The sequence below is a fragment of the Chenopodium quinoa genome, unplaced genomic scaffold, assembly GCF_001683475.1.
Source record: "Chenopodium quinoa cultivar QQ74 unplaced genomic scaffold, ASM168347v1, whole genome shotgun sequence".
Classification (NCBI taxonomy): Eukaryota; Viridiplantae; Streptophyta; class Magnoliopsida; order Caryophyllales; family Amaranthaceae; genus Chenopodium; species Chenopodium quinoa.
The window spans coordinates 5,836,466-5,902,846 of NW_018743920.1; the positions used below are offsets into that span (position 1 = coordinate 5,836,466).

The 66,381-nt window shown below is 36.3% G+C and overlaps 10 protein-coding genes across 10 annotated transcripts in view; 7 read left to right on the plus strand and 3 right to left on the minus strand.

Moving 5' to 3' along the window:
* The first annotated feature begins 832 nt into the window (after positions 1-832).
* Positions 833-8,299, plus strand: LOC110688147. The gene is made up of 3 exons (XM_021864851.1): positions 833-1,084; positions 1,179-1,354; positions 7,768-8,299. Exons 2-3 carry the CDS (start codon positions 1,196-1,198, stop codon positions 7,933-7,935), a joined length of 327 nt encoding a protein of 108 aa, XP_021720543.1. The 5' UTR covers positions 833-1,084; positions 1,179-1,195; the 3' UTR covers positions 7,936-8,299.
* Positions 8,300-9,252: 953 nt separating this feature from the next.
* On the plus strand, positions 9,253-12,561 carry LOC110688146 (uncharacterized calcium-binding protein At1g02270-like). Its single transcript, XM_021864850.1, has 10 exons — positions 9,253-9,669; positions 9,761-9,856; positions 9,959-10,064; positions 10,768-10,988; positions 11,097-11,170; positions 11,275-11,389; positions 11,467-11,592; positions 11,683-11,784; positions 11,905-12,015; positions 12,104-12,561. The coding sequence occupies exons 1-10, from the start codon at positions 9,508-9,510 to the stop codon at positions 12,305-12,307; spliced, it is 1,317 nt and encodes a 438-aa protein (XP_021720542.1). The 5' UTR covers positions 9,253-9,507; the 3' UTR covers positions 12,308-12,561.
* A 4,756-nt stretch (positions 12,562-17,317) lies between these two features.
* On the plus strand, positions 17,318-17,719 carry LOC110688564 (homeobox protein 6-like). Its single transcript, XM_021865332.1, has one exon. The coding sequence runs from the start codon at positions 17,318-17,320 to the stop codon at positions 17,717-17,719; it is 402 nt and encodes a 133-aa protein (XP_021721024.1).
* Positions 17,720-36,068: 18,349 nt separating this feature from the next.
* On the plus strand, positions 36,069-38,744 carry LOC110688148 (ubiquitin-conjugating enzyme E2 variant 1D). Its single transcript, XM_021864852.1, has 4 exons — positions 36,069-36,235; positions 37,052-37,191; positions 37,685-37,810; positions 38,264-38,744. Exons 1-4 carry the CDS (start codon positions 36,202-36,204, stop codon positions 38,402-38,404), a joined length of 441 nt encoding a protein of 146 aa, XP_021720544.1. The 5' UTR covers positions 36,069-36,201; the 3' UTR covers positions 38,405-38,744.
* A 1,075-nt stretch (positions 38,745-39,819) lies between these two features.
* Positions 39,820-41,169, plus strand: LOC110688149 (probable CCR4-associated factor 1 homolog 11). The gene has a single exon (XM_021864853.1). It carries the CDS (start codon positions 40,082-40,084, stop codon positions 40,895-40,897), a length of 816 nt encoding a protein of 271 aa, XP_021720545.1. The 5' UTR covers positions 39,820-40,081; the 3' UTR covers positions 40,898-41,169.
* An 802-nt stretch (positions 41,170-41,971) lies between these two features.
* LOC110687626 (transcription repressor OFP7-like) lies at positions 41,972-42,994 on the minus strand. Its single transcript, XM_021864264.1, has one exon. It carries the CDS (start codon positions 42,719-42,721, stop codon positions 42,170-42,172), a length of 552 nt encoding a protein of 183 aa, XP_021719956.1. The 5' UTR covers positions 42,722-42,994; the 3' UTR covers positions 41,972-42,169.
* A 2,352-nt stretch (positions 42,995-45,346) lies between these two features.
* Positions 45,347-46,554, plus strand: LOC110688151. The gene is made up of 3 exons (XM_021864855.1): positions 45,347-45,700; positions 45,936-46,121; positions 46,217-46,554. The coding sequence occupies exons 1-3, from the start codon at positions 45,452-45,454 to the stop codon at positions 46,373-46,375; spliced, it is 594 nt and encodes a 197-aa protein (XP_021720547.1). The 5' UTR covers positions 45,347-45,451; the 3' UTR covers positions 46,376-46,554.
* Positions 46,555-46,767: 213 nt separating this feature from the next.
* Positions 46,768-53,099, minus strand: LOC110688150 (transcription factor E2FB-like). The gene is made up of 14 exons (XM_021864854.1): positions 52,352-53,099; positions 50,807-50,996; positions 50,448-50,504; positions 50,227-50,312; positions 50,056-50,144; positions 49,837-49,891; positions 49,671-49,723; positions 49,536-49,586; positions 49,370-49,418; positions 49,182-49,247; positions 49,019-49,095; positions 48,197-48,416; positions 47,458-47,524; positions 46,768-47,348 (listed from the first exon to the last, which is right to left on the minus strand). The coding sequence occupies exons 1-14, from the start codon at positions 52,532-52,534 to the stop codon at positions 47,218-47,220; spliced, it is 1,374 nt and encodes a 457-aa protein (XP_021720546.1). The 5' UTR covers positions 52,535-53,099; the 3' UTR covers positions 46,768-47,217.
* A 2,034-nt stretch (positions 53,100-55,133) lies between these two features.
* LOC110688152 (transcription factor E2FB-like) lies at positions 55,134-60,260 on the minus strand. Its single transcript, XM_021864856.1, has 14 exons — positions 59,925-60,260; positions 58,671-58,863; positions 58,489-58,545; positions 58,267-58,352; positions 58,098-58,192; positions 57,915-57,969; positions 57,746-57,798; positions 57,602-57,652; positions 57,433-57,481; positions 57,239-57,304; positions 57,067-57,143; positions 56,208-56,424; positions 55,977-56,043; positions 55,134-55,743 (listed from the first exon to the last, which is right to left on the minus strand). The coding sequence occupies exons 1-14, from the start codon at positions 60,078-60,080 to the stop codon at positions 55,595-55,597; spliced, it is 1,371 nt and encodes a 456-aa protein (XP_021720548.1). The 5' UTR covers positions 60,081-60,260; the 3' UTR covers positions 55,134-55,594.
* Positions 60,261-66,218: 5,958 nt separating this feature from the next.
* The window catches only part of LOC110688565 (auxin-responsive protein SAUR71-like), a 463-nt gene continuing 300 nt past the window's right edge, over positions 66,219-66,381 (plus strand). Inside the window, exon 1 of the mRNA XM_021865333.1 lies at positions 66,219-66,381. This exon is cut by the window's right edge and continues 177 nt beyond it. Within this exon, the coding sequence (XP_021721025.1) occupies positions 66,219-66,381 (163 nt within the window).

A 66,381-nucleotide genomic window follows, 5' to 3' on the forward strand; every position in this document is an offset into this window, starting at 1 on the left:
TATAGCTATAAAAAAAATAAAAGTAAATAAATTATTAAATACTATTTTTCTATATTGTGATTTTTTTTTAATAATTTGTACCTCCAGTAATTGAAAATCCAAATATATGCTTTGGAACGATTTAGTATAAATCTCTACCTTTAAAAAGTAATCTATACCTTTAAAAAGTATGAGAAACACTTATAAATATTAAATAGTGTTATAACTATTATATCGTTCAAATGTTTGTTTACCTGCCTCCATTAATATGATGTTAATTGTCTCTAAGTTTTCCTTGTGTAATTTTGAGTAATCTAATGATTTAACTCTTATGAACAGTGTTTGGACAATTATACCCTCTGAAATGTTTATTTACTTATTTGCCCTCATTAATGCTAATTGTTTTTTTTAACTCTTAAAAATGTGTGCACATTTATACTCTAAAAATATTTGTTTATGTATTTTCCTAATTATGTTGTTAACAACTAAAAAAGCTCTCCGAATTGAACATGATGACTAGATAGCTATGATGAGCACATTGCGTTGCGCTCTTTAGCCACCTTATATACTTCCTCCGTTTTTTTTTTTAAATGCAACACACCTTCTCGGCATGAACTTTAAGAAAGAGATTAAACAATGTAAACGAACAAATAAAATAAATCAAAATAATTTATACACATACTATGTTACCCTTCTCTAATCATAGTGTTTAAATTATTTTTGTTTAATTCTCTTGTTTACTTACTCTAAACTAATCAACTCCTAAAAAAAACGTGTTAAAAAAGATGTGTTGTATTTAAAAGAAAAATAATGGATGGATCTAAAAAAAACATAGTGTACTGTAATTTGCTGTATTGCCCGTATAGGGTATGCAAAATGAGAAATAAACAAAAGCAGAGCAAAATTGGCATTATGAGCACTCCGAAAATAAAATAGAATTAGCCCCAAAAATAGTACTCCGTCACATCTTCCATCAGAACAGAAAGAAAGGTGAAGGATCGATCGATCAGCAGCTCCTGAGTGAATCAAAATTGATCTTGAATCGGACGATTAGATGCTAGGCATTTCCACCTCCAATTCGTATTTATTCCTGCCTCTTCTTTTGGTAAATTAATTTCTGTGTTGAAATTATTAGGGTTCTGGAATAAGGTTAGGATTAGGGTTTTTGTATTAAGTTTGGGTTGTGTTGTTTGAAATAGGTGTTGTAAAGTAAAGGATGTCGAGGCCAATGTTGCTGGTATTCTTGTTGCTGATACTTATAATTACTTCTCAGTTCGAGTGGAGGCAACAGCTTGTTAGCGATGTCGAGTCCAATCATACTTTATCTCTGAAACAGCACCGCATTTCCAAGCGAGAAGAAGCTGTTAAAGAGAAGGTACTGCTTTCTTTCCTTTATTATCTGCTCCCTATCTTTATTCATTGCCTTCATTGCTCTGTGTTTATTACGCCTTCAACTTCATTCTTCCATTACTTTGTGTTCTTCTGGATTTCCTTTTATAATTCTCCTTTGTTTTCTTGTTAATGTGCGGTCAATTAGCAAATTCTATGAGTTGCAACTCTTACTAACAATGCTGATCAACTAGAGACTTAAAAGAAAAACCAATATGGAATGAACCGCTATTTTACACTCTTGGACTAAGCTTAATGAAATTTGCTAGCAAATCAATTCAACTGCCAAACCGTACCTTGACTTAAGAGTTACAACACTGGGTTTGTTATATTGGAAAAGGATAGCTACAGAGGCATGTTATGAAAGGAATTGTGAGGTCGGTGACTGTGTAGGCAGGATTGTTGTGATTGAACTGCTACGGGGAGGAGGGGGTGCAAGTGTAATGGATTAAGGTCAGGAAAAGAGAGGGGTGGGATTATTGGGTGCCACTGGACAGGGTGGTTACTATGGGTGTGGTGGTGGTTGGTTGGGTTACAACTTACAAGGTGGTGGTGGCCTGATGGGAGGTGTTGGGTTGAGAGTGTTTTGGCGGTGATAAATTGATAATGGCCAAAAAGAGGATACATTGGGGCCTTGGACTTTTTAATTTTTTTTTTACAAAAATCCACAATTCGTTATTGTAGAAAACCATTTTTGGATGGAAAGCAGCTCAACATGGTTTGTCAAAGCACATATGAAGTAAGGTAAAGTGAGAGAGAAGTTATTTGTAGAAAATTAAACACACCATCAACGTCTATGGTATCTTCCAGAAATCAACTACTTGAATCCTAGTGCTCCACCTTTTCTTATTATGTGTAATATGTTCTAGATGCTGCTTTTTAACCTCAATCGAGTTTTTCTTACCTGTTTTCTCCTATGTACTTTTTTCCTTGCATCTCCTCTACATGGTGTTTGTGTTGTTTGTTATCATTCTCGTTTTGAACAACACTCATTCTTAATTTTATCTCATATATAGATTGGTTGATTGATTGATTGAGGTTTATGGGATTAAGGCTTTGATTGATTGATTGATTGATTGATATAGATTGATTGCTTAAATTTTGAATCACCTTCATTTCCACCAACATTAGCTTATGTGTTAGACTTGGTTAATTGTCGAATGACAACTGGTCTTTTAGCCATTGAAGAATTTGCAATTGAGTTTGAGTTGTTTTTTCTTATTACCACAAAACTACTTTTTTTTATACTCCCTCTAATCTTTTTTATTCCACTCACTTTCCATCTTAATTTGTTCTTTTTTGTTCTACTCACTTTGCTTTATATTATTTTAGAGATACCCCTTTACCATTTTACCTTTTACCCCATAATAATTATGCATTTCCATACACACTATTCACCTTTATTCTACACTCACCCGCCTTTTTAAGCTTCTTTTTTTATTTATTTATTTTTTAAATCCTCCTTTGTCTTCCACTCATTTACTTTTTCAATATTCTCTTAAATTTCATTACTTTGTAAAACAGAAGTAACCAATGTATAAAAAAGCTCAAGTCGCACTAAAGCAAGAGGGGTTCTGTTGAGGCACACTGTATGAACAACTAAAATTTTTTGGCATGCACCTCATGTGCGCCTTTTGTGCTTTTGGTGCACCTCATGCGCCCAACCACAAACGCCTCACCCACACCAAGTTAAGCGCTTACCCCCTAGCGCCTTAGGCACGCCTTTTCAAACACTAAACATAACACAGAATATAACTGAGGAACTACTTATTACTTTGGACAATTGTCACTTAATATTTGAAACACCGTCTTTGAGGTATGTCTAATTTTGATTTTCATGTCGTAGATATCCCTAATTTTCTTTACTTACATTCTAAGTATTCAGGTTTTGTTTAGCTATATATTGGCCTTGTTTGATAGATAGAGGTTTGATCCAAGATTTTAGTGCACTAAATTTGATGGTTATGAGCAAATTTGAATAATGGGTTCATCCAAAACCGTTCAAGATTAAAATGGTGTGTTAGTAATGTTTTATATTAGATTGAGATTTTTGTCTGAAATGACCAATGTCTATAAACTTTTACAAATAGGTCTCTCTCTCTCTCTCTCTCTCTCGTCAAAGAAGCTTTCATGGGCAATTATTTTTTCTATTGGTTTATCCCCATCTATTCCTCCTCAAATTTCTTCAAGATTTATATGTTGGAGGCCAATTCCCCTAGTAAATAGTGAATTGGACCAGATGCATCTGATGTAGATTGATATAGAGAATGAATGGAACTTTCCTTCTCTGATGGCAGTAGATTAATGAATATAATATCCTTTATAGCTCTTAATTGGTGAGATATTTTAGTTTGATTATGTGTTTGAGAATATGGAGAATCTCTTTTTTAATAATCAAATTGGGACGGGAAGAAGGATGATGTGGTGCTTGAAAGAAGGAAATATGTGGGCATCCTTGAAGGCTTGAAGTAGGGAGATAAACATTTTGGTGTGTATGGTGGGGTGTTTATATATACAAGATTATGTTTATTTTATGATTTTATAAAATCTAATGATCTTACATCAGCTAAAAATAAAAACAAATTAAAGTCCTAGGACAATTTCTTTCTCATAAATCGCAAGCTTCACTTTTTCAATAATGGAATCCTACATCTCATGATCTCCTACATCAATTCAAGTTATGGCTTATTGTTGTCACAAAATATAATCTTCTCATATATATTGTAACTTACTTTTTCCCATTAATTTTCATGCTTAATCATCTCTTTCACAAAGTTTGCTTTCCCCATCTCTTCTTCTCTATAAGAAGACCATTCATCACTTATTACTGTCTCTTGGAAGCCTCGTTTGATTAGTTTAAATCTTTTAAGAATAATGACGATGGATGCAAAATGATTATCGGATGCGAAAACCAATTTAAGAGGAGAGAACCTTTGGAAGATTGCTATTCTCATGTTGTGATTTATGATGGAATTTTAATTTGTATAACATGAGTATGAATTTTAGCGATCCAACTACACTCCATATTTTTCCTCATTGCCACACATCTTTGTTGCACTAAGTGTTCTTCAAGACAAGTTGTCCAATAGATGTTAGGAAACCCAGTCTCTAACTCTCAAAGTCTCAATGCTCCCTTACAATTTTGTAGCTTTGTAAGTTATTATTTGCACAACAATTAGCTAACCCACCTCAAAAAGGTTTTCTTTCATCAAATTAGCCATGAAATGAATGGCAGACTTTCTTGTTAGATCACTCCCTTCACTTGTCACAAATTCACATTTGTCCCTCATATTTTTTCCAAATTGATTAAAGTGGTTGAATCAGCCTCTCAACTAAATTAAAAGCAAGACCTTAAATGATGTGGATTTCTAGCAAGATTAAATGGCTAACCCCTTGTTTAAAACATTCTTGAAATCTCTTAATCGAATTGGTCCCTAGCTTCAATACCAAAAAGCTCTAATAATAGGTGGTTTAATAGGGTTTTTTTTTTTTATTTATTTATTTATTTTTATTTTTTTAAGAGGAATATTTTTGTCCAATTGAGATTCATTAGGCAAAGGAACTTCTCTATGTCCTATCTCATTTATTTATTTGTTTTTCAAATACCTCTTCTATTCTCTCCATTTCAAGTTTATCATCACGACTTGCTTTCTTTGAAGTTGTAATTTATTGATTTTTTTTTTAAAAAAAAAAAAAAATTGTATTTCAAGTAATTTCAAATTATTCTCGAATTACTTGATGATTGAATTTCATTACAAAAATTATATCGATATCTTCAGGTCCCTCTTACAGCCTCTTGTTTGTCTAATTGTCACAAATCTCTACAATAGTAGAATTACCCCACTTTGCATTGAAGACACATTAACCGACCCACTATTGTGCTACTAACAACATTGCCACTTTATTGTTGAAATTGAGAGGGCATAATTTTATTAATAAACTGCATAACTTAGAAATCAATGGGGACAAAGAACTTTCAAAAATTGATAGTCACTACTCACAAAGTAAGACTCAAATTGAATATATTGTAACAAGCTATCACCAGAATGTGTATTCAAAGTAGGACACAAATCAAGTAATCAACCATCATGGCATCATAAAACTGATTAAATAAGGAAAATAAAATGACAGTAGACTCAAGGAAGACGGGAGAAGGGAGGAAGAAAAAAGGAAGGTGCAGGTGTGACAGCAGAAAGAAGGGTTTTCAAGTTTTTCTACAATAATGGTCATAAGAAATAGTTTGATCCTTTAAAACTCCTCTTCTACCTTGCTTGTTTCTCCTGTGATTGATTTGACTTCATTGAGTAACTCAAATATGTGCACTAAGATTCTCCTTTGCTTCAACACTTTTTTGGATTAGAGGAGATGGACAGAAAGGGAGGAGAACAAGATCCTTTGTTTGATAAAAGGTTGGGGGGAAGGAAGGGGAGGGATCAGTTTTTAAGTAAACACCTTTACTCCAAAATTGGAGAGATTTGAAGAGAAGATGGAGCTCTACTTTCCCCCTCCCCTCATTTTCCTTGCTACCCAAACAAAGTGTAAGCACCTCCATAACATAATGAATCTGTGCTGCTTTTTTCTCCTTGATGTCAGCCTCATCTTTCTTTCTCTGGTTTATTCTCTTTCTTCTTTCATCTTTGATGCATATCTCTTGTTCAAGATCTTTGCATCCTGTACTAAGCCCCCCCCCCCCCCCTTCTTTTTTATTATTATTATTATTAATTTTTTTAACCTATGTCCAGTTCAATTTCTAATGCATATATTAAATATGCTTTATTCTAATCTCCGCAAGTGTTTTTATTTGCCTCAATTTTAGCCATACTATACTTTCCCATTTCTGGTGGCCTGGCCTGGCCTCTTTATCTCACCATCATCTCTCCTATGCTTGATTCTCCTGCGATTTCTGTAGCTGTATCTATTTCTTGTTTTGCAAGTGACTCCCATATTTGGTCTGCCGCACCTTCTTGTCAGTTGTCATTCTATATTTCCTCAATCGCAATCTTGGGATGAGATTGGGATAAGATGTCCTCTTTCATATTCCACCATTTGGTCTTGGTGAAATTTTTTGGCAACTTTTCTCTTAACCTACCAATATTTTGACCTATATACCATGTTGAGTAGATGTAATCTCTCTAGGAATGTCATTGCAGTCTTAGCATGTGCACTTGTCACTTTGCAAAAGAAAGTGATAAAAACTTGCAGAATTTCTTGATGACTTGCTTCACATTGAAGGAGAGCTAAATGGAAGAACACATTGACTTCTGTGTAAAATACATGGTCAAGCATTTAATGCCATCAAAAAATGAGTTTTTACATGGAAATTGGGCGCAGGAGTCGGACATGTGTTTTCATTTGCAAACTGATTTTAGGCCAAGGAAATGATGTGAAGTGTGGATGCCAGGGGATTATTAGAAGATTGATAAGGATAGATTGGATATGCTGTTAGATCCTGTGATGTAATAAGGTCCTCAGGGGATGATGGAAGTACAAAGTGACACGTCCCAATATCCCCTTAAGATTAGAAAGGTAATATCAGATGCGAATTTTGGTATTTGGATTGAGCAGCAAGGATGTAATAAAGGCCCTGGCTCTATCAGTGTATCCTAGTTGAGTCTCAAGATATGTTGTCTTATACCCTCTTTATGGCAATAGCGTTGTAGAATATACTATATATTTTAAGATAGGAGGTTGGTTGTTGGCTAGGAAGGGAACATGTTCTTTGCAATGGAAAGGCACAAGGACACACCTCACTCAATGAAGGCAAGTGACAGAACCAAGATAATATCAGACACCTCTTTCATGCTTTTGCTTTCACTGGTCTTCCCTGCTTTGTTTGGGTTATTATCAAAAAGGCAATTAGGGTTCCCTGTGTTTGGCTACTTTGCAGTTTGCACTAGGGCTGGGGTTCATGAATGTTGGCAAGAGCTCCCTTCTCTTTTTGACATAACAAACTTCTCAATTATGGAACTGGTGCAACTATTGTGAAATTTCGAAAAATGAATACCGTGCAACTATGGTGGAACGGAGGAAGTATTATGAAGGTTACCTTTATAAACTTGTTTTACAACTGTTTGAGCCTGGGTTATATAATTCTACTTCCCTGCTAATATAATGCTGCCTATCATTTTGGTAGTCCCAGTACTTTTGTCGACCTTTTGTAGGGGGGAAATAGTTCAATCTTTAGTTTATGTGGGTGTAGCAAGCTTTTTGAAACAATCTAGTGCTGCTATTTTGGGTAGTCTATGCAGGCTTTTCTTTTGAAAATTTGTGAGGCATTCGTGATGTTTGTGAGACATATATTTATTGAACTGAGTAGTATTTCCTATCTTATGGCATGCAGTAGATAGCTTTGTCTCAATTGAACAACTTAATTCATCTTCTCATTTTTACGCATCACAGATCATTTTATCTCAAGAGAAGAGCATTCAGAAACTCAATGAGCTTGTACGAAGTCTGCGAGAACAGTTATCAGAGTGCCGTAGTAGTAATGAAACTGTAAACAGCAGTTTAAGCAATCTAACTGAAAGTATCATAGAGCTTGAACGACAGCAGTTTTTGGAAGATTAAACAATATTCCATTAGATCTTGTCGTAGGAGGGTTTGTATGTTTTTTTGCTCCCTTCATTCATGCCCCATGTCTGTCAATGTAATATGTTTAACAGCGTATAGATAGCTACCTTATGCCAGTGTCGCCATATTTGTGGTCAAATGCTTTTCATACAGTCAAGCAGTAACTACATTGTATCTTATATAGGCATGTCATTTTGTTCTTAATATTTGTCTATTTGATACGAAACTCTTAAAGATTAAGCTTTGATTACGAAGATGAGGCATTGAAATTGGTATTCATTCTTCTGGTCTGTTGTAAATTGAAATTGGTAATCATTTTTCTGGTTTGATGTAAATTGAAATTGGTATTGGTTTAGTGTTTTATTTATTTATTTATTTTGTGTAGACGATATTTTTCATTCCAAGTCCGACTCACTAAGTTCCCGAAGATGATTGGCATCTTGTGATCAGTATTGATTCCATCCGGCCATCCAAACTTTCGAGATTAGCATTATTTGTAATCTAACACCAGCGTTGATTATGCGTTGGTCTCTTTTGGACAATTAGATTCTTTACGCACACAGCAAAACAGAGCTCTTAACTTTTGCTTGCTCATTTCGGTGAGAATATAATCAATCGTCCTTAATTTGGATTATAATTTAATATGTCAGAAAGGAATATATTCATATTCTGATGTTGCAATGGGCTTAGTTAAGGGAGACCGACAAGAGATGCATTAGAAGAGAACATCTTGACTAGCATACGCCAGTGTGAGTGACTGTGAGTGTGTGACTCAGGAGTGAGGAAAGATAAAGGTAGGGTCATTTTTTTTTTAATTTTAATGGCCAAAACGGCTCACAAGAATGAATTAGTATATAAATGATTGTATATTTTGTGGCTTACATTATAGTTCCATACTTATGCTTGTTTAATAATCTCTAATGTGGAACTTCTGGTAAAACCCTCCAAAAAAATTCGTATAAATAAATATTACAATATGGCAAACTTAATGGACTAACATTTGAAAAGGTTATGATGTTGGGGGTTGCATTTATTGGTTGACATAGAGAAGTTGAGTCCAAAATATGAGACTTTCGTCATCAGTTGAAATGAAATCAACACATAATTTTAACAATTTTGTATTTTCAACATGAACCAAATTAAGCCTCAACTGTAAAGTTGGCAAATAACTATCAACAAAGGTAGGTTTTATGTAAAAAAAAAAAAAAAAAAAAAAAAAAAAAAAAAATTAAATTCTGGAATCCTGGAGCTTAGTTCCTTTAGAAGTAACTATAGCACGGTGGCCCCTTACTTTGATGTCAATCTTTGTAGACTACTCTCCTCAGTCCTCACTTGACTTAATTACTTCCACTCACTTAATTGCTGTAAAAACTGTTATGCCTGATTCTGAGCTTCTGCTCTCCTAATTTATAAGGTACTACTTACACCACTCACTTTATTCCATTTCCAACTTGAAATACTTGTACTTTCCGACCCTATAGATTCTAAATTTCTCCATTATTTGAGCTGCAAATTCAAATTATCTAATCGATATTGATATTTGGTAGTGGTAGTGGTAGTGGTAGTGGTATGGGTGAGCCTGTAGTAGTCGTAAATGGCTTGTATGAACAAGTAGTAGACGACGGCAATCCAAATAGATATAAGAATTTGGATTGTTGGGATACAAATACAGAATTTTCGTGTACAACCTTCAATATCCTTGCACCTATTTACAAGCGCCTTGGTGGAGGGGTACGTCTTCCTGCCACAGCCCCTTCAAATTTAAATTTTTATGTTTAATATTCTTAATTTACTGCTATTTGATTTTATCTGCTCACTTCAGGCACGTGAAAGCCAGTTTAGGGAGTCTTGGCATTCTAGAAACTGCAGGATTTTGGATAGGCTGCTTCACTTGAAATCCTCTGTAATCTGTTTGCAGGTATTCTTTTTTATTTTTTATTTTTTTTTATTTTGTCCATTTGATGATTTTTAAATTATTAAATTAAACATGATAATATATCGTAGTCCTTTCCCCTTTCAGGAATTTTGGGTGGATAATGAAGAACTTGCTGGGATGTATGAGAGCAGGCTTCATGATGAGGGTTATCTGACTTACAAGCTTGCTCGAACTAACAGCCGTGGGGATGGTACTACTGTTATACTATCTCTTTCTCCACCTATTTATCGTTAGAATTAGATACTCATCATATGAAATTATTTTCTTTTTTCAACATCGACATACAGTTTTCAATTTGTAAAGAGTTCAGGTGTGTTAATGTTCTCCCTAATTATTCGACTATTCTCAACTTATTTCAGCCCAAACTTTCAACTTGCATTGTCAGTATGTCTTAGCTTATTCAAACTTAATCTGTTTATATTTATCTTATTGAAACTCTTTTGTCTTAAATAAGTTGAGGATTAAGAACATAGCCGTAATGAAATACTTCTCCTAGAGAGTCCTAGACTGGTGATTGGGCCTGAAATCTCAAGCTTGTTCTTGAAAAAGCCCCGGGCATCTTCTATCCAATTCTTTTGCCTGAAACCACCAGGAACATAGACACCATATTAAGGACAAGTAGGGTAAACTGCAGCATGCCAATTGCTGTTGTAGCTTTTCAGGGATTTTCTGGTGTATGTTTTTGCTATTCTTATGTGATAAATGGTATGAACCTACCAGAATTCCTCATTAGTGATGCACGGTTTCTGATCTGTTGTTTAGCAAGGTTGAATCTTTCACAAACAAATTATAATATACTAAATACCGGTTTAGAATTCATGCTCTAACTGTCCTATTCTATTTGTAAGCATTTACTACATTTGTTTTGGGCTTGAATAGACAGATTGTTGCAGGTTTGTTAACAGCACTACATCAAAGCCAGTTCCGCTTGTTAAATTACAGAGAATTGTTGTTCAATGATATTGCTGATCGTGTAGCACAAGTTTTGCATGTGGAGCTATGTTGTGATAATACGCAGAAGAATACCACAAATATAGTCAAGGAAGCTATAATTGTAAATACTCACTTGATATTTCCACATAATTCAAGATACTGTTTTCTTCGGTTACAGCAGGTGCTGCTTTCTGTATTTACCATAAATAACTCATAGTACGGAGTAGTCAGCTTTAATTCTAGATATCAAAGTTTATGATTCTGCTTCCATCTCTTTTGTTCCAAATAGGTTTACAAGATTTTGCAATATATCAGATCATACATGGGAAAATATGCCCTCCATATACCTGTCATCCTCTGCGGGTATGGTCTAATTGCATATGTTGCATGTCATGATGACCTTTCCAAAGGACATCTAGCATCTTGTATGTTACTGCTGATCATTGTGTTCACATACATTTGTAAAGGGATTGGAATGGAAGTAAAAAAGGACATGTCTACAAGTTTTTACGATCACAAGGTTTTGTCTCGACCTATGATATTGCTCACCATCATGAAGATGATACTGATGATTCACAGAAGGTTTGTGCCAGCCTCAGACATCTTTATAATATCTGATTATTTTGTAGAGAAGTACTAATGGTATACTTAATTTGCAGTGGGTTAGTCACCGGAACCACAGAGGAAATATATGTGGAGTGGACTTTATTTGGCTGCAGAATCCCCAGAAATATCAGAAACCCTTAAAAGAGAGTTTCATGGAAGCAATTTTGGGAAACATAAAGGTAGTTTAAAAGTGAAGTATTTTTTTTGGCGCATTACTTACTATCAAGCTGGCAATTGATCTTTTGTTAATGGTTTAATTTAATCTACAGAATCTGCTGCACAAAGTTATCACTGGAGGTGTTGATCAGTTACCATTGAGACTAAGGGGCAGTTGTATAACATACTCTGATTTTTCTCAAGCCCTTGTTGAGGTAGCCTCTAGTCTATTGTCGTGCTAAAATTTCTTACAAAACAAAAAAACTTGAAGCCTTACGTGCTTGAAATACAACACTGGCAATTATAACTTGGTAATTATATTTGATTGATTCTAGTTGGGCATAAGTGGGAACCCTGATGGAGGCCTAAATGATGAAGATATCAGGGATATATGGAAGTGTATAGATGAAGACGGAGATGGAATTGTTCATGTGCCAAACGTTTTGGTACTATTATTCCTAAAAACATTCAATTTGTTTGAAAGATTTGGTTTTACAATTGATTGTGGTGTTGATTGGTTAGCTCATTCTGCAGAGAGCGTGGACTCTGTGTGCTCTTCAGCATGATGACAGTAGTGGTGTGGATGAAGTAGAAGATGCGAGGAATTCTACAGCTGCTATTGGTTTTACGGTCAATAAGGCCACACTTTTCCCTCAAGAAGTGGAGGAAGGGACTTGGCCTGAAAATTACTTGCTTTCTGATCATGCACATCTCACTGTCGAATTTGCAGTCATGTAGGTGTGTCTTGTACGAGAACTTTCTTTGTTTTTCAAGGTTCAAATGAACTGTTCGTAGTTCCAGAACAGAATCATAATGTTCTTGCTCGATTCTTTAAACCTAGTACTAGTTTAACTTAATTCGAGCGTGTTAAGTTGAATAGTTGATGATAATAAAGTGAACACCATAAGTAATGTAATGTTTTGGAGTAATTCATTCTGAACAGAAATTTTGCATTACTTAGTCAAATTCGCTCAAGAGTTGTAAAACTACCATCTCTTTTTTCTGTTATTATATGGTCGTTGAGTACTATAGTAACTATACTACTATATGTATATGAGATAATGAAGTCAAGGGTCCAAATGAAGGAAAGGTTTTTGAGTCGTCCTATGGACCTTTTCTTAAAAGTGTTCTCGAAGAAATACTTCTAGGGGTTTTATTTTTTTCTATAACCAATTAGTTATCTAAGTCGCTGAATTGTTTTATTATTATTTATATTTAAGCTACTACTATTACTAGAGGATAATAATAGTATGTTTTATGTTAAATAGAATTAATTCCAAATGAGAGTTTATTGAAAGAAAGAGATTTTGAAAGTAACCTTGTTCAAATAGTCTCTTATTGTACTGTTGGCACCAAATTTGGAAACAATGTTTGGATGCATGTTCATGTATGTACTATGTAGTACTCAATTAGTACAATGTATGTTAGGTTGGTTAGATAACCAAGACAACCAATAGTAGACTCATGACTTTTAGCAATTTAATCTTACAGTCAATCAAGGCAATTAAATTATCCAAGTAATTATAATTAGAGAAACCCATTGAATAAATTACTCTTACTCTAGTTGCTAATCATTATGCATACACTGATACAAGTCATAATTTGCATATGAACACAAGATTATATTATTGGGAATGAGATTAACATTAATGACCACATTAATGATATCACCCTTAATAGTCAAACGTGGACACCGTTAGTTCTTTGCTTATTGGAATCATAGACTGTCATGTTTATATTTCATTTCGATAATCGAAATTCAACCAAGCTAAGCTAATTAAAGTGATCCTGAATCGTCTATCAATTTTATATTCTACTCATAAGTAATGATTCGATTACGTTGATGTTTGCATTCAAACACTTACATGGTCCCTTCAATTAAGTTTCATATACCGAATGGCGAAAAAGTATGCCATTTTTTAAGAGCTCCAATAATGATCAAAGGGAAAGCTCTTAAGTAAGAGGGCCTGTTGGTGTACCAGGCGTCCTGGCTACCGGCTAGTGGAATTTAAGATTTTTCCTTTTGCTCCAAAATAAAACAAGACTTAGCCTTATACTTCCTCCATTCCTCTAATATTACAACACGGGGATGAGACACGAATTTCAAGAAGAGGAGAAAAAATAGAGAATAACAAAGATAGGGACTCATATAATACACAAATTTTTATATGTGGCTGGCACACTATGTGGCTGGGGTTACTTGAGTTAAATTTAATGTACATTCGGTTATTGTATACTAAAAGTTACTTATTTTACCGCAAAAGTTACCTTTATTATCCAGTTATTTTTATTCTCACAAAGTTACTCCTAAACTATCAAAAGTTACCTATAGTGTCACAAAAATTACCCATATTTCTTTTCTTTTCTTTCTCACCACACAATAAATTATTGTACACCCAATTTTTAACAAACATTTATCATATTTGGGGAACGGAAAAAAGTATTACACAGTACATCCAATTAAATTAGTCTAATTCAGTTATAATAATTGGAAACTTTAGCGAGCGACAAGAAATGGGCTTGGACCAAGGAATTTTTATTTACTACGAGTATATAGCCACCGGATGATATGGGCCTTCGGTATTAATTTGTAAACACTTTACTGTATTATACGGAGTTATTTTAGGTTTAATTTCCTGTAAATTTGCAATAAATTGTAGCGTTCACAGTATTTGTAAGAATCAATGGACTAGCTACTAAACTAAAATAGGAGCCGTTGGATGGGCAGATGATGATGTCAGTGGACGTATGATCTAATGGATGGTGATGAGGTGAGTCAGTTTGATCCAATGGCTGCAGTTAATAGTCTTAATTAATACAAGGACGTTAGCTAGTTTTATTACTACTGTTGTGCATCATTAAAACCCTTTTCGGAGGAGATCCTTCTTCAATACTAACTTTATTAAAGTTAGTTGAATTTAATTGCATCTATATTACCTCAACTTAATTGCATATACATAATATCCGTATTTTATGTACATTTCCCATCTCTCTTCCTTTGGACTCTCGAGGGCCGGATTTCATTTCCTCAAAGAAAAAAGGGACGGATTTCATTTAGCTAACATGGTCAAACCAATCAAAATTCACAAGAATGACCAATTACTCTCCTTTTTTTTTTAATTTATTTTTTATTTCTTAAGTTTGGTATCATGCCTAAGTAAATTATAATATTCAATTTTCCCTCAAAAAAATATTCAATTAATTAAATACTACGGAGTATACTTTTTTTTTTATATATATATAAATTATTGTTCATGTTTTTACATTGCATTCTTACGTAAAATACAAATTAAGCATTGATTGTCTTTTAAATGTTGTGTTGATTGCATTAATCAACAAAATCATAAATTGGGATAACAAAAAAAAGTAAGAGCATTGTTGGAATAATAACTTGTTTTGTGTTACATTTGTCCAAAATTTATATTGTATATTAAAATATGGAAAATGATAAACATAACCCTAAGAGCTATATATAAGAAGCTAAAAAAGGAAATATTAAAGATAAATTAATATTTATTACACCAATCTGTGCGTGATTTGGTCATGAATTCCCAACTTAATTCCATTTTAAGAAGTATATTTAATGCTTATATATAGTTTTAAGGGCTACATATATCATTACCCTTAAAATATATCAAATGTAACAGATTCTAGAATACACAAAACTTAATATGTGCTTGTAATACATAAAATAGAAATGAGGATTATAATGCATGACTACCGTGTATAATTTGGAAAAGTTATTGTCTCTAATTTTACTATTATAACCACATTTGATTACAACAATAACCCTGTTGGCGGCATAGCCTAATGACTTGTAAAATCACATATGCCACCTATTTTGTTTTGCTTGTATGTGATCCGTCTCAATATATGTTTTCAAACCATTACTTTTTGCTTATTTATAATTAAAGATGTTGACAATTGAGGTTATGCTTTAATAAATGTAAAAGTCAAAAATTTTACAAGTAAATATTTGTTTAATTTTAATAATCTCTAGTGACAATGTGACATCAACTTTGGTTTAAATGGTACCGTTGATAGTAGTGTGTCACTAAGAAAACAACCCAAATTCAGCATGCATGTTTGTTGCACTCAACATTATCACTTGAGATTCTATTGTAGATGAGCCGTGACAAGGTAATTAAAGTTCAAAAATTAGTCAAATAACAAAAAAGGTATCTTGTGTTAGTTGTGTATTGCGTTAGTAAAATCACATTTTGTTTCCATATTATATCTGTTGAATTCTTTTTTATTTATTTCGAAGTATTCTTTATATTTTGGTTTTTGTAGTTTGACACTAAATTTGTATGAGATCATCCTCTTACATAAATATTTCTGGTCACTTCGTCAAACTATTAAAATATCTCAAAAATCACCGCATTCATCTTATAATCGGGTGATCGAAGTGTATATACACCCCTCTAAGCCTATAGGCTATAGTTATGTATATGTGTATTGTATACCAAGATTTGAAAATGTTACTTGTATATAAGAAGCTAATAACAAAAAGGGTAAATAATAAGTAAATTAAAAAAAAAATTGTAAATCGGTGAACACATAATTTTATCATACGTTCTTAAATTAATATTATGTATAAATTTTTTGATAAGAAGACACTAAATTTGAATAGCAAAGAAATGAAGGGTGAAAATACTTGAAATTAAACTTAATAAAGTACGGTAGAGTAGTACTCCCTCCATCCCTAATTTTGTCATACATTCCTAAATTAATACAACTTTAAATAATCTTTAAATGCTTATCTAACACCCCAAGAGCGTTCGTTAGCAAGATCTTTAATATATACGAAGTATATGCTTAGTATAAGAGATAATATAGTCATGTAAAATTTTAAATTTGTCTCATTGTATAAATTTTATTACGCTTATAAATACGAATAAATATATACGTTTAAAAACTTGTCTCGGAGATTTTGAAAAGTCAAATTAAGCAAACAATTAAAGACCTAAATAGAATAGCCGTTAGAATGAGGGGAAAGTAGAGGAAATGAAATGAAAGGTGTTTAAAATTTAGAATGGAAAAGTTGTTAGGAAGATGCAATTACTGGCAATGTTAGTTTCTCCAGCTAGGTAGAATAATAAGCAAAGACCTAGTTAAAAATACTCCAAATAAATAAATAAAATAAATGTATATATGTTCCCAACTCAAAGCCATTAAATAAAAATTGGAAAGGCATTAAATTGATACTCGTCATGATAATTAAGGCTAGTGTTGTATTAAATGAATTTTTATTTAAATATGTTGGGGTTAGTTAGTTTTAATTTTCCTTGATCTCATCGTTGTTGTTGGGGATTAATAGATATCTCGATGTTCATCTCCTTAATAATTTTCTCTCTCTTACAATTCCTATCCATACTTTAATTAAGAATTTAAGACACCTCCCTTTCTTTTCATCTCTCTCTCTTTATACAGTATGTATATTCAACCCCTCTATATAATGAGCTTCACATGAACTAACTATTCCCAACCCCTCTCCTCTCTCCCCCTCTCTTTCTCTCTTTCTTTTTTTATTTTTTATTTTTTAATTTTTTCTTCCTTCTCTTAATTTGTTTCATCCATCTTGAATTCGGCTATCCAGGCCAAGCAACTGCGCTCTTAATTGCCACCTTGTTTCAATTCAGTAAGTTACTCTCTGCTTATATTCTTTCATTAAAATAGTTTATTAACATAAATTTATGAGAAGCAAAATCTAAGGTGAAGGGGGGAATTTCAGGTAGCGTGAGAAAAATGAGCAGAAGGAATCGAAGGGGTAACAACAACAATCAAGACCTTGATTTGAAGCTGAATTTGTCACCGCCACCGGCGAGGGTGGTTGGTGGAGCAGCAGCAGCAGCAGATATAAGACGACACAGGATGTCAACGTCATCATCAGATGACTCGCCACCAAGATCATGTGTTTCGTCTGAAGAAAGCCTCAAGTACGCCAGCAGCCCTGAAACTACTTCCATGGTCTTGGTTGGTTGTCCAAGGTGTCTTATGTATGTCATGTTGTCTGAAGCTGATCCTCGCTGCCCCAAGTGCAAGAGCACCGTCCTCCTTGACTTCCTTCGCAACAACAACGATGACAACAACAACAGCAACAGCAACAACAACAATAACAACATCCGCAACCGCAGCCACAACAACTAATGATCATCGTTGTCAGGGGTTCAATCGTGGAGCCAAGGTGTATGCTTCTATGGAATTTAAATTCTCTCCCTTTCCTCTCTCTCATATATATAAATATAAAGATATAAATACATAAAAAAAAAAAAAAAGAAACAAGCGGCAGCTAGCTGTTGGTGGTAGTTAGCTAGAAACCTTAATTAATTAAGTAGCTAAGCTAGAATCATGAGAGATATGCTTTAAATTACATTGTGTTAAGTTAGGTGTAAGTTAATTAGCTCTCTCTGTTAAGCTAGTATGTAAGGATTAAAATGTCCTGTTTGGTTGCCCATAAGACGGGAATTATGCGGGCTTCACTCATTAGCCCGCCGCGAACATGATTACATTGTTAATCATTTCCCCGTCTTCTCTGCAACCAAATGGAATTTTAATTTTTAATTTTAATTACTATTATTACTATTACTATTGCACTTTTATTATCTTATTGATTAAGTTACGTATTCAATTTTGCTTCTTTGATTTCTCTTGCTCATCCAAATAACATCAACACTACCTCCTAATAATAAATGGAAATTACTCTTGGCATTTAATTTTAATGATATAAAGGGTCTCTAAGTTTGCATGAAATGAGGGTGACATTACTCGCTTTGTAAAGTCAAATTTGATCATCTTTTTTATAAATTAATTTAGTTACGTAGGTGGGGCAGGGACCATATCTAAATCATCAAACTGCTACTCTCTACTAACAAAGTCTACATGCATTACTAGTCTACTACTTCTACGGACTACGGAGTAGTCGTCGTATTTATTTACGAGCGCACATAATACAAACTAAAACCGATTTTTTTTATTAAATATTGGGACACTACACGTGAACCCTTATTAATGTTTAACTAATTCTGCGTCATTGCTTTATTAATGCAGCCCAATTATCTAAACCCATACTAATTACACTATTCGGCCCGCAATCAAGACCACTTAATAAGGCAATTACTCTTCTAATTATTCGCTAATCAACTACATGTACGATTTTATTATTTTTTTCAAGACGCGGTCGCCCCATCCCAAATACTAGTACTCTAGTAGTATCTACTGTGGACCATTCTCATAAAATCCATTCGCTATATGTACTATGTTGTTAGTCCAGTAGGCCCAAATCATCTAATACAGTACTTGGAAGCTCGAACCAACTTCTCGGTTTTTCAATTTTGACTATCATTTCTCTTACAGGTATGTATATATGTCAACTACTTCAACTACAATTGACATTCTTACTAAGAGAATTATTTAGTGTTTAGTTTTTCATACTTACGCCAAAAGAAACAACCTAACTATTAAGTGCCAATTTTCAATGTTTGAAGATAATAGACTTTCAAATTTGATATCAAGCTCTTATCAACATTTATAATCCGTGGTTAGAAAACTCAAGACAGTGAATGCACATTTGTGAGAGTACAAACATTTGAAGTTTATGACAAAGTATCACTTGGCCTGAGACTAGTTGCCAACAATGTGCAACATGTCGTTTTCAAGTGATTGATCGAATACACCAACGAGGTTTTAGTTTGAGGGTTTATGTATGACATATTATAGATTTGAAATTCCCTGTTTTCGTTTGTATTACTCTATATCTCTATGCTCTTTTTAATTTGTCTTATCTATTCTACTGTATTTTTTTGGCACAATTTTCAATTTACGTATTTCATCGTTGATATTTCCAACTATGCATTAAACTAAAAAAAAAATAAAAAATTAAGATTGATATTTTGAAATACGAGTAAGTTTTATTTTATTTATTAAAGATTTTAGTGTAATTATAATTTTTTTTATTAATATGTAATTAGAGGTATCAATTAATGTCAAAATGTTGCTGTTAGTATATAGGATGAAAAACGTGATAGCAATAAACGAAAATCGTTGACTCAAAATCTTTACTCGTAGCAAACTGACTAAAACTACTCTATAGGAAATTGAGATTTGACTTTCAACTAGATGAACTAAACATTCAACCGTTCAACCCAAAAACTCTCAAATAGAAATAAATAAATCAAATATATATATATATATATATATATATATATATATATATATATATATATATATATATTAAGGGGAGTTTTTTCTCGAGTTTTTAGAGAGCGGATTAAATTTTCTTAACGCGCCATGTAAGATTATACATTTTAGTTAAAGCCAATTAAATAAGAGATTTATAATTTCTTTTAGAATAAAATAATTCAAATGCCACATAAGCAAAATTGGCAAATGAGATTTTAAAATTTAAATTAATTAAATATAAAATATTATCTTTTGAGATTAGGAATTTTATTAAAATATATAATGAATGAGAGAAAATTCACAATTTATTTTAAATACTACGTACAACGAATAAAATATAAAATTTTATCACGTAAATAAAAAAAATATTCGTTTTAAGAAAAATGAACAAACCGCATCGCACGAGTTTTACCTAGTTTTACAATAATGAGGAATATATTTAGATCATGCATGAATAGTTTAAGGGGTTAAAAAAAATGAACCACTCCTAATCTAGAGCACTTTCAATAATAAAGTACTAGGCTTTTGAGAGAGGTTCAAAGGGAAGGATATGTGGGATATTGTTAGTAATTACTCGTATAAAACATTTTGAATCCAACTAGCTAGATTTATCGAGTATTAGATAACAGATTGAGCCATTAAATATTTAGTCTTACTTATAATAAATGTTGAAACCCACAATTATTTTATTTTTTTTTGAACGGAATTTATGGAAAGTCGTTGACAATCTGTGAATTATACAAATTATAACTAAATTTAAATCGTCACAAATAAAAAAAATACTTATGCTCAATGATTATATATATCATGTAAAAATTAAATAAAAGTTTTTGGCTTTTAAGTACCTTATTAAGAAAAAAAAAAAAAGAAAAAAAAGTGCCTTATTAAGAAATCCATTATCCTCGAGAAATACTTAGGTCATCTTAGCATTCGTTTATTTTATACTTCTATTAGAAACTTATCACATATTTTGTTACTTTTTCCATGGATTTTCTCATTGTAAAGTTCTCAAACACCCTGCAGTGGATGAGGGAATGTTTAGTTATACTGTGAGTTCGATAACTATAACGAATAGACGCCCTTACCCACAAAACTCCAAATATCAAAGGTTAACGTATATCATTCATGAAACTAAAATTGCTGGTAAGATTATAGATCTAATAGTACTCGTATTAAAGATATGTTTGTTTGAATAAATAAGCATTATTGTCCTATAAATTTATATAACCCTGTAAAGAATAGACAACGAAATAAAGAAAGTTTGGTACCTATGGAAAAAAAATAAAGAAGGTTTTGCTAAGAAATAGCGAGGTTGGTAACAGGTCAGGCAATTGAATTGAAGAAAAAAAAAAAAGATTGCTCCATATAGTTCCTTTCAACCATTTAATTAGCAATTAATTGAATTTACTAGTAGACATGGAGTACTATTGAATGGATGTTAATAGCTCTGCCATTCCCCTGCTTTATAGCATTGCATCTTAAATTCATACTATCATAACATTAATACCATCATTTACTTTGTGACCCCTTCTTCAATTTTCCATCTTCTCTCTCTTACAACTGCAATTTGTACCCACCCTCCCCTTTTTAATTATCCTTATTTAATATTACTACCCATTTAGCCTTCCATTAGCACATTCAATCAACATACCCCTTCTTTCTTTCTCCTTTTAATTCTACCATAGCTGCTTTCTATCTCTATATTTATTTTTATTCAAGCTCCAACCGCGAATATTTAATAGTCATATTTTATTTTCTCAATTTTCTTTCACTCAAATCCAATTCAGTTTCATCCTGTTCAACTTAATTATTTCATTTTAATTCAACTACGGAGTATTACTAAGAACTACGTACATACCAATATCGTATCATATAAGAAGTATTGTGCTACATAGTACCGTAAATACGAGATGTCCTCATTTCAAGTCCATATTTGCATGACATAAGAAGCAACTATACATACATAAAATGGATGATGCTATATAGTTTAATTACGAGGGAGTGCACATGTTTGTTTTAATGAACCCAACAATTAAAAGAAGCAGCTCCCAAGCTGTACTCATTTGGCCATTTATAATTATGATGACTAACTAGAAAAATTTATTAGAGTTATTACTACTACTTGTCACCACTTCGTTTTAATTAATCCGCGCTTTCCCTAGCTCTATAAAGTCTAGTAACTTCAATTCATAATAATGTACTCGTACTATACTTTCTCCTATCAATTTATTTATATTTATTAAATAATTAAGGAAGGCCTTTCTTAATAAATAATATTCTGATCGATATCAATAAACCATGCAAAAAGGTAAGGCTAAGGCATGTTATTTAAAGTTAGTAGAAATAAAGCTCCCCATTGACCTTGCTTTTCTAGTGTATACTTGCGTCGTAATTAAAACCCTCTAACACACCTTAACTTAAAATAAATTAAAGTACATTATGAAGTTGGACTTTCCCACTTTCAGGATTTACGATTGTCACCTGTCGCATGTTGGCTTTTCTTACTGCTTGCTTACAACTTACGATAATAGTACATGTTGGTACTTCTTTGCCTTTTGCTACTCCGTAGGTTAGATTTCTCCGTTCTTTAAAGTATTATCGCCTTTCTTTTCACTTAATTATACTCTCTTGTTTTGTAACATTAGCAATATTATAGTCTTGTAGTATTTATATAAATATTAACTTTGATATTACTCCGTGATTTTTAATAGTAATATACTGAATAATTCTCGAGCCGTACTCAGTTTTTTAAATTATTGATAATTGAAATATAGAAGTTTCTTGAGAAATACTTCAACACAATAGTAAATTAAAATATTAGTCTTCAAACAATAATAATAATAAATAAATATAATGAATTTCCTAGGCAATTGATCTAGAATTTACAACCATTGTGGATGCACTAAGTAAATTGGGTTGATGGAGTATCACTAAAGTTCTGTTTGACAGGTTATTAGTTGTTAGATGTTTGCATTATTTATTTTGACAGCTAATTGAATTAGCTTTTTGTGTAAAAGTATTTGGTAAATAATTGTTAGTCATTAACTGTTATATTGTATAAAACAACAAAAAAAAAAGCTTAAAAGCTCTTTTAGATGAGCATTTTGGACCCAAAAACCTATTTCATATAAATCCTAACCAAGAGCTTTTTCAAACGATCAACTATCTCCTTTCGCTTTAAAATGAAATCCCTTTACAAAACACCCTTTAGTGAAAGGGACAAGTTGTAACTTGTAAGTCTTGTAAGTTGTGACCATTAGATTTTCACTAATACAGTGGAGTTAAACCCAATTTATATGTAATTATATACACCTTACATACGTAGTAGTTACATAAACAACTCTCTACAGCTTTTACTGTCTAAAAACTCTACACAGAGTAATCATAGTCGTCAACAAACACATTTGATTGACCAGTTCACTTTGACACTTTGTTAGTAGACATTTGCTTCTTGCATGTAGCGAGATTGGATACGGGTTTAGGATTTGGGAAATGAGAATTGGTTTGGTACCATTTGGCATTTGCTAGTGATAAGGTTTCATCTAGGCTACATACTCTTCGGCCTACAAGGTTATATGAAGTTTAGTAACCCACTTGAAGTCTTCCAGGTTTTTTTTCTTTTTGTTTTTTTTTTTTTGAGGGATTTTCTTTTTGCTTTTTAGTAAGAAGAATCAATTAATCTAGAATTTCGCATGGTTTAGCCCAGCCACAAAGTTAGAAATGTATTGTACTACTAATTTTTTTTTTTTGGAAGAATAATCTATATGTCTCTTTATGTAGGGATATGCATTAGAAATTTCTCTCCTGAGAAAACATTCTAATGCTTTCTTTTTCCTAACCTTTTTTTTTATTTATTTTTATTTTTATTTATTGAGATTAATTCTAATTGTATAGATTTATGTAAAGTTCTTTAATCTTTACTTACAATTTCATGTGTCCCTACTTTTTCTATTAAATTATTGTGGTAAAAGAAAATGGTGAAATAAATTAAAACAGAAAAAGTATTATATATTCTTACCAATAGACCGAACTACTAGACCAAACTAAGGCCCTGTTCTTTTGTATTTCTGAGCAGAGCAGAGTATGGTAGAGCAGATTTTAGCATAGCAGAGCAGATTTCAGCAGAGCAGGCCGAAAAGCATTATTATTATTATTATTATTATTATTATTATTATTATTATTATTATTATTATTATTATTATTATTATTATTATTATTATTATTATTATTATTATTATTATTTGTTTCGGGGTTTTCTGATGTCCTGCGGGAGAGTTACAATTCCGAAACTGGAACCGGACGCCTGAACCTGCAAAACAAACGGATGCTCCGGATGATTGGAGATCCGCCTCCGACGGTCAAGTTAGTACTTGATTAAGGAGTAATTAATGCGGAAATTAAAGTGATTGGGTCTCTCTAGGTGAGAGTGTTTAATGTGCGTAATCCCCCTTAATGAGGTTTAAGGGAGGTATTTATAACCTTGGGAAATGTGCCAATCCTAGGTTTAGGTTAACCTTGGGCTGATTGGGCTTCCCTTGGAAGTTGGGCCTAGGTGGCCGGTTTCTCCATTAGGCATGGAGGATGCCACGTGTCATGACATAATAGGTCCAGGGTGGACGAATAGGCGTGTGCCACGTGGCAAGCCCTGACAGTTCCAACTGGGGGACACTTGGCAGGACCTGATTGGCCCACGTGTCACATTCCGATTGGTGGGAGCAAAATCCCCTAATCATTTGCCCCTCACAAGTGACACGTGACTGGTCACATGTTACCTGTGACAGGTGTCGCACTGTAACAGGCGACGGCCTGCTACAGGTGTCACTCGGCGAAAGGCCGAGAGATTCTCCCGCCCAAATTTTGAATTTTGGAAGTGACCCTTTGCCTTCTTACTTCGCCTATATAAGGGAGTGTTGACTTCAGTCATTTTCACACTTGAGAACTTTTTGAGAGAATATTCGGACCCCTGAACTTGCTCTGACATTTTGGACCCTTTCTGCCTACCGCCTGCTCTGACAAGCCGACTGCACAAGATTTTCAGAACTCCATCAATGTCACTCGTTCAGGTAACCGTCGGTTCTCTTACTCTTAAATTTCTCTTTATTTTATTCTTTTTTGAAATGGCACCACGGAAGCACACGACACGACCTAGGTTAGTGATCAGCCGGTCACCGGAGACGGCTGAATCTAGGACTAGGAGTGCCGCCTGCCCTTTTCCGGACCCATCTTTGCCCTTTATACAAAGTCCGACTGTCTCTGTGTCTATGCAGAACATGATGGCCAGAACAAAAAGAACTGCTAGGATTTCGAACTCAGACGGCTCCTCCCACAGGGTGCCGATTAGTGAAACATCTGACCAGGCGCCAGATGTGGAGTGAACCAAAGCGGCTTGAAAGCCGACAGTTCTAAGGGAGGAGTCAAAGTGACCCCTTCCAATTTTACAATTGACAAGTCTACATTCTCTCCTGCTCCTTTTAAAGGAGAAAAGGCGGGCCCCTCTGGGAGAGGGGAGGAGTCGTCCTCTTCGGACTCGTCAGAGGACGAATCCGAGTCTAGCTCTTCTGGTCATGCTTCTCTGGACACAGAAGAGAAAAACAGTCGCCTACAAGAGGCGAGGCTTTCTCACGCAGTTGAGAAGGGGGACAATTGGGCGGAGCCATCCGCCTCTTACCGAGAGCAAAATACCCCCTACTACTGCACTGTCCCACGGGGCCGGATCACGGCCATGCAAGAGAAAGTGGGGAGCTTTATTGCGAACCACACAATGGGCCCCGGCTTTTTAATGTTCGTGCCGGATCCAGAAGACACAATCGTTTGGCCGGCTGGTACTAGTTATGATGGCGCCTGCTTTGGCTGCTACGAGGCGGCCATCAAGGCTGGGCTGCGCTTCCCACTACATCCGGCTGTTCAGCGGATCTTGGATGGGTATGAGTTGGGGTTATGGCAGTTAGCCCCGAACTCCTGGGTCAACGTACTCGGCTATGTGGCCGGGTGCGAACTGCACGGGGTGGAGCCAAACTTCGAGGCTTTCGCCCACATGAACTACCTCAGCCGGACCCCTAAGGCAGGCGGTACCGGCTGGTATCAATTGACAAGCCACAGAGGCTACCTCATGACAAGAGGTAATGCAAACAAGTGGAAGGACTGGCGAAGCACCTTCCTTATCATTGAGAGTTCAGACACAGAGCTGAACAAGCGCTTCAACATGTGGAACAGGAATCCGCCTCTTCTTGCAGGCGGCCGCAGCATGCCGCCTGTTCCCCCCAAAGCTAAGAAAGAGATCCTGGATAAAGGACTCTTTAAAGTAGAGTCGAGGGTCGACTCTACTTCAGGGGTACGAGAGCAAGTACCCCTGCACTGCGTCCCGAGCTTCAAATGGCTCTACGACGAGTACTTTTTGGCCGCCTGTGGCCTCAGCAGTCGGTGCTCAAGAGGTAGCCGGCCTGTCGAATACTCTGTTTTTCCATGCATTACTGTTATGACTTTTTATTAACTTTGCTATTTGTTTTTGCAGCGGACGCCATGAGCAAAATTACCGCCTCCAAGACTGCGGCGGCCATGTTGCGGGCCTCCATCATGCAACAGTCCTCAACCGACTCCCCCAACAAGGGGGCGCCCTTGGTGAGCTTCGAACCTTTCACTCTCTTTTTGGAGTTGGGTTTATGCTTATACTGACCGAGTGTTGTTTTGTTTTTTTTTTTTTTTTTTTTTTTTTTTTTTTTTTTTTTTTTTTTTTAGACGGGCGCTCCAAGAGCTTCTTCTTCCCAAAATCCGGACTCCAAGACCCGGAGTACGACTGTTGCGAGCTCTCCTGGTTCTGCCAGGAAACATGCGGCGACTGAGAAACAGCCGGCCACTCCTTCTAAAACTCCAATCGGGCCGCCTAGAAGTATGAAGTTGTCTTTGTGAATTTAGACTTGTTACTTTCTTTACTAGGTCTAACTCGTTTGTTTATGGTTGATGCAGCCGGCCCTCAGGAGCCTGACTTGGTCGAGGTGGCCAAGTCTATGATCAAGGCCGTTACTCCAGCTGAAAGGGAGGCGGTCAGGGGTGTCGGCACCCTTGACCTAGACGGGATTGCAGGGGTCCTTGCTGAGGTATACTTAGCATATTTTTTGTTATTTAAATTCCAGGACGCCTGTTTTTTGTTTGAAAACTGACGCCTGTTCCCTTTTACTTAGGCCCTGCTCCGAGTGAACGGCCTCCGCAAGCCGCTTGACAGGAAGAACAAAGAGGTAAAGGCTGCAAAAGCTATGGCCGCCTCTGACTGTGATAAGGCAATGTTTCAAATTGCCCAAAATGAGGTTCTGACAATTGACATTCTTTATTATCAGGCGCAGGCTACTTCTGCCATCCGGGCTCAGTTAGAGGCGGCCCAGAAGAAAAATAGCGAGCTGGAGGCGACCATCAACAATCTCAAGGCCGAGCTGAGACCATCAACAATCCTTGGCGCACATTAAGGAACGCCTGGTGACCCAGGAGAAGAACCTTACTCAGGAGCTCTCGGAAAAGGCCGAGCAAGAAAAGAAGGAGCTGGTCCGGGAGATGATGGAAGACTCTGCTCAAATCCAGCGCATGACCTGGGGCCGCCTCTTCCCCAATGCCGACTTTTCCTCTTGGGAAAAAACGTACCGCCAGTGTTCTGATAGATATAATCAAGAGATCTTGGCGGCTGCTGAGGACGAGGCGTTGGAGGAGGAGGAGCCGGTGGTGGCGCTTGTGCCGCTTGGGGGTGATGCATCGAAGAAGGATGCAGCGGAAGCCGAGTCCAGCAAAAAGAGTGCTGACAAGGCGGCAACTGCTATTATTGAAGATCTACCCCCTTCTTAAGTTTTATGTCTTCTTTTCACGGCCTGCGTGCCGTTTGTTTCTATTTACCCGGCCAGGGGGCCGGGGTTCTGAATATTTGGCCGGTCTTTAATGACCGGCTTCTTTTTTATGCCAAAATATTTCGTTTTTGTTTGGTTTCAAATTTGTTTAAGTATCGAATACTCTGATATCCAATTGCACACTATACCGACTGTTTTGCATGGCCGATAGTTGCGGACAGGTACGAGATAGTTAGTCACGCCACCTATGCCCCGGGACGACTGGTTGTCTGTTTCCAAGCTAAGCGATCAGTCGGCCACTTTAAAGAATGGATTTCTTTCAACCAAGTAGGAAGGTGGTTTCCTACCTGCCTTGTTTGTTTCTTTGTTTTTTTTTTTTTTAAGCTAGAGACTCTAGTCGGTCCAGGCCGACTGTTCCCCGCCATTTTTAATCTAGTGTGAACAGGCGTTGTATGAACACCTTTTTATCTTCATACTAAAATTTTTTAAGGAGCGACCATGGAAACATAATTGTTACCTAGTCGCCAAGTGACTGAGTAGTAGAGGTATCAAGCGGTGGGTACCGGTTGTTCCCCTTTATTCGCCAATGTTTGTTGGCTATTAACTCATAAGATACCAACTGTTCTTATCCCAAGTAGTTCAGTCGGTTGGTTGACACGGATGGTTACTGCGAACACTTGTTTGACCTGATTAGTCAGTTAAGTGAGAGGTATCCTTGTCCGGGAAACGGCTACGTGGTTGTCTTGGTTAGATAGTCGTATAGGTGCCGTGTAATGATTTTATAGAACAATGTTCCACCCAAAAGGGAGCTGCTCTCTGCGACGAATTTCACCCGGATGGATGCCGTCGGACGCCTGCTATAATGTTGGGACATGTCGAATTGAATTTATATTTGGATCAGTTGGCTTGGCGCCTGGTCTGATCATTTTAGCCATGAGCCTTTGATATTTCTTGGTGAACTGTGTTATGGGAGAGTAACCGGTTGTGTGGAACAAGCGGCGTGCCCCTCTTAAGTAAGAATAAAAATTAAACATGGAGAGTAGCCGACTATTTGTCAGTAGGCATGCCCCTCTTAGGTAAAAATGAAAATTAAACATGGAGAGTAGCCGACTGTTTGTCAGTAGGCATGCCCTTCTTAGTACAAAATTGAATGAAACATTAAACTTTTATTAAGTAGCCCTCGACTATTTACATCATTCAAAAGAAATATTTCTTAAGATTATCTACATTCCAGGTTCAAGGCAACGGTTGGTCGTCTGGTGTTTCCAGACGGTAGGTACCGTCCCTGACCTCTTCATAGATTCGGTAGGGTCCTTCCCAGTTGGGAGTTAGTTTGCCAGACTCATTAGCCCTACCAACTGCTTCCATTTTTCTGAGTACAAAGTCTCCCACTTTGAGTGGACGCCTGTGTACTTTTTTGTTGTATGATCTAGTCATTCTCAGGCGGTAAATTTCATGGCGCAAGACAGCATTGTCCCTCCTTTCTGGGAGTGAGTCTAATGCCAGGCGCATGGCTTCCCAGTTTGCCTCTTCGTCATATAGCATTACTCGAAGAGTCGGCTCGTAGTGTTCTATTAGAAGAACAGCTTCCGCACCATAAGTTAGGAGGAATGGAGTTTCTCCAGTCGCCCCTTTTTCAGTCGTCCTATTGGCCCAGAGAACATGTGGTAATTCATCCGCCCATAGGCCGCCTGCTCGTTCAATCTTTTTCTTGAGACCGTCTGAGATGATTTTATTAAAGGCTTCTACCTGGCCGTTTGCTTGTGGACGGCCGACTGATGCAAAGTGGTGTGCAATTCCTTGGTCACCCAATCAGCTTTTGAGAACAGGCGTCTCAAATTGGGGACCATTATCAAAGATCATAGACATGGGAACCCCGAACCGAGTGATGACATTTTTCCAGATGAATGAAATTACATCCTTCGTCTTGATTCCCTTTACAGCCTCCGCCTCCACCCATTTAGTGAAGTAGTCGACTGCAACAAGTATGTACCTCCTTCCGCCTGTAGCAGGCGTATATGGACCCAGAATATCCATGCCCCACTTAGCAAACGGTAGTGGGCTATGAATGGTAGTGAGGTCAGTAGCCGGACGGTGAATTAGTTTGCCAAACCTTTGGCACTTGTCACATTTTTTCACCATCTCCATTGCATCTGCTTCTAAAGTAGGCCAAAAGTAGCCCTGCCGCCTTGTCCGTTGAGCAAGCGTCCTACCGCCTATATGGGAAGCGCAGTAATCAGAGTGAAGATCGTCTAGTATCTCTCGCCCCTTTTCTGGAGTAACACATTTTAAGTAGGGTTGAAGGTACCCTCTTTTGTGAAGTTCTCCCTTTATCATTTCAAAACTAGCTGCCCGTTTTTTCATGGCTGCCGCCTGGTGATGATCATCCGGCAGGGTACCGTCTTTCAGATATGCCCTGATTGGATCCATCCAGGTTGAGCTTCTGTCTAGGACTCCAATAGGGTCTTCCTCGATGCTTCTCTTCTCCATTACTTCCCAAAAAATAGTTCGAGGAGTATCACAAGAGGCGGACGATGCTAATTTTGAAAGTGCATCCGCCTGGTTGTTTTCTGATCTCGGCACTTGAGTCAGATGAAAATCTTCAAGGGAACCGACTGCCTGTCGTACCGCCTGTAAATACTTGATCATGGCCGGATGGGTTGCTTCGTATTCGCCATTATACTGACTCACTATCATTTGTGAATCGGAACAGGCGTTTATCTTTCGTGCCCCTGCCGCCTTGCACATGCGGATTCCGGCTAGTAAAGCTTCATATTCTGCCTCATTGTTTGAGGCCTGAAAACTGAAGCGTAGAGCATACTCGTACCTGTCGCCCTCTGGCGACTGACATATGACGCCTGCTCCACAACCATTTGAAGTAGAGATTCCATCCACATATACCTTCCAGACTTGGTCTGGATCTCGAGAATCAGGGAGACGAGTCATCTCAACAATAAAGTCAGCAAAGGCTTGCCCCTTCACTGCTTTTCTAGGCTCGAAAGTAACTTCGAGGCTCTGTATTTCTATGGCGCATTTGATCATCCGGCCTGACGACTCCATGGTGGTCAGTGGCCGCTTGATAGGTTGATCTGCATACACGACGACTGCATGTGCCAAAAAGTAGGGCTTCAATTTTTTAACAGCCATGAAGAGCGCAAGACCAAATTTCTCTACTAAAGGATACCTCAACTCGGCATTTTTTAGTACATGACTGACAAAGTAGACCGGTAGCTGACAGCCGTCTCTTTCAGCAAGAAGAACAGCGCTTAACGCATGATCAGAGACGGCCAAATACATGTAGAGTACTTCTTTGGGCAAAGGGCTGACCAGCCTCGGCAAGGAATGCAAGTGAACTTTCAATTTCTAGAAGGTCGCCTCGGCATCCGGCCCCCATTCAAACCTTGCCTTCTTCTTAATGGCTTGGAAGAAATATAAGCATTTGTCGCCTGATCGTTTTAGAAATCTTCCCAAGGCCGCCAGACAACCTGTTAACTTCTGAACCTCTCGGACAGTACGGGGCGACTGCATATCGATGACCGCCTGCACCTTCTCAGGGTTCGCCTCTATTCCTCTCTGATTGATAAGGAATCCGAGAAATTTCCCAGACTCAACTCCAAATACACATTTCTTGGGATTGAGCATGACATGGTGCCGCCTGAGTGTGGCGAAAGTTTCTCGGAGGTCCGACATATGATCTGTCTGAAGCTTAGACTTGACAATCATATCATCAATGTATGCCTCGAAGTTTCTCCCGATCTGATCAAAGAACACAGTGTTTATCATTTGCTGGAAGGTGGCCGAGGCATTCTTAAGACCGAACGACATGACCGTGTAACAGTATAACCCTTGATCAGTGACGAAGGCCGTCTTCTCCTGATCTTTCTTCCATAAAGGAATTTGATGGAAACCAGAGTAGGCGTCCATAAAGCTCATCAAAGCATGGCCGGCTGTTGAGTCGACCAGGTTATCAATTTTAGGCAGAGGGTAACTGTCTTTGGGGCACGCCTTGTTTAAATCTGTGTAGTCTACACACATTCGCCAGGTGCCATTTGGCTTTTTAACAAGCACCACATTTGCAACCCAGTCTGGGAAGTAACATTGCCGAATGAACCCTGCATCAAGTAGTTTTTTAACTTCGGCGGCTGCCGCCTGACTTCTTTCTTCGCCGTGGTTCCGCTTTTTCTGCCTTACCGGCTTCTTTTTCGGATCCACAACCAGTTTATGTACCGCCAGGTCAGGACTAATGCCTGGCATTTCGTAGACTTCGAATGCAAAGATGTCCTTGTATTCTTTCAATAATTTGTGCAAATCGTCACCCAGGACTCTCAGAGCAGTCGTCCCAACTTTGACTGTTCGGTCAGGACGTGAGTCGTCTAAGATCAGGTCCGTATGCTCACCATCCGGCTGAGGGCAGAATTCGTCCGACCGCTCCTCTGCCAATGATTGCTATTTTCTGTCTTTTCTTGCGGCCCCCGTCTGGGCTGTCTTTCTCTTCTTGCCGCCTGCTTCTTGAACAGGCGCACTCTCCTTGACATTGTCAAGGTCTGTTTTTCCACCACTTGACCCAGCAGTCATAACAGTGGGCTTGATATCCGAGAGATAGCATTCTCGGGCCATCCTCTGATCTCCCCTTAGGGACCCGACTGTTCCATTATCCCTCTCAAACTTGAGCAACATAAGAGATGGGATTATAACAGCCTTGGAATTATTCAGGGTTGGTCGTCCCAGAATCATGTTGTAGGCCGAGAGTTCTTCTACTACCATGAACCGGACTACCATGTGTCGTCCTTCCCCTTTTCACCCAGGCGGATGGGTAAATCCACTCGTCCCACTGGGTGGACGACTCCTCCTCCAAACCCTACTAAAGGGTGGGATGCCGGATGTATGCAATCAGTCTGATATTTTAATTTTGACAGACATTTGCTACTGATAAGATCTGAGGAGCTTCCAGTATCTATAAGGATTCGACCAACTCTCTGGTTGGCCACTTTACACTCAATAACGATAGGGTCGTCATGCGGCCCCCTTACCCCTCCTAGATCTTCTTCAGTGATGACAATCTCAGGAAATGAATATTTGGAGGGTCGTTCTTGGTGAACGGAATTTACATCTAGCCGCCTGATATTGTCTTTGTTGCCCCTAATAGTGGGACCGTCTCATGCGAAGCCGCCGACAATGGTGTAGACGACTGCATCATCTGTATCAGAGCTGTCGGCCTGTTGACTCTTTTTGGCCGACTGCTTTTTCGAGGAAGTGTTCCCCGTAGATTTCTTGACATAAGTGTCAAGATCGCCCTGCTCAGCCAGGCGGTCCAGATACCGCATGAGACTGATGCATTCGTTGGTGTGATGACCAACATCTTCATGATAATCACAGAATTTTTCTTGGTTCCGGTTGCTTGTAGAACCCTTCATGGGGATCGACTTCTCAATTGAGATCCGTCCTTGATTTCCTTTAGGATAGCTTGGCTATCCTTGTTAAACGCATACTTTGGGGAGTATGGTTTGAATTCTTTTTTCTTCTTCTGGGCCGGCTGTTTAGAGGAATCAGCCGCCCAGACCTCTTTTCTTTTCTTCTCATCTTTGTTCGACAACTGATCCTGTCGCCCTTCTTTTTTGTCGAACCTTTTCCCGTCCGACTGTTTTGTACTACAAAGATCAGTCGCCTGTATATAGGCTTCCGCTTCAATCAAGGCCTCTTGAAGATTCGCCACCCTCTTTCGGACCAAATCAAATTTGAATGTCGATCCGTCTTTGAGGCCTCTGAAAAATTCAGTATAGGCTACCTCATCCGGTAACCCTTGAATCTGTATTCTCATCAGGTTAAACCGCCTGATGTAAGAACGAAGCCCCTCCTTCTCGCCCTGCTGAATTGTTCCTAAATCAAGGGTCGTCTTCTTTGCAGGTATGTTCATGGCAAAGTTGGAGGTGAATAAGTAAGCAAGCGTCCTGAAGTTATTCACACAACCAGTCGGCAGGTTGTCGAACCATTGTTGTGCGATTCCTTTGAGAGTCGCTGGGAAACACTTGCACCAAGTGGGATCATCCAACCCTTGAAGGTACATCAAGTTGGTGAATGCCATCAAATGGTCTTTTGGGTTAGTAGTGCCGTCATAGGTGCCTACTAATATATTTTTCACTTTGGCCGGCTGAGCGGCTTCAGCAATTTCCTTGGAGAAGGCCGACGGCTGTTCCCCAAGTCTAAGAAACCGTAGCTGCCAGTCCATAGGTTGGACATTCTTTGCTGCATGCCCACCAAACAGAGGTGGCTGCAAAAAATATTGCTGTTGCGGTACAAATGGTAAGTTTGGTACTGCCTGGTCACTATGAAAGCCGGATTGACGGGAGGTACCGCCTGACTGACTCTCATGATGCGACTGAGTATACTTCATCGAGGTATTGCGCAGACTGTCTTGGAAGTTTGAAGTAGAGGCCGACTCTGACAATCGGTCATTATTTTTCTGCTCTAGCAATAGCCGAGCATCTGTGTATGTTTTCTTCGACCCGTCCGCCTGAATATGACGAACATGTTTCCTCTTTCCCGGAGTAGGAAAGCGGTACTTTGTGAAATCAAGGGCAGGCGACTCCCACTTCCTAGAGTTAGGATGAGGGGTCGCCTCTCGCCCTTGAACTGGCTTCCTCTTCCCTGAAGTGGAAGGTTTCTTAGCTGACTGTTCCTTGGCCAGAGCAGGCTTCTTGTTGAGCAACTCTTGAATCTCTCCCTTGAAGCCCCTCATGAAGGTCATGAGTTCGTTCCTTGTAATGGGAGCAGACCCATCAGCCGACTGCTGCTGAACAGGTAGTGCGCCTGCTGGATCACTGAGTCCAGTTTGAAGATGTTCCCGTTCCCTCCTTTAAGTATGACGGGTGCGTCGGGCCCTTAGGGTCCCGTCTGAAGCTGTGTGAGCTTCAACTTCAAATTCATTCTCATTATCATGGTCCGACTGAACTTGAGGGTCGTCTAGGGGACGCCTCTCTTCAGGAGTCGGTACAGACGTGGATGCCATCTCAGAAGTACTCTCCCCACAGACGGCGCCAAAAATGTTTCGGGGTTTTCTGATGTCCTGCGGGAGAGTTACAATTCCGAGACTGGAACCGGACGCCTGAACCTGCAAAACAAACGGATGCTCCAGATGATTGGAGATCCGCCTCCGACGGTCAAGTTAGTACTTGATTAAGGAGTAATTAATGCGGAAATTAAAGTGATTGGGTCTCCCTAGGTGAGAGTGTTTAATGTGCGTAATCCCCCTTAATGAGGTTTAAGGGAGGTATTTATAACCTTGGGAAACGTGTCAATCCTAGGTTTAGGTTAACCTTGGGCTGATTGGGCTTCCCTTGGAAGTTGGGCCTAGGTGGCCGGTTTCTCCATTAGGCATGGAGGATGCCACGTGTCATGACATAATAGGTCCAGGGTGGACGAATAGGCGTGTGCCACGTGGCAAGCCCTGACAGTTCCAACTGGGGGAACTTGGCAGGACCTGATTGGCCCACGTGGCACATTCCGATTGGTGGGAGCAAAATCCCCTAATCATTATTATTATTATTATTATTATTATTATTATTATTATTATTATTATTATTATTATTATTATTATAAGTTTTAAAATTTATCTAATTTCATAAGCATAAAATTTATGAAAGGTGAATAATTTGTACACTGTATTAAAAACAAATTTTCACTTGACAATATTTCAAGGGCTTGTTTAGTTTACCTTATTTTTACTTATGTGGTCTGATCTAATCTGATTGTATGATTTAACCAAACTTTGACTTGCGTATGATAATCTATAAAGAAAAAAAATGTATCAATTTGGGTTTTGTTATATTCGTAATAATGTGTGTTTCTTAACATGTAATTTTCATTTTTTTTTTCAATGCGAATCAAAGATATTTAGCAATAAAAAACCGATCATAAAATGATGATCTAATCGGTCGGATTGGTCCTAACCGGACCAAATTAATGGGTCAGGTCTTCGGGTCGAGAAATTTATTTTTCCAGTCTGGTCCAAAACCTCTATAAAAACCGGTTTTGGACCGGACCGGTTTTTTTGCTTAATATTATACATAAAACCTTTAATAATAATTAAGATTATCCTTAACAAGTTTGGAAAACTTTAGTCGTATGAGCTTTTTTGTACTAAACATACAAAAAAGACATTAAAATAATGTTTTTCCATTATTTTTTTTTTCGAGTTTTCCATAAATTATTTGAAATTTAAATTTTTTTTTATAATAATTCTAAAATCGGTCTAGACCGGTCCGGTCCGGGTTTGGTCTAGCTTAATCGGCCCGATTTTCGGTTCTTGAAATTCAATTTTTCTGTTTTTGGTCCGATCCGATCTTGGACCGATGAACAACCCTAGATCTGAACTTATTTTTTCTAATTTAATCTTATACTTCGTATTTTATAAAATGATTTAAAATAAGGTGAATTATACCTGACCTTATTAACCTAAATGAATTAATGGTGAAAATGATTTAAATTGGGGTTTATCCTTATTACACCTGGTGACGAACCCAGGTTTTATTCTATATGATGGTGTGTGCATCTGTTTCTCAGTTGACACTCTACCCCGGAAACCTCTGTTATTGATCATCCCATTTAAGTTGATAAGTTCCCCAAAAAATGACCATCGGCTCCGGAGGATCAAGCGTCGTTGGTATGCTCTTTATTGCGTTCATTTCTCATTGGAATTTCATCGCTTCAATTCAGCCTTTGTTTAATTTTATTGAATTCACTGTATTATAGTTTGATTCATTGTTTTACCATCTTCATTCTGCAATTACTCGATCATGTAACCAACCAAGTTCGCATAGGATTTTATTCAATTCCCACTTTAGGGTTTCCATCCATATCATTCAAACATGAATTTTGTGCTATGATGTTGCAATTTTCTGTTGATTAGTAGATTTTAATAATAACGTAACAAATCATTTTTGCCGTCAAAGTTGCGTTGATAATATGCTGAAGATTATCTATGATACTTTCCCTTTTTGGGATTTGGCTTATCTTAGATATTGGAATGGCTGATTTCATTAGGGAAAGCTTATTTGTAACATCATCATTCATAATTTAGTGTTACTTCCAATTAATTTAATTATTATCTAAACAAGCTATTGATAGTTTAGTTGCAATGGACCTTAATCTTTTCGCTTGGAAATTATGCTAAGGAATTTTTCAATTCACTCACCATTTTCTCTCTTTCAATAATTGTTAATTTCATATATTTGCATACATACATGTATAGTGTATCTTAATGAAGGTGTATGATTCAATCACTTTCGGTTGAATCATGCTTGCCTTTTTCTAATTGCATAACCAGTTGACTCTTCTTTCAAGAATGTTTTGTGAGTAATTCTCTGGATATTGGCTACTTATACCTCCTTTTAGCTGAATATCATGTACAACTACACTAGAACTGCATTATGAAGTATGTATTCTCAGTTGTACTTTTACTGATGATATGGTCATACAGTTCCCAGGAACTTCAGGTTGCTAGAAGAACTTGAACGTGGTGAAAAAGGGATTGGAGATGGGAGCGTCAGCTATGGAATGGATGAAGGTGATGATATCTACATGCGTTCTTGGACGGGTACTATAATTGGTCCTCACAATGTAAGTTGTGATTTGGTTATCAATGTAACTACTTGATTTTTCTGTATACTAGTGAAAGCAAATGTTCTATAGGTAGTTTTGTGTGTATAATAATTTCCCTTTAGCTCAAGTATTAGGGAGAAAAAATTAGCCTGTTTAATTAATTTCTTGATAGAATGTTGTGCCCATGTCCTCTGCAATTGTTCCACTTACCGAGAAATCAATCCTGAATGTTTCATGTCCAAGGACCTTCAAACTTCTTTCACTGTTACTTTATACTCTCTCCAACCTCCTTGTCTGCACATTTCTACTTGTTTCTACTGCCTGCCCTTGTTCCTGATTCTTCTTTTCATAAATGCCTGGGTAATGGGAGTATATTACTGTTTTGTAAATTATTGGTGTCTTCAATAGTGATTACTGATTAGAGACTGCACATTTTTTGTAATACCAGTATATGGTTAATGTTTGTTGTGAAATTTAGTTGAATTGAAGGTTCATACTGATTTTGTATCAGAGTGTACATGAAGGCCGAATATATCAGTTGAAGCTCTTTTGTGACAAAGATTATCCAGAGAAACCTCCAACCGTTCGCTTCCACACACGGATTAATATGTCTTGCGTGAACGCAGAGACCGGAATGGTAATCTTCTTCACTTCTGCCTGACTGACTTTAGGAAATTTGCTGTTTTGGCCCTCTATCCTATTAATAGTTTAATACTCAGTTTGCTAAGGATGCCAACATATGAAGCATGTTCATCCATTTGGAGATTATTGCAGCTGATAGAATGTAGCTTTATCATATGTTTCTTATGGAGGAATTAATTGAATGTCTGCCCGTGTTTATATGGTGTCATGTGGTGCTGTTTAGTCCACTTATTATTATTGATGGTCTAAATATGTTTTAGTTAGCTCTTAGGTGAAATTGCTTGGTCATTCTATCTTCCTTGAGGAAGAAGGTAGTTAATTATAAGTGTTAATGTGATGTGCAGGTAATCAAATAGGGGGCTGATTCATGCTGAAGTGGAGTTATGTTATATTTAATGAGCCTTAAATTGTCATCTTTGGTCTTATGAACAACATATGTGGGTGGCAGGTTGAACCGACGAAGTTTGGGATGCTGGCGAATTGGCAGAGAGAGTTTACTATGGAGGACATTCTGACTCAGCTGAGGAAAGAAATGGCTGCACCTCACAACCGAAAACTTGTTCAACCTGCAGAAGGAACCTGTTTCTAGCTGACCTTCCAAGCTGGGAATTCTTAAAAGGGCAGAAGTCTGAAGGGTCTTAATAGGTTTATATAATCAGTATGTAGTTAAATTATTTATGCCTTTGATATGGAATTCTTGGAAAGGAAAAAGATCCAATACTGCTTGCTTATTCATATTGTTGAGTAGAGTTTTACAATGTGATTATGTAAGACATATTTTTAAAAATAAATTGAGACTTTGTAACGTGGAAAGCCTTGTTGGCTGAACCATCGTCTATGCTATTTCAACATCATATGCCCTTGGGATGTATCCTCTATAACCTTGAGGTTTTTTTTTTTTATAAATTTTATTTATTTATTTAATTATTTTTAATACCGGGTCCCAAACCTTCAATATTAATTTGATTTTGTGTATTATACCCTTCAAATTTGGGTTCCAAAAATCATTTTTGGACTTGGCAACATTGTTGGCCATGTCGTGCCTTTACACTTGGGCACCTGATCTCCCATGTCTTGGTGTGGCCTGCAGTAGTGCTCCAATGGGCTTGTGGATGGCCTTGAGCAACAACACCAACATCTGTGCGGCTCTACACTTTGGCATTGTGCCATGGCCCTCCCTTAGTTTTTTCTTTTTAGTACAAGTATGTCTGTCTCTTTAAAATGCTCAGTATCATTTAAGATTTTGTTCATAGACTTTATATTTATAAGATGTCGGCTTCATAGGTCCAAGGTTGGGCAACAACGGAGGTAAAAGGCAATAAGGACGGTAGAAAATGTGCATTTAAAAGATGCGCACGTGTTTAAACGACTAAAGTTCAATACAATACTCCGTACAATAGATATAAGAGAAAGTAAAAAAGAAGCAAATGGTTGTGTTTTTGGAGGTAGATCATGTAGGAAATGACAAGACAAAAAGTAAAAGGTGAAGCGAAGCAAAGGAGTGTTGAACAAGTTGCATCAAACTGTTAATTGTAAAATCAAGTGGAATTGCAGTAGAATATGGATTGGGACAATGCATATTGATACCATTTTGATCAAAGCTAAAACAGGCCGGTTCATTTCACATAGGAATATCCAACTTTGGTTTGATAATGACATTATTATAGTTAGATATTAGAAAAAGAGTTCTTATTTCCTAAAAGAAAACGTGCACCAAATCAATTGGAAAGAAATGAGGGCTAATCAAGTATGCCTTCCAAATGGAGTATAATTAAAATAAACAAAAGTTTTGATGGATAAAATAGAATAGGCAAGTGTGGACCAACTGGAATTGATGAATGAAACGGTCAAAAGTGAGGCGCGTTGAATATGGACATGTCACGTATGTTAAAAAAAGGTTTATTACACTAATTACAGTGAATAACGACTTTCCAAGTTGGCGACTGCTTCTTCAGTATTGGAAGCAACAAAGCAGCCTCCTAAAATGTACCTGCCTCTTCTCTTCACTCACTCGCTTTGTAACTTCCATTTCTTCCTCAATTTTGACTTGCAACTACTGGTCACTCTATTAACTCCTGATTAATCCTGTATATATACAACTCCCACCTCCCTTATCTCTCTCATCAATCATTTTTCAGCCTTTCTTTCTTTCTCTCTCTCTTTCTTCTCACCTGAGTCTTGATTCATTTCATACTGGCTAATATTGTATTTCAGATCTTCTATACTATTAATCATTCATTACTTGATCTAATTTACTGTCTTGAACATGATTATAATCAGGGAAGTCTGGGCTTCTAATTTAGATTCTGAGTTTGAATTAATCAGAAATCTGATCGAAGATTACCCTTTTATTTCTATGGATACTGAATTTCCTGGGGTCATCCACCGACCTCCCCCACACCACAGCAACAACAAGAAGCATCCTCATCCTCGTCCCTCCTCGTCTGATCTTTACCGGCTCCTGAAATCCAACGTTGATGATTTAAATCTGATCCAAGTGGGCCTCACCTTATCCGATGCTTCTGGTAATCTCCCTAATCTGGGCACTCCCAATCAATACATCTGGGAGTTCAACTTCTCAGACTTCGACGTAGAGCGTGATCCGCACGCGCATGATTCCATCCACTTACTAACCCAACAAGGTATTGACTTCGAGAGGAATAAGAAGGAAGGCATTGACTCCATTAACTTTGCCCAGCTCATCATGTCTTCAGGTCTCGTTTGCAATGACTCTGTTACCTGGATCACCTTTCACAGCGCCTATGATTTTGGTTACTTGATTAAAATCCTGACTCGCCGCCACCTTCCGTCCAATTTAGACGACTTCTTAAGGCTGACCAGAGCGTTTTTCGGGTACCGTGTTTACGATATAAAGTATATGATGAAGTTCTGTAAGAGCTTGTATGGTGGCTTAGACAGGGTTGCTAAGACTCTCCAAGTCAAGCGTGCTGTTGGCAAGTGCCATCAAGCAGGCTCGGATAGTTTGCTAACTTGGCTGGCGTTCCAGAAAATGGTTCAACTCTATTTTCTAAATAATCTTCCCGAATATCACGCTGGTGTCATCTATGGATTAGACCTCTAGAACATCAACAATACACATCGAGTATTAATTATTCATTAATTCTTTGTTTAGTCGTTAAATTAAATGATCAACTATGTTATCAACTTATCAATCAATGTTGTAAACTTGTACATTAGTCTAGTTTCAATATTTCAATATGATATTCATTTATTACATATTGTGCTAAGATCAAATCGACCAACATACATAATCATCATTGGAGTTTCTTGTCCGATCCAATTGATAGATTACTTGTATAATAAACCCATATATTGCATCATCAGTTTCATCTAGCCAGAGTTTGGATTCTTCATTGACTGATCAATAATACGGCAAGGACAAAACAGAATGTAATCTTACAAAGAAGATGAAAACAACTTCACTTTACCAAGTATAAATTACGTACAAAACACAAGTCTAACTAAATTTCTAGACAATTGAACTTTCCCGTGCATGATACACCTACTTAGTCAACTTGCATACGACTACGTATAAGGGACAATTAGAAGTTCAAATTAGGCTGCTTGGCTTCTATAATAAGTTACTCGTGAGCTATTAAGATTGTTTCGTGGCATGCATTTGGTTAGGTCTGTAGCACGATGGCCGGTATCCATCAGTTGACCATCATCAATCCAACCTCTTCAATTTGATTACTGTAAAATGCATCTCACTTATCACCCCCAATTTGATTATTTATTTTTAAGATGTCATTTGATTGCTTTAATTAATTGAAAGGCCTCATTTAATTGTCCAATATATTATGTATATGTAAACATTTCAAATACTTAATAATACTACTTGTGATTGGTATATAATACTTCATACTTCGTATATGATTATTATAAAATGTTTTGAGTCTAAATTATGATTGGAGGAAGGTGGAAGAAAATAGATACACCGAACTCTAAATTATGAATTTTATCTGTTGCTTTACAAATATACTATGGAGGGCCTACTGAAGGCCATGTTAGGAGTGCTACAGTTGCTTGCAAGAAGAACACAACAAGATCAAAGTAGCACTTTAAATGCAAGGTTACGTTCAAAAGCAAAAGACACAAAAAGAATAAAAACTAATTAAAAAAAATGAAAGAACTTATGTATTGAATAAGCTTTTATTCACATGCATGATAATCCTTGTAAATCAATATGTTAACAAGCTAAATCATTGTAGCTTATATCAACGGGCCGAAGATGACCGTGATATAAGGATAGGATGTATATACCAGTATATGTAATTCATGGCCTGGTGTGGGATATGACATAGTACTCCATGCAATATATATTGGAGGATTTTTATTTTGAGGAAGAAACGATGGCATACTGAGAAACCTGGAAGAAGGCGCAAAGGATGAGATGGTGATGAGCAGGAGAATTAAGGCTTAGGAAGCAATGGAGAAGTTGAAGGAGTTCTTCTGCAGAAAATATCTGATTCTCTGTTATCATTTCCAACATTGACTGTTGGAAATCATCGTAAGGATTCTCAGACTCCATCACCACTGCAGTAGTGCTAATATTGTCAGTAGTTTGCTGATCACCCATATTATTCCATCTTCTTGAAACTGATGGTGATGTTGCTGAGGCAGAGGCCGTCGCAGTAATCATTTTCTTATCTATATTCTCACTATTGCAACTCTGCCAATTAGATGAGAGCATGGAAGAGGTGGATGGGGAGATGGAGCTATAAGTCTCTCCATCATTGGAAGAGGAAAGAGTGGATGGTCTAGGCTTGAGTTTGGGTATGGGTTTGGGCTCGAAGACATGAGTAGCATTGGAGTTGGTGGTGGAGGCGCAGCCACAGCCTAAGCCTAGGTTCTTGAAGAGTTTCTTCCGCTTGAATTGGGACATGATGGATCAATCGCGTACATCCGGAGATGAAGGCTTATAAAGGGGCCGGGGAGGTAGGAGGTGGGAAATGTTGTTGAGTTAGTTGTTGAGTGAGGAGTTAAGCTAAGGGTGAAGAGTGAAAGAGAATATGAAAGAATAAGAAATAGGAGTGAATTGGAAGACATATACTATGATGATGATCATGAGGGACATTTGACTCCTTTTTAACTTTACATTACATGTAGTGTAAGGCATCTGTTGCTCTCTACTATTAGTAGATTTACATTTATTTTAGCTTAGCACAAGTAGCAACTAATAAAGCTACAGTGTTCTGTATATAGTATGTTGGTATATTAGCTTGCTCAAGGGTTTTTGTCTTACTTCATTCTCATGTGAACTTCGATCAAAAAGGTTTTCCCACTTTAATTTGATTACACCTCAAAGAGATGGACTTAAACCACGTATAAACGCATTTATCTAGCCATTATTATTCTTTATATTTCGAGTTTTGCTCACAAACATACTCGTTTGTTGGAGTTTAAAATATGAGAAACTTCCATTCTTTCTATAGAAAAAAGGTAATGTTAGAGAGATGAAATAATTTGTAGTTTTTATATGTATACTAAATTAGTTTTAATATAATAGTGATAGTTTTAGCTTGAATGACCTTTGACGGAGTTATAATTAAGTGCGAACACACGAACTTAAACAAGTTGTTTTATCGAGTCGAACATTATTGTGTATGTTGTTCGAGCTTTGTTCGTATATTTAATGAGCTTAAGATTTTTGTTCAATTAAGCTTGTTTGTTACTTAACAAACGAGTGAGTAGTTTGTAAAAATATTTGCTCATTTACACTCCTACGCTAGTACAATATTAAATTTCAATTTTTAAGAAAATCTAACCAAATAGAGTGTAAATTATTGTCCATTAGGTGATATATAATAACATTCACCAATTATATATAATAATTATCGATATACCAAAAACATATAAAAAGTTGCCGAAAAAAGTGCGATTAAAAGTTTTAATCTAATTAGATTATACCCATAAAATTAAAATTAATATACATCAGAATTTAAATTAAATTACTACGAAATTGTAAATATACTTAATTCAAGATATAACAATAAATAAACGATCAAATTAACAAACAAAAAGAAGCATGCACTTGATTATTTATTTGATAAATTTGCTATACATGGTCTAATTCAAATTCAAAGAGAGACTAGGCTAGCTAGGTTAAATTTGCATACTAACGTCTATTTGTTAGCAATTAACCTACTCTAAACACTAACGATAGTACGGAGAGGACTACTTATCCTCGGCAGCACAGAAACACATACCTATCATTCTTTTAAAAAAATTGATCCCCTTTGAATTGGAAAGTGGTTTGGATGGAGTTCTCAACATACAATCTTCGTTAAAGATCAAGTTTGTTTCAAAGTCCGGCGAAGGACGAGCCAAAAGCTTCTTCCACCACGGAGTTCTTTTAGTCGTGGAATGGGGTAGAATGTCTCTGAATGAGGTGTAAGTATATATCTGTGGCTTTCTTCCTCCAACTCCATCATTAAATCTACTGCTTTTTCTTCTCAATCTATCAACCTTCGCAGTCGAATCATATACCTCTGCAGTCGAATCTTGTTTGTAATCAACGAGATGCATTACTCTACTTCTCTTACCCATCTTTATCTCCATAAAATATTATCAATCAGAGTGAATTAACCTTAGTCAAAAGATTCACATAACACAATCGACAAGAGTTTTATAGAGAAAAGAGGAAAAAGATAAACAACCAAGATTAAAAAAAATTTAACGAAATATAGGTGTTAGAGGTAAAATAGGAAACAGATAAATTTCTAAAATTAAAATTTAGAGAAATCCTCAAATTGTTATCAAAATTATAACAATATTTTTTTTTTGGGTACATTCAATGTACTATACTTTTTTAACCTAAATTCTAGTAAGTTTATAGGAATAAATTTTGTATGGTACTTTTTATTTTATTTTTGTATGATTAAAACAACTTAATAATTATCTCAAGTTACCTTGTAACTATTTTAGGATAGATTTACGTTCGATTAACTATACGGAGTAGTATTTGTTATTAGCCCCTCGTTCAGTCGTTCTTGAATTTATACACTATACTTTTTTTTTTTTTAACAACTTTGACTATATTTTATTGTTATAATATGAGATAAAATACATAGCATTAAAACAATTTGATATTTTAATTATATACATTAATTAAGATAAATTCAACAACAACCTACTTATTACGAAATTAAAAAATGTTAAGTGTTTTAATTATTTGAAAATGAAGAGAATATAATACTCCCTCCATCCATTTCATAATATTAGTTACATTTATGTATATTGATGCAAATAATTGATTACGTGTATCTTTAATCTCACACTAGCAAAAATTAAAAATATTATAAATTAATAAAGTACTCATTGAAACGTTAAAACTAAAACCTCGTATATTTGTTCTTATATATAAAGAGAACTTTAGAAGATTTCTACGGTAAAAATGCGCAATAAAATTAAAAAAAAAAAGGGGAGGGAGTTGTCTAAATATACAAATTAAAACTTTATATGACGTATAAGGATAAAAAGTGGTATACGGAAAACCATATGGGCCGTGAAAAAGTTGGAAATCCGGGCCGCACAAAGAAAAGAAAATACCAGTAGGAGTTTTAGTTGAATGTAAATGTATGGACACCAATTCAAGCGTTAGTATTCATCAAACATGAATACAGCTTCTTCTTCCTCTATCCTTTCTCTCTCTTCTTCTTCCTCTTTCTTCATTAACAGAACACCATCTACAAACAGAGCATCATGCGTTTCTTCACCTCAAAAATGTTCATCGTATCATCGTAAGTTTCAAGTAAGAGCTGTTAGAGATAAAACTAAGGATATCCCAACATCACCTCCTCCTTCTTCTTCGTCAGCAGAGGATATTACTAAGAAATATGGACTTGAAGCTGGTCTGTGGAAGGTATTTTCTATTACTTATGATTTTGTCAATTACTCGTATCTCAATTTGTTTGATTCACATATTATTGTTTTCTGGGTTTGTGCTCGATTTCATACTAGTTTTTAGTATACAATTATCGCTTCAGATTATCAAAGAGTTTAATTAATGTGAACAATCTAAATTTGTGGGTTGTTTAGATTATATAAGTGGATAATTTGAGTTTTTTCTTTTTTTTTTTTAAAAAAAAAAAAAAAAGATATTTAGCTCAAAGGAAGATGAAGAAGGGAAGAGACAGAAATCAAAAGGAGAAGAAGCGAAGGAGCTGCTGGCAAAATATGGAGGAGCATACTTGGCCACTTCAATAACTTTGTCTCTGATTTCCTTTACATTATGTTATGCTCTTATTAGTGCTGGTGTTGATGTCTCGGCCTTGCTTCAGAAGGTATTCTCAAATTAATTCCACTGTAATTTAGGAATTATTGTTTTTTAGGAAAGAAATTCATTCTGAATTCTAATCTTTATTTTTTTGAAAAAAAGGTGGGAATTGCATCAAATGAAACAGGAGAGAAAGTAGGGACATTTGCCCTGGCATATGCAGCTCACAAGGCCGCGTCCCCGATAAGGTTTCCGCCTACGGTTGCTCTTACTCCCATTGTTGCCTCCTGGATTGGCAAGAAAGTTGACAAAGATAACTGAGCTATCCTCGTCACTTTGTACATCTTTCAAACATCCTATTTTCTTCATTATTGTGTAATTATATAGAGTATGTCACTGGATATATATGTATGGATATGGAAATTTCTAGCAGATTAAACTCTTTTGACACCATTGTAACTTTACAATTCACATAAACGAATCCCCTTTTCTGTCGAATATAACATTTCCAGGTGAAACATCAGCAGATGAACACGCATATTAATTTACATGTGATACAACAGTTACAAACTCAATAACCAGATAAACAATCTCTCATTGTTAAAACATTCGAACTGGGTAAGGCCGTACACCTAGCCAACAATGTTATTTCCTTGGTGAATTGGTATTCCTTGAAAAATATAAATGTTCAAGCTGATTCAAGAACTGTAAGCTGTCTAGAAAGGGAATACAATTTTTACAAATCATGCCAGAAGAACTGGCCTATTTCAAGCATCTCCATACAAACTACAAAGAGATCACTGGGATCTAACAATCTATTGCTGTCAACAATTGGATTATATGAAGAGCTACTTACTCTGTTCACTAAACCAACAAAGTAATTTACAAGCTACAGCTACAGACTAACAGCTAAAGATGCCCCAGTTTCATTCGCTGTTAAGCAGTAATCTCTACCGCCTGGCTGTACAACAGATCAGGAACAATCTCTCCCTGTCAACTCACTTTATGCACTGAACAGTATTGCACATGATCTAGCAGCATCCTTGAAGCCATTTTATACCCAATTCTCAGGCTGAATCAGAGAAATAAGGAAGCTCAGTTCAGTTCCAGCATAAGCAATCAAGATCGAGAACATTGGCAAATCCCTCAGAACTTTATGTTAATCACCTCCCTGTCATGTTATTAGGTAGAACTTCTGTAGCACTTGGAGGTGGGCTTTGTGGTTGTGGTGTGCCAACATTGGCCACAGCATAGTCTTCGTGGATGGTCCCTAGATCATTCCATTCAACTCCAGCTATCACTGAGTTAGGGAATCAAAGTTCATGTTTCTTTCTTCAGAAACTTGACAAAATTATTTTTTATACAACAAAATGAAACATAAGTAAAAAAATGTGAAAGGATACAGTCTGTTCTCCACATATCAGTAATGCTGACATCACCATCCGACAGTAACCAGTAATCTGCATCACTCTGTAAAGGAAGCAGAAGACATAAATGTATTAGATACTTACTATTCAAGCGCATGGAAGGACAAAATTTTATACTTCTATTCAGCTTGCAAGGAAGGTCTAACAAGAAAATTTTGAAAAATAAAACCCATGCTAGAGCGCAAATTAGATGGTGCACCACCTAGTCAAAATGACAACTTATGTTCTTTAGTACCTTAGCTATTCGTTCTTTGGATTTAAAGTATATATTCTATTACTTTATATTTTTCTAATACGAGTCATGTTCTTTTGATTTATGAAATATGAAATAATGTTTTTTTTTTTATTTTTATTTGAAATAACGTTACAGATTATATGTTCTATGGATTATGATTTTTTTTCAGTTTTCAGTACGACTGATGTTTTTTTTTATTTGAACTACATGTTCTTTTTTTTTTTTCCCCATGTGTGGAGATTACACATGTTCTTTGGGTTCGATTTATATGTTCTTTGTTTCCTTTGAAGTTCATGTACCTTCGTTTTAACCCTCATATTCTTTAAGGGTTCATGTTCTTTTATTTTAGCCCATATGTTCATGGGTTATGCCCTCGAGTGCACAGCGCTCAGGGTGCACAAACCGATAACAAACAGATCTCATATAAATCTAAAACCAACTTTTTATACGATAAGTAATGAAATCATGTATTAAACTTACATCAACTTCAGGTACTATCTTCATGATTCCACTCACGAAGTCCTGCTGATCATTGGCATCCGAACAGATTCTGTGTGTTTCTTGTCCTTGCATTTCAGTCTCATCGTCTCTGCTTTCTTCCTTGGCTGCAGCTGTTGTGCCTTCGTCACAACCTGAGGTACTTGGCATACTTGGTTGAGGCTCAGCACCACTGATCTCCTCAAACTTCTCTTCAAATTGACTACATAAAGATCAAATAAAGCAGGTTGAAGAAGTCTAAAAAGCACCAAAGCTGGAAAGAAAGCAGAGAGCAAGGATGCCAAGGAGAAGGCCAAGATAAAAAAAAGCCGGGAATTTGGCTTACAAGTTAGCCTATTATGCATGCAAACTGATCAAACCATCCAAAGTCCAAAACAATCATTTGAGAAGCTAAACAGGTCCATCAGCAAACCTCGTGGTGTAAACTTAAAAAACAGGAAAACAGAAAGATAAAAGAGCTGTGCTCTTGATGTGAGAATTTGAATTCCAATGACCTAGTCTTTTCGCTCTTTGCTTTTTTTTTTTTTTTTTCCTAAGCCACGGATGAGAAAAAGGCGAAATACCATTATTCAATTTGATTCGGAAGCACTTTTGTCTTAAACCTTCTAAAAATTATTTTGACAAGACAATTCTCTTTATACAGAGTACAAACATAAGGGTTGGAGGCATAGAAAATACAGAAATCATACCAAAGACGATTAACATCTATTGACACAGAGTACAAATAATATCAGACAGTAATTTAGTTAGACTTAAGGTGTGCAAAATGACAAACCTAGGCATAAGCAACATTAGAAATCATACCTGACAAGATAAACATCAATAGGGCCCATTGTGCTCCTAAGAACTATTCTGTATCTTCTTTGTTGATAATCAACAGCCTGTAGGCAAAAGGGTACTTCAATAATGATAATATAGGGTAAATGCGCTATCTAACAAAAATGATGTAATTAACCCCGGAACTTGCCTCATCTGGATCTGGAACCTCCAAAGTTGTGCCATGCGGAGCTTTGATTGCAATCAGGGTTTCACTCTGTCAACAGCCACAGTTACATATTACAGATAGCACGTATAGCCGCAAGCTCTAGTTTCAATATCCCAAAATGAATAATAAGAGACCCACTGAAATAAGAGGAGGAACAGGAGACAGCAAACCTGAAAACAGGGTAAGCCCTTTATGTCCTCCTCCGTTACAAAAAGCCACCTACATGACGCCATATACAAATGGTAAGCAAGTGAGATTCAAAGGTTGCTTCCAGCTGAGTTAATGCCAGAATAAATTACATAAAGATGAGAATGGGTATGGAGGTTGAAACATTACTTCTGATTGTTTTCGTCTTCACTCATTTCCCTCAATCTTTCTTGCATTTCTCTGCAAAACATTAAAGAATCAGTACTATTTAAGATGGGGAAAGAAATATAAGAAGCTTCTCAAGCAGAGTCATAATGAATTAACCTTATTTGTTCATCCAATCTTCGTTCTTCCATAGAAAGGTTTTCAACATCTGCCTGCAAGAAAAAAAAATGTAAAAGTGAGAATATAGGCGAACAGCATATAGGTCTTTTCTACTTAGCCGCAAATATATAAGCAAAAAGACATTTTGGAAGAAGAATATTTATACCTGTAGACTAGTGACACTATCATCGACCTCACCCGGCCTTGAGACATCAAGTCCCCTGTTCAATTAGTCAAACATTAGCTCAATTCTCCAAAATAAGGATCTGATATATATATATATATATATATATATATATATATATATATATATATATATATATATATATATATATATATATATATATATATATAACACGCACAGATATATGTCAAGTCAACATACTTCCATTGTATCCTATTCTTCAGCTTTTTTTCTATGAGACCAATGCCCTCTAGAACATTGGTAATATCATAGATACGCCTCTTTTGGACCTGAATCATACACAAGTAACTATCAGATCACTTCAGGAAGAGCAAAGCAAGAACCAAGTGGAAGCATGCCACAAAACATCACCTCTAAAGTATCAGCGGCTTTATTTAAATCGAGAATACCATCTTCTGCGTGTTTGATTAAATTGATGAACTTCTTCGTCAAAAGTCCTGGAACAGGGAAAGGAAAACGTTATCATCAGTCACATCTCTGAAGCAAGATCATATGCAGCAAAGCCAAGCCAGGAAAATAGCTCTGCTGAAAGCTGAATTTTGATAAAAAGGGATCAGTGTCAAGTTAATTACCAAGTGAGCTATCGTAGCGGCAAGGACCAACTGGAGTTAAATTATTGCCTGGGGAACCTGCAAAGTTGATATTGTCAACTACTGTAAAGGATACCGACTATACCATCCCAGCTTGGAAAAAATAGTAAATAAAGAAGATACTTGTAATTTATTCAGGAGTGGAACATCATGTTATTAACACGACACCATAACTAAATCAGGTCATCATGATTGGAGTCTATGAAAAACAAAACATAATCACATTATATCTTTTGGAGCAGAGCTCCACCATACTATTATGTATTGCCCAATCATATCAGGTCGACCCCCCTTGAACAGTATAATCTACCATACATAAGGACTTCAACTTTAATACTGACCAATATTTGACATGGGAGTCTGAGGCCCAGCTCTATTGCACTTGCTAATCCTTGATCCTCGTCCCTTGCCAGCCTTTCCAGATACAGGTGTCTGGAGAGGGCTACTAACTACATCAGTGTATCCCGGACTGGTCGTCCAATCACTAGACTCGGCATCATATTCAGCTGTATCACTCTTCCGCTTCATCGGCTGAAAGCCACCAACATAGTATAAGCCAAAAGTTGGCATATGTACAAACATGAAACACAAATGACAGTATGATACAATCCTAAACTAATACTGCAATGGGAAAGGGAGTAATGCAAAACTGAAGGCATATTACAATATTACATCTCACATGACAGCCCACTAGAAAGCTGAGGACAAAAGCATTTGATTTAGTGTCCCAGAGTCAAGCATTTGGCAAGTATTGATGCTTATCATTACGTATATGTTGCACATAAAATATCAAGAAAATTGAGGGATTACTTAGCACCGTACTAGGCTGGATCACCTAATCCCCTCCCCCTCTTCCAAAGGCTACTGGTACATAGCCCAAAACCTAACAACAGAAGTCCCTTACTGCTCTACCATTAATAGTAATGGAAAAAAACACTCTTACTGACTGGAAAAAAACAATAAATCCTGGAAAAACAATCCCAGAAGTTCCAAATATGAGCAAGAACTTGACAAATGACACATAAAAGCTAAACATCAATATCAGGATGCAAAGATTGTCAGTGGTGATTTTACCTATAGTTGAGCAAATTAGGTTGGGATCCAGAAAGACTTAGCTTATATAAAAACCGCAAAGTCAAACAAGATCCCAGCGCTTTCATAGTGAAGACTGAAGATGCTAAAAGGATGATAGAGCAGAAGTTGCAATAAAATAAAATCAAATTAAGGCATACTTCTTCTCTCAGTCATTCATCTCATCGCATCGATGACTTTCACGTCACGAGTTTGAAATGAATAGGAATGTATTTAACAACAAAATTATCACTAGGCACTAGTACATTAGTACTGCCCCTGACCGTAAGCTGAAAAATTGAAAAGCGTTTATAGCTATACAATGGCTTAATTCTTAATCCAGGTTGCAGATACTAGCATCCTTGTCACTTATCTTCAAAATGTACTCGTTCAGCATGTATGTGAAGATACCACCAGGGTTTAAAAAATCAATTTTGTGGTTGAGTGCGAAATAGGAAGCAAGCAACAAGTCATTTGCACTTTAATAAATCAATTGTGGTATTTGCAGAGATACACCCAACCCTAAGTTGGCTCGCAGCCAAAAAACGCATTTAATTAGTACTAAGTGCAGGACTTGAAACAACATCAGCAGAAGTAAATTAACACGAAACCCTTAGTTCAATTGAGAAAGAGTCAGAAACAAATCTACTAGCCAAAAACAATTAGGCACCAAATTAGTTTTAAATACGAAAACTGAAGCAAGATCCCAAGTCAATTGTTCCAAAAATAGCATTAGAAAACCCCATATAAAAACAAATTAAAGAAAAAAAGGGGGGAAAATGAAAGTGGGAATAAAAAAGAGGAAGGAGACTAACAGGAGTCTTGACGACAATAGTTTCGGTGTCGGGAGGAAGAGGAGCACGATTGTCGGAGAAACGGTGGTAGTCTCCCGGCGGTGGAACAAACGGCGGCTTCATCGATGTAAAGGGAAGCTGTCGCTTAAGAGGCTGCGGCTGCTGTTGCTGCGATTGGTGGTTGGTAGCTTTAGGCGTCGACATCGCAACTATTTGGAAGCGATCGAAGCTTCAAGCTCAGGGTTTTTAGGGGAAGAGGGAATTGCGAGGGTTTTAATTTGAGATAGAATTAATGAAATATAGAGAGGAAATAGTGAGATAAGAAGGTGGAGAAGATCGGAGGGAAGGAAGAAGAGATCTGAAGGGCGGGAGAAGGGCGGAGGTGGCGGCGGAGGAAGCGGTGGTGGTGGGAAAAGGGAGGAAAGAGAAAGAGAGAGAGAGAAAACGAGGGAAGGGAGTGAAGGAGGGAATTTGGTTCGGATATAGATGTGGAGGGAAGCCACTTCCCTTTTCCGTTTCCCCCTAATACTCAATACACCTTTTTTTTTTTTTTTTTGTTTTAATTCATTAGTTTCGCCTACTACCTTCTTTTCCCCCCTTTTTTGGTTTATTTTAATTTTGGGCCTTGTTCATTCTGTCTCCCTTGTTTATTTTTCTGGAGGGGGTTCTACATGTTTAAAATTTCTGCTTATTATTAATCAAAATAGTATCCTTTTCTTGTGTTAGAAAAAATAAATAATATCATTTTCTTGCGTTAAAACAATTATTATATTTTTTTGGTAGTTTGTACATAAAGCTTAAAAATATTTTATGTCAGTCTTTTAAATTTTCTCAAAAGACTATGTTTAGGGGCGGATACAGCTAACAATAAGGTTGCATGTTCATTAAAATAAAATATGTAGCAACTTTATGGAAAACAATTAAGTGTAGCTAGTTGGTTATCCAAGTGTCTCTTAAGCTTTCTTGAATTGTCACTCTAGTTTTGAGTTTGAATCCATTGTTAAACTTTTTTCCCAACCATAATTTTTTGCTGACTACAACAAGTTTTTGATCGTTTATGCAAACATGTTAGGATTATTGTCTATTAAGTACATAATTGTGCACACCCCCTATAGTTAAATCCTGGATACGCCACTTTCTATGTTATGCTCATGTGCCTTACATGAGTCCAAAGTTAATATTGATCCATCCAATAAAAATTGACACAATAACATTTAATTATATACTTCATACTTCATCCGTTTCTTTTTTAATTGACATGTTTTTTTAGTCACGTTATGTCAATGCACAAATTCAACCATTAATATCTTTAATTACTGATAAGCAAAAATTATGAAAAGTTGATATTTTGAAAATATATATTGTGACGAACCTAACAAGATCCCACATGACTATATTTTTCATTACGTATAAAGCATAAAACACAGTCAAAGGGGAGTGTGTGAATAGTGCTAAACTCAAAACGTGTCAACGAATAAAAAACGGAGGTAGTATATGTATATGATACTCTGCATAAAAGTATATAAAAATATAAATGGTAGTGTATAGAGTGCAATAATATATAAAGTGTTACAAGTATAAGATATAAATGAAGCATAATATCATTTTTTAATATTTCAAATAATGGTAAATAAAGTATTATAAGTAAAAGCTTTATAAATGTATTCAAACCTACAAGTGTTTATAGAAATAACATACCACAATTCTAGATGTTTCCTTTTATCTCAATTTTTATTGTGCCAAAAAGTGATATTCTATCAATTAAGGTGGAGTATTGAAACAATTTATTTGTTAATGAAACTATTTTTGATAATTATATTAATCAAACATGGATAAAATATTGAAAAGTATTACCATTGCTCTTCTATATCAAAGAGACAGGGAGTAAAAATATCAAATTAGTATTTGGTAGACATCTACTTGTGCTAATTTGCAAAGAATCATTAATTAACTAAGCAATATTGTGATTCGAAATATAATTCCATCTCAATGATTATAATGGAGGTCAAAAATCCAACCTCCACCAACCACATATGCTTAGGAATAGGGGGATTTTCTTACCTCACGTCTCTACACTCAAACGATAACCTACGTACATGTTGGTTTAATATGATCGTTTTCTTACCCCAAAAAAAAAAAAAAAAAAAAAAAAAAAGAAAAAAATTATATAATGTACCATAATACATTACACAAAATTGCTAGTAGTATAAAACATTTAAACATATATTGACTCCCCAGAAAACAAAAGAAAATACTGTTCGACTAAACACTGTTCTTAATAATAAAATTCGGAAATTTATGATCTAATATTAGGAAGGAAAAAAAAAGGGAGTTGCTTTTTTTTTCTCTACAACAGGAAGTAAATTAGCTGGATAATACGGAGGAGTAGTGGAGGACTAAGGAGTAACTGACTAATTGGTGTAAAAAAATAAAAAAAAGCCCTTCTAGTCCATGTAACGTGCATTATCCCTCCCAACAACACCGTAACAAACAACATTCGGCGCCAATTAGGGTAGTATTTGGCATATTTGCCTATTTGGTGGTCACTAGTTAGTTACTTATTGGCTTATTTAAAAATAAAAAAAGTTAGTAAATATGCATTGGGCTTGGACATCTCGCTTACCGATCAATCATTTTCATAGCCCAATACAAAATGTGGGCTTAGATCTCTGTTCCTTTGTTTGGGCCAGAAAAAACCCAATTTAAAAATAGAACTACAGTTTTTAAGAAGCATATTCATGTTATGAGGCCTGATCTCTTTCTTCCCTGTAGACTGACCTGCATAATCTAAAAGATGAAGCAATTTATAAAGTCAACTTCATTGAAGCACTTGTTTAGTTACTTCAGATCACACAGAGTTCCTAGTTTCATCCCTAATCCTATATTAGTATCATCCAGTAATTATAATCTACATCTCCATTGTTAACAGTCAATGGTTGAGTATGTTGAGCAGCTTACTCAAAGTTCCAACAACTACAGAATGACAGCAGCTGAAGACACTGACCGTTCTTTATTTGTTGTTACAGCAATCATCTACACTGGCCACAGCTGAAGAACAACAACAATCCTTCAATCATCTCACTTTACCAACTGTCAAATGAAGGAGGGTCTATCCAAAATCTTATAAAATACTTTATATCCATCCCAGCATCCCATGCCATGACTCTTCAGAGATTGATAGGTAGCTTGGTTGGGATTAAGCAATATCTGATCAAAGTTTTGAGTGGATACCCAAGAGAGCTTGCATCTCTACAGCCACAGTCTTTATCTCCCGGTTGAGTCCGCAATAGCAGGAGGCACTCCCGTTGCACTGGTTAATAATGATAGTAGGCTTTGTGGCTGCTGCTGAGTGCTGATATCCTCCACAGCATAGTCTTCAGGAACAATCCCCAATTCATCCCAATCAACTCCAGCTATGTTAGGTCAAGGAATCCAGTTGCAAGATTCTAAAAACTTGGTGACACCAAATGAAGAGCAAGAGAGTATTTTCCATTTTCAAGCCACTTTTTTCTGTTAGGATTCTGGATTTTATATAGTTATATCCTTTATTTGGGGACCGGGGAGGGGGAGGGGGGTTCAGAGATCAGAGATTATGATTCAATGATTAAACTAAATTTTACCGAGGTGATAAAATTTATAAGGATACATTCTGCTCCCCACATGTCACTGATGCTAACATCAGCATCTGATAGCAACCAGTAATCTGCATCATTCTGTGACCAAACGACAAGGATTAATTTATTAGCTATTATCCAGCCTATGCAAAAGTAAACTTAAGAAAATATACAAGTATATCTTCAAAAATATTTAATATATAAAAGTTCTCAAATAAAAATAACTTTAATTGACAATCAATAAGCTCGAAGTTTGAACCTACATAAACTTCAGGTACAATCTTCATGATTCCACTTAAGTCCTGAGGGGCACAGCCATCTGAGCTCATCCTGTTGGCTTCTTGTCCATGCAATTCTATCTGATTGTCACTGTTTTCATTCTCTGCCATGGCATTTGAAAGATCATTACAACCCGAGGTACTTGGTAGGCTTTGTAGTGTCTCTGCACCATTGGTCTCCTCGACCTTCTCCTCAAATTGACTGAAGATAGGCAAAAGAGGGGGAAAAAAATAGAAAAAAAAGAAAGAAAGAAAACTATTTCAAAGTTGTCGAGATTGCATTTAGGTCACAGAAGACAGAAGAAAACAAACATGGAAAGGGGAGTGGAGAGAAGGCCAAGATAAAACAAAAGGCAGAGACCTCACTTTGCATTTCTCTTAAGTAAAACTTAGAAGCCACAAGCTGACAGTCTTTTACTTGTAATATCTCTTTTTTTGCATTCAAAGTAATAACAATGGCAAAATTACAAAGTATATGAAGTGACAAAGAAGATAACAGGAGCTCTAGCTAGCCTATACTTAGTAAGTTAGTTGCATGAATTGTATGCTGAAATATAGTAAATCCCTCCATTGCTTTTAATCTTATACGTTTTGAATTGTATGGTCTTCAGTACACACCTTTGACCACATATAAATTTCACAAGACGTGAGTAAAAATTGATACTTTGAAAATATATTTCAAGCCGAATCTTACAAGATCTCACATGATATAATTTTGATGTTTATAATGTGAGTTTTTACAGTCAAAGTTTCTAAGAGTTGACCATAATTTTTTTTTTAATTATAGACAATGAAAAATAGCAGTGAAGCAACAACGGCCAAGAAAAGCAGGAGAAAATGGTACCTGACAAGATAAACATCAATAGGACCCATAGTACTCCTTAGGACTATTCTGTATTTTCTTTGAGGATGATCAACACCCTGAAACATAAAATGCAGAGGAAGCAAGTACCCTCAGACATATATCAGAAGAATTACTTGACAAACATATTGTTTTTACACTCATATGAACATACCTCATCTGGTTCTGGGACCTCCAAAGTTGTACCATGTGGAGCTTTAATTGCTATCAAGGTTTCATCCTGTCGTAACCACAAATCACTAGTTACAACATCAGCAAGCATTATTGTTTAGGATAATAAGAAGCACAGCTGTGAAGAAACTTGGAGGAAGTTGATGTGTGAGTGACAGGACAAACCAAAAACCACACCTGAAAACAAGGTAAGGCCTTCATATCTTCTTCACTTACAAACAGCCATCTGAAAGATTTTATAAGAAAATTATAAGCATCCAAAGATAACAATCCTTGATTGATTGAAGAAAAATAAAAAAAAGTGGGTGGGAACCACAGGGGTGGCGAAACAACAAGGGGATCCTACTTTTGATTATTTGTATCTTCAGTAATGTCCCTCAATCTTTCTTGGATTTCACTGCAATAGTTTAGAGAATCAGTGCTAATTTGAAAGAGTAAAGCTAAGTGACGACAAAAATTAAAAAGAAAGGAGGCTCATAAAACAATTAACCTTATCCGTTCATCTAATTTGCGCTCTTCCATTGAGAGATTTTCTATATCTGCCTGCATAGTAGGGAAAAGTTAGCACAAGACTAAAATCAAAATTGACCACGCATTTGTATAGAAGAATGAAGCAGCAAAATTTAAATTGTGAAATTGTATCATTTAAGTTGGCATACCTGTAGAGTAGCAACACCATTGCTAACCTCACCTGGCCTTGAAACACTAGGTCCCCTGATTAAATGATCAAAATTCTTCATTATATAACAAGTTATATTGGTTGAGTTCATTCAATAAAGAATCATAACCAAGAGGAAATGGTAAATATAATTTAGTGATTGAGTGCTGTTAGTTATGCATACTTCCATTGTATTCCATTCTTCAGTTTTTCTATGAGACCAATGCCCTCTAGAACATTAGTTATATCATAAATCCGCCTTTTTTGCCTATTCTGGACCTGAAACTCATAAAGAAGATTTAAAAAGCTGTTCCTGAGAGTTAAAAAAACCAAGAACATGTTGCAAACATTACCTCTAAAGTTTGAGCAGTTTTCTTTAAATCAAGAATCCCATCTTCAGCTTGTTCAATCAAATTAATGAACTTTTTTGTTAATAGTACTGAGAAAACACGAAAATGGTATCATCAATTGATTTATTCAAAATCAAAAATTCAAAAACGGATTACAATTCAAGTTGGATATCAAATCTGCTTGGTATAAACAATTTAATATTAAATGATGCTGTAGGTTGGTACCAAGAGAGCGGCCAGAGCGACAAGGACCGCCTGGAGTAAGGTTTTCGCCAGGTGAACCTGCAACAGGCGTCAGCTTACATAAAACATACTGATGAATCTTCTCCAAAATTTTAATCCACAAAAGTAAACCAAACTTTGATGTGATACTATATTGCAATATAAGTCCACATTTGAATGCTCACCAATCATTGACATGGGAGTCTGAGGATGGTCTATGTCGCATGGGGTATTCCTTGAAGCCCGTTGTCCATTTCCACACTTACCAGAGACAGGTGTCTGAAAAGGGCTGCTAAGCACTTCTCTAAGCCCCTGAGTGGTTGTTCTGGAAGTAGACTCAGTGTTGTGATCAGCTGGTTTATTCTTCCGCTTCTTTGGCTGATAGACACCATATCAAGCACTTAAAAATTAGCAGATTATGGCAGGAGGGTTACAATGTAATTCTAACAAAGTTTTAACCCAACATAGAGTTGTGTCTTCTGCAATGCAAAAAAATTGTGAAACACTTATGATAAAAGTATTACATGATGTGCAAGAGGCACTTCTAAAGTAACCCACTTTAAAAAGACATTTGTTGCTAGTTCCACACTTCAGAAAAATATGGACAGAACACAAATATTAATCTAATGCTGATTACAGATGAAATAGGGTACAAAGAATGGAAAAATGCACATTGCAAACATATTACTAAAGACTAATTTTGGTAAATGCAACACGCTCTAGTGTATATGACATCAAGAGAGAGATGAATGCTGAATAACAAAGCAATGCATCCAGGCAAATGCATTCGAACAATTTAGAAGATAAATTGATAATGACAGTGTTCAAGAATTGAACAAAGAAAAGAAAGCGGCAGTCTTCATGGTTACAATCTGGAACTTAAAGATGACACATTGAAAAGATATACAACAATGTGAAGATGCAAATGGTTATATACCACAAAGAAGAAGCAACTAATATCTTGGTGATAAGATGATTAAAATCAAGCAGGTTAATTTTACTATTAAAGATAATGAACCCACATTAGCAAGGTAGTAATCAAATGTGTGAATCAAATTGAGTAATTGTAAGCAATAAAAGCGGCTAGTTGAGAAACAAGAGTTAGTTGTGTAAATACTAAATTATCAACCCAATTTGTACTGAATTGGAATTTTTAGATAAGCAAACCAAAAAATTCAATCAGAAATAATACTCCGTATTCTTTAAAAATAAAATTTTGCACCGCCAAATTGCAGCAAAATACAGAATCGAAAAACAGTAGTGGGAAAAGGCAAATTAAAAGAAGTGGTAAACTGAGCAGAAAATAGAGAATAAATGAAGCAATAAAAAAGGAAAAAATAGTAGGGAAAGAAAAGATCCCCAATTGAATAGTGGTAATCGGGAAGAAGGAAAAGAAAAGGAGCAGAGAAAAGCAGTAATTGATCGGAAAGGGTACAAACAGGAGTGTTGACGACGATGGCATCGGGAGGAGGAAGAAGACGATCGGAAAAGGAGTAGTAATCGCCAGGCGATTCAGCAAAAGGCGGCTTCATCCGCGCCAATAAAACAACCTCTCTCTTCTCTGGAACTGCCTTGCTCGCTCTCGGAGTCGCCATCGAAGGCGGCGGCGTTGAACTTGAAATTGAAAAAGGGGGTTCAATTGCTTGGGCTTTTGCTGCTGAGAATAGCTGAATAGGAGGGAGGGAGGGAGGGAGGGAGGGAAGGAGGGAATTTGGTTCGGATTTTAGATGTGGAGGGAACCGTACTTTGCAACTGCCCTCCCACGGCCCCACCCCTACAAATTCATCATTCCCCCGTATCCCCCTTGCAACATAGTGAACTACCGTATTACAATTTCTCTCGGCGTGTGAAAATAAACATACATTGATACATGCTCTATCCAATCTAATATCATCATAAACGACATGAATTGGGGCACAACCAACTGTTCCAGTAGAGATGGCTTTTATTAAGAAGTGATCACATATATTCCCTCCGTCCCATAATACTTGGGACGTTGGTGTGGACACGTAATTTAAAAAAACTATTAGTAGGTTCATTTAAAACATTTGTTTATTATATAAAAGATTCCCTTTTGTATTTTTATATTATAAGAAAACAAAAAGTGAGGGTAGTGAGGAGAGAGACAATGTAGGATTTAATTGGGTTTTGGGGTTTGTGGTAACAAAATATTTGTTTTATTAGTGGTCCTATTCCATATATATTTAGTAATTGTCAAGTATTATGAGACGGACGAAAATGGTAAGTGTCAAGTATTATGGAACGGAGAGAGTATTGATATTCAATAACCCAATCAGATTATACTTATAGTCTTAGAGCATGTTTGGTATGGGCTTTTTATGGGGTTAGTAACGGAATCGGGTTACCGTTTCCGTTAGAAGATGTTTGGTTAAAGAGTTAAGTAATAGAAACCGTTTCCTTCCTCTAACCCATTCCATTACTTTGTTTCCACTGTAAAACTTGGGGAAACAAATCCCGTTTCTTTCCTCTATCTATTCTCTCTCCACTCATACAACAGATCTCCCCACAATCCTCAACTTTGATCAATCGAAGCCACAAATTCGCTGAAGAATTCTAAATTTCGTACTTCAAATTTCCAGAAATCAACAAACTCAAGGTTTGATCTCTCACTTTTTTGTTGAAGAACCCTAGTTTTTGAGTTGTGTTGAATTTATAAAATTTTTGTCTTATTGATTGCGTTTTGATTTTTCTACTGTATATTGAAAGATTGCTATTTAATTTGATTTGCGATCTATATTTTTTCTTTGTGTTGATTGCTATTTTCGATTTATGGTGTTAATTAATTTCTAGGGTTTTCTATCCTAATTTTTCAGTTTTATTTGAGTTTTATTTTCTCTTGTTTTTTGCTTCATGACATTATTGCTAACATGATATCACTTTAGATTTTATGAAATAATACTTACTGATGTTTTGTCATGCAAATTTCGATTTTATGCTATTATAATTTGCTATTATTATTTGGCTTCTTTTCCCCCAAATTTCGATTTTATGCTTAATAGTAATACTTACTGATGTTTTGATCTGCAAATCAGCTTTGTTTAGCAAATGTCAATGGTAAATAATCAGCTTTGTTAAGCGAAAATCAATGTTTTGAGGCAGATTGTTAATGTTGTTTGATTGCTATTGTTTTGCTGGTTTTTAAGGCATATTGGGTCTCTAATTCTTGTTACTTGATTGCTATTGTTTTGCTTATGGACAAATCGACAACCCATAAGTGCCGAGGAATTCTACTATTCCCCTGCTGTTGCCCCTCCCCCCTTCTGCTATTCCCCTACTGCTTCCCCCTTCCCCCTTCTGCTATTCCCCTGATGTTGCCCCTCCCCCTGCTGCTATTACCAATTTTAGGTGAACTAGTCCTAATCTACATTACCAATCTGTGTACATCAAGACTTTGTCTAAAACTGTCAGTCATACGAAGTGTTGTTTATATGGTTGATATCAATTATTGCTTGTGTTAAGCATTATGTATATTGATACTATTGTATATTTTTTGGACTGGTTTTTCAAGGTTTCTACAATGCCCCGACTTATGCGTTCCATAAGGAAGAAAAAGCTAAAACAAATACAACTAGTTATTTCAATGGTTATTATTATTTTGATGATGTATTGGATGTGGCATATGATGTGTGTTGTTACAATAAGGGGTGTTCAATTAAAAGAAAGGAAAAGAAACAAAAAATTGCTACGAATGTTAGTTTTGAGAGGGCTTTATAGAGAGAGTGATGTGAAATGCAAGAGTGAGCTTCGCGTTAATAGAAGAACTTTCAATATTATTTGTGAGATGCTTAGAGACATTGGGGGTTTAAGTGGAACAAAAAACATGTCGCTTCAAGAGATCGTAGCCATGTTTTTATACACGTTGGCTCACCATAAGAAGAATAGATCTATTGGACAATATTTCTTTAGAAGTGGAGAAACCGTGAGCCGGCAATTTCACCTTTGTTTAAGGGCTTTTCTCAAGTTGCATGAAGTACTACTTTACAATCCCACGCCAATATCAGATGATTGTGAAGATGAAAGGTGGAAATCTTTCAAGGTATTGGTTTTTTTCTAAGCCCTTTGCTAGGATTTTCTTATTTTTGCTTGTTTGTAAGTAATATTTTTCGTATTTTTGTAGAATTGTTTAGGGGCATTAGATGGGACTTACATTAATGTAAATGTGCCTTCACAAGAACGACCAAAGTATAGAACAAGAAAAGGAACAATTGCTATGAATGTATTGGGTGTTTGTGCACCGAATATGCAATTTATTTATGTTCTTCCTGGTTGGGAAGGTTCGGCCCATGATATGCGTGTACTTCGCAATGCTCTCTCTAGACCAAACGGTTTTAGGGTACCTCGAGGTAAGTGAAGCTCATCATTCTTTTGTGAGTGTATAAGTTTTGTTAGTTTTGGTAGGTAGTAATCCGTTTCTTTAATAACTTTGAAGGTAATTATTATTTGGTTGATGCGGGATATACGAATTGTGAGGGCTTTCTTGCTCCATATAGAGGTCAAAGATACCATTTAAAAGAATGGACGGATCAACAACCCGAAAGTGCCGAGGAGTTCTATAACATGCTAGGGCGCGAAATGTCATTGAGAGATGTTTTGGCCTGCTTAAAGGAAGATGGAGTATTCTTAGAAGTCCTTCATTTTTTCCTATTAGAACTCATGGGCGTATCGTGATGGCTTGTTGCTTATTGCATAATCTAATTAGAAAATTCATGCCTACGGATGATATAAACGAAGATGAATTGAATGAATCCGATGATGATTCCGAAAGTGATTCCGATGATGAAAGGGAATTTATTACAAGTGTTGCTACTTCGGATCATTGGACCAATTTTAGAAATAAATTAGCCCAAGATATGTTTAATGATTGGAGGGCGAGAGGTAGACATGGTCAATAGCAAACAATGTATGCTTTTTCTTTAATATATGTTTCTTCATATATCTGCTTGTGGCATTTTCTTTTAGATTATTTTTGTTTAATAAGCTTACCAATAGCATATTGTACTCTGAAATTTGAATTATGCCTGTTTTATTATCCTGCCTCTTAATTTGTTTGCTCATGAATTGTGCCTTGATTTGTTCTGTGTCAAGGGGATGTTCTATTTTTTTGAATTGATTTTGAGTGTTTTTCTTTTTGGATGGGATGCTGAAAAGAAATTGTTGCAAGTAGACAAGGCCGTGTACGATGAATGGGTGAAGGTATGAACTGCTATTTATTACACTAACCTTCTTAGTTTCATACTAACTTTGTGAATGTATCTTGAAATCTTGACATAATGAGAAACAAATCAGTATTATTACCAGCAGATGACCATTCATCTAAATCTGTGTTCTGAGTTTTTCGAAAACTATATACTCACTTGACATGGTATACTAGCTATAATTCAGAAGAAAATTTAGACAGCAAGTATAGTATGATTAGTATGATTAGTACGATTAGTATCCATGTTTTCAAGTTGCTTTTGCAAACTCTGAGCTGTTGGTGCCATCAGATTACTGCTGCTGGTTCAGACTGTTGTTTGTTGCTTATGCTTTGTTTTTTGTGGTCGGTCTTGTTGCTTGTTGGTGGATGTTGTCCTTATGTTGTTACTGCTGTGTTGTCTGTGAGTCTGCCTGCTGGTATCTGTCAGTGTGGTTGCTCTGTCTTTTGTTGCAGGCTGTGATTTCAGGAGCGTTTGTTTTGGTTTCCTGGTTGGTGTATGTTTGTAGGTGACTTTTTAGCTAATATTGGTGTCAATTGGTTTTGGCTGGTTTTCTTAGATTTATTCCTGAATTTTGTCCTATCCCTTGCAGTGAAGGGAGTAGTGTTTCGGTTGTACTTTATATGAGAATTAGTGCTTAATTTTACATTCTCTTATATGACAGACTCAAAAGAAAGCTAAGGGGTTGTATGGAGTTCCATTCGTTCATTATGAAACTCTAGCAGAAATATATGCAAAAGACAAAGCTACCGGAGATGTAAGTGAGTCATTCGTTGATGCCATAAAAGGTATTGATCAAGAGATTGATAAGCAACCATTGATTGTCGAGAGTGATGAAGAAGATGATGTGAATTCTGCTAATTCGGACACTTATTCTTCTACAAGTCAATCCGGAAAACGCCCCGTGAAGATAGAGGATGATCATATAACTCCTTCAAAAATGGCAAAACGCTCTATAAAGGCAAAGGAGGTTAAGGTGAAAGGAAAGAACAAGGTAAATTTGAAGAGTTTGTGTAGGAATGATGATGATGATTTGGTGGCCTCTCTCCATGATGTTTCCAACAATTTTGGGAAGATATTTGAAAATATCAATGTTAATCTCGGGACTATGACTAGTGCATGGTCTAAAGCGGAAGAAAGGGAGCAAAGGATGGATGAAAAGGTGAACAAGGTATTGGATGAGGTGATGAAGTTAGATGGCATTTCTCCATCCGAAGCTTTAGAGGTTGCTACTATTCTCATGGCGGAAGAACATAAGCTTCGTATCTTCTATCAAGCACCATTTAACATGAAAAAACAATATGCAATTGATCTTCTTAAGAAGAAGTAGCATTTGATTGTTGTCATGTCTTTGTTTTTTTGTTGAACATTTGCAACTTGAGCAATACAAGTTATGTGTTGGGATTATTCATATAATGATGGACATATTATTAGTCAATGTTTGGATAATTAATAAGTGCCAACTTTGCTTTGTATATATATATTGTTTTTTTTAACCGTAAAATATGTAGCATAGACAATATTTTTTATCTAGGTTATTTTTTTTATTTTTTTACCCGTAAAATATGAGCATAGACAATATTGTATTATTCATTCTTATTTTTCGTTTCCGTTTGTTATACCAAACAAAAGGAAACGGAATGGTGATAATTGTTTCCGTTTCCTTTGATGTACCAAACAACTACTAAGGGTAACACTATTTGTTACCCTTTCCCCTCCTAATTTATTTCCATTCCGTTTCCTACATTAACTCCATACCAAACACCCCCTTATTGTTTTCTTATTAAATGTGATATCCTTTTCCTACCATATGATTATTATATTAAATTAGAACAGTGTACAAGCATATGACTATTAATAAAATCTACTTCTTAGAAGGATATCTTCATAATTTAAAAATATTTTGAAGAAATAGAAGTATTAGGTTATAAAATCTCATAAGTTGCTAAAGGAACGATGTATACTCTAGACATCATTCTACACCCTCTAAAAGTTAATTTAGGGTCTAAGAAAGTTGTTTCTATTTCAGTATTTCTTAAAATTTTTAATTATTTTGTCATACTTTCGTTTCTCAAGTCAAAAAAGCTTTCAAAAACTTGGTCAAAACTACTTAAAGGAGTGAAGTATTTATTTAGAGAATCTCAACATAAAGAAGGAAGAAATACTAGTCAATTACTACTTGTTGTTATTAGACTAATCACTTGGCATTTCTTCTAAAGTTTAACCAAAACCACCAACGAATATCCGCCATGGTGACCCCTTAATGTCAAAAGTCTTCCAAGTACATGGTAAGGACAATTTGTACTATTATTCATTGTAGTCATCATCTAACAACCTCTTTTTCCACGCAAGCAGAATTATTTAAAGCTTAGTCCTACAATTATGTATAATTTATACATATAATAACAAAGGAAGAAAATTAATAGGAGATGATGAGTAGTATAAAAGAATAGCTCATATTAGTATATGCTTGGATGCTTATGCTGGAGTGCTGGACCCGGCCCTCTTCCACAAAACATGGCGTTCATCAAGCCAAGAGAGCTTGGTGGGAAGATTTTGAGGAACAAGGAATGTCTACCATCACCACCAAGCTATGTTAGATTATCTAGAACCGACAACGACAACGAAGATCATCAAAGAGACGACGATAGCAATGAAGGAGGAACCCCCAAAGGACATG

Bases quoted from the DNA above. Each gene is read 5' to 3' on its own strand.
- LOC110688147 (XM_021864851.1), top strand. From the start codon at position 1,196: ATGTCGAGGCCAATGTTGCTGGTATTCTTGTTGCTGATACTTATAATT. The intron at 1,355-7,767 runs GTACTGCTTTCT...TACGCATCACAG, and splicing joins AAGAAGCTGTTAAAGAGAAG to ATCATTTTATCTCAAGAGAA.
- LOC110688146 (XM_021864850.1), top strand. From the start codon at position 9,508: ATGGGTGAGCCTGTAGTAGTCGTAAATGGCTTGTATGAACAAGTAGTA. The intron at 11,171-11,274 runs GTATGGTCTAAT...ACATTTGTAAAG, and splicing joins ATACCTGTCATCCTCTGCGG to GGATTGGAATGGAAGTAAAA. The intron at 11,390-11,466 runs GTTTGTGCCAGC...CTTAATTTGCAG, and splicing joins ATACTGATGATTCACAGAAG to TGGGTTAGTCACCGGAACCA.
- LOC110688564 (XM_021865332.1), top strand. From the start codon at position 17,318: ATGAGCAGAAGGAATCGAAGGGGTAACAACAACAATCAAGACCTTGAT.
- LOC110688148 (XM_021864852.1), top strand. From the start codon at position 36,202: ATGACCATCGGCTCCGGAGGATCAAGCGTCGTTG. The intron at 37,192-37,684 runs GTAAGTTGTGAT...ATTTTGTATCAG, and splicing joins CTATAATTGGTCCTCACAAT to AGTGTACATGAAGGCCGAAT. The intron at 37,811-38,263 runs GTAATCTTCTTC...TGTGGGTGGCAG, and splicing joins TGAACGCAGAGACCGGAATG to GTTGAACCGACGAAGTTTGG.
- LOC110688149 (XM_021864853.1), top strand. From the start codon at position 40,082: ATGATTATAATCAGGGAAGTCTGGGCTTCTAATTTAGATTCTGAGTTT.
- LOC110687626 (XM_021864264.1), bottom strand. From the start codon at position 42,721: ATGTCCCAATTCAAGCGGAAGAAACTCTTCAAGAACCTAGGCTTAGGC.
- LOC110688151 (XM_021864855.1), top strand. From the start codon at position 45,452: ATGAATACAGCTTCTTCTTCCTCTATCCTTTCTCTCTCTTCTTCTTCC. The intron at 45,701-45,935 runs GTATTTTCTATT...AAAAAAAAAAAG, and splicing joins TTGAAGCTGGTCTGTGGAAG to ATATTTAGCTCAAAGGAAGA. The intron at 46,122-46,216 runs GTATTCTCAAAT...TTTGAAAAAAAG, and splicing joins TCTCGGCCTTGCTTCAGAAG to GTGGGAATTGCATCAAATGA.
- LOC110688150 (XM_021864854.1), bottom strand. From the start codon at position 52,534: ATGTCGACGCCTAAAGCTACCAACCACCAATCGCAGCAACAGCAGCCG. The intron at 49,096-49,181 runs GCAAGTTCCGGG...TTTTGCCTACAG, and splicing joins AGGTTCCAGATCCAGATGAG to GCTGTTGATTATCAACAAAG. The intron at 47,525-48,196 runs GTAAGTTTAATA...CTTCCTTTACAG, and splicing joins AGATAGTACCTGAAGTTGAT to AGTGATGCAGATTACTGGTT.
- LOC110688152 (XM_021864856.1), bottom strand. From the start codon at position 60,080: ATGGCGACTCCGAGAGCGAGCAAGGCAGTTCCAGAGAAGAGAGAGGTT. The intron at 58,864-59,924 runs GTTTGTACCCTT...GGTGTCTATCAG, and splicing joins CCATCGTCGTCAACACTCCT to CCAAAGAAGCGGAAGAATAA. The intron at 57,144-57,238 runs GTATGTTCATAT...TTTATGTTTCAG, and splicing joins AGGTCCCAGAACCAGATGAG to GGTGTTGATCATCCTCAAAG.